A 70028-nucleotide genomic window follows, 5' to 3' on the forward strand; every position below is an offset into this window, starting at 1 on the left:
GGGCAAGTGCTTCAAGGTAATTATCCCATCTCTTCCCACCATAGATGCTTGGACATTGAAATATGCTGAAGAAAACCCACTTTATGTTTCTATTTCCCCCAGTCACACATTACACAAACCATTCCAAGCCTTTGGAATAGAAGAGCAAAGAAAAAAGAAAGCCCAATTCATAGATATCCTGGTTTCTCTTCTGTCACTCTCTGTCTTGAAACCGTCATGTAAACACCAATCCTGGCAGTCAGCAGTCTGTCGGCCAGCAGGCCGGAGCAATACCCCCCAAGACCAACTTTAACACAATCAGAGGGACCCTCCCCATAAAGATCTGGTCTCCCCTCTGCCTGCCCGTGCCTTCCTCACACAGTAACCGCCCACCGCCCTGATCTATCCGCATTTGCTGAGTGCTGAACAGACCCAGCTCCCTGGTTGCCATCTCTGTGCCCTCAAATGGGTGGCTTGGCTTAAAGGGCAGTGCCCGTGAGCTCCCGTGTGACCATTCGAGACAGCACTTGCTTGTCACTTGTGTGGGTGTCGGGGGTTATGGCTCCTGGTCAGCAGGGCTGTTCTCTCAGCAGGGACAGACGCGGGAGAGGTGGCGGGGCGTCTGGAGGCGCCCCCTGAGTGGCCCACGGCCCTGCCTCCCCGCTCCCCAGCTGCGGCCTCCACCCTCCCTCCCTCCACCACGGCCCCTGAGAGCAGGAGACCAGGGAGGGGCTGATCAATCACAGGACTTTAAAGGACTGCTGGCGTTTGGACACGGTGTCCTCCAGTGTTTCTCTTAGCTACATGGTAACACCCGTTTGTTTAGAACTCACAGCAAATACATCTTGGAGAGGACTTTGATCCCTGGCAGCTGTGTACGTGTGAGTGAGGCCGAGTCCCAGGGCAGAGAGGACCTGGGAAGGAGGCGGGCTGGGCCGGTCTCTCTCATGCCCTCTGGCCTTGGCACTTCACCCCAGGCCTCACTCCAGCATGCCATGCTTGGAGACCAAAGTGAAAGCAATAGCCCAAGCTCCAATGTCAGAGGGTCCTAGGTTCAAGTACCGGCTCTGCCACTTTCCAGCTGCGTGACCTTGGGCAAGTCACTCAACCTCTCTGGGCATTACTTTCTTCATCTGTAAAATAGACATGATCATAGTTCTTGAAGTCAGTAGCTTGCACGGCAGTAAATGGGACCATGCACTTGAAGAGCCTGGGGTAAGGCAGGAACCTAACAAATCTTTGAATGAACAAGACCTTTGGCTGTGCTTACTGGAAAGGCAGAGTAACCCTGTAACTGAAGTGTTACAGACCGCAGCCCTACGGGCTAGCCCCATGACCACCTCTGAGTTACTCCCCTCTCTGAGTCTCAGTCTCCTCATCCATAAAAGGGAAATGATAAATCTCTCCCTAAATGAGCTGAGGCAATACTTTAAAGTGCTTAGAACATACCTCAGCACATGGCGCCCTCTGTAGACATACCACCTCCCTTGCTAGTGTAATGAGCAGCAGAAGCAGCTGCTGTGTGACCACAGGTATTGCCCCTACCTCTCTGAACATCTTCTTATCAGAAGAGGGTAGTCATAAAAATAACAAAGAAGAAAAAGGGTAAGCTTTCCTGGTGGGTAGAGTTGAGGAAGTCATGAAGTGAGATCACAGGGGGCGGCGGAGGGGACATCAGCCACACATTAGGGTCATCCAAGGACAGATGGTGCCACCTTTGCCTCAGTTTCCCACCTGGCACCGCAGATGCTTTCTCCCACCTAGTGATTCCGACACAGCATTGGGTGTGGCCCCGAAGGCTGTGGGTGGACAAAGTCCCCTTTTCCTCCTGGCCTCCTCGACTGTGTCCCCGTTTCGTGAAGTAGCCTGAGGCAGCCTCCTCCATAACCATAAAGACCTGCACCGCCTCCTCCTTCAGGTCCTGGGGTCAGGGTGGGGGGGAGCCCTCTCTGTCTGCCTGGGGAACTACATTTCCCAGCATGCCGTGCAGCTAGAGGGTCATGTGGCTGAGTCCTGGCCAATGGTAAGCAGGTATACCTTGCTGGGACCCTAAAGATGCCTCTGTGGGTGTCTGACCAGCAGCAAGGGCGCCTGCTCCTCCTCCATGCCTCCTCCTTCCCATTTGCAATGCGGAGAAGTTGGCTGGAGCAGCACAGCGTGTCCTCCATCTTGAACCATCCTGTGTCTCTTCCCCCTCTTATGAGGACACCAGTCCTACTGGATCAGGACTTATGTCCTCATTTCACCTTAATTACCTCCATAAAGTCCCTAATACAGCCGCACTGGGGGCCACTAGGAATGCAGTGGGGACACAGTTCAGTCCCTGCTGTCCCCTCTCAGGCAGACATTGGACGCGTACCTCCACAGCATGGCTGGCATGTTGGTGGCACGCTCCTGCGGCCAGAGAGAAGCCAGGGAGGCTGTGGACAGAGGCTGGCCTCCCTCCCCCACAAGCAGGGCCTGGCTGGAGGGGGAGGGAGAGGGGGTGTCCGCATCCCCTCCCCCTCTGAACGTGCCCAAGTTCCCAGAAACTCAAATCCCGCAGCTTAACCAAGAAAAAAAAATGATGCTTATGAATGACTACCCCCCCCCCCCCCCCCCCCCCCCCCCCCCCGCTCGCCAAGAACAGCACATAGGAACATTGAGCAGGAAGGGAATCTGCTGAACCCCGAGGGGGCGGGACGCTGGCGCTCCTGGGGCCAGGCCACCCACCCCCCCTGGATGCTCTCCTTGCACCTGCTCCCTGGAGGCCAGCTCCTGCCTGGGGAGCCCCAAGAAACCACATGGAGAAGTCATCAGGACGTCAGGACACCTGACCAAGGGCGTCTGCTCTTGAGACCCGGGGACCACGTCTGCCCAAGTGCGTCTGTGAGCATATAAATGGATGCTTGAGCCAGGGTCACCATCGGGATCCAGACTGTCCCCTGAGGCTCCTGTGGTCCCCAATGCAGCAGTGTTCAGAGGTGGGGCTGTGGGTGTGACTGGATCACGAGGGCTGTCCTCCCCAGTGGACCTAGCTAGGAGTGGGTGGGTCCCTGGGGACATGGCCTTGGGGCTGAATCTTGTCCCTTGCCCCTTTCTTTCACTGTCTGCTCTCGGCTGCCTAGGGGTAAGCAGCCTTCCTCCCCCTCGCCCTTCCTCCATGGTGCTCTGCTTCTCTGCAGTCGGGAAGCAATGGAGCCAGGGCCCAATGTGGAACTGAAACATTTGAACCCATGAGACAAAATCCACCTTTCCTCCTTTAAGTGGCTTTTCTCAGGTATCTTGTCACAGCATCAGAAAGCTGACTGACACCATGGCTTTGGAGATAATTCCTCACACAGCCTTTGTAACTAGAACCCTGGGTGTTCTCTCTTTGGAGCTGCTAAAAAGAAAGTACCACAATCTAGGGGACTTAACAATGGAAATGTATTCTCCCACGGTTCTGGGGACCTGAAGTCCAAAACCAAGGCATCAGCAGAGGCGTGCTCCCTCTGAAGGCTCTGGGAGAATCTGTTCTGTGTCTTTCTCCATTTCCTTGGTTGCTGGTGGTCCTTGAGCCTCCTTGCCAAGGGCATGAATGCATGGCTCTACTCCATGCCTCTGCTGCCCCAAGGTGTCCCCCTGAGCATCTCTTATAAGAACAGCAGCTATTTTGGACTAGAACCCCCTTCATCCAATACCAACCTATCTGAATTTGACTACATCTGCAAAGACCCTATTTCTCAATCAGGACAAATCCACAGATACTGTGAGTCAGGACTGCCAGGCCTCTCTGGGGAGAACACAGTTCAACACCCCTACACAAATAGTCAAGGTAGGTAGTACATTTTGTGGGTGGATCAAACCAAGGCTCAGAGAGGTGGAGTGATACCAGAGAGGGGAGTGGGGGAGAGCAGCACCCCTTCCCCTTCCATGCCCCGCCCTCCCTCCTGACATCTCCATCCAGCATGGCACCCAGTAGATGCCAGAGTGGCTCCGTCCTCTGGTGTCCAGGTGGACACAACCAAAAGGAGACCCCCACATGGGGTCACAGGACGGGAAGCCCCTTGGGTTGGGATGTTGGTTGCATGTCTCCCCTGCAGGGCCACCTCAGGATGGTGGCATCCCTGAGGGTCCCAGCTGCCCCAGATAATGCCCTGTACACGCCCCCTCTGGGCTCAGGAGCCAGGCCCTCCCCTCCCCACCTCAGCACTAGAGATGGTCACTGCACCTCCCTGGGACCGTCCCTGGGCCCTGGGCGCTCTCAGTTTTACAGGTCACAGGTCTATGCTTCCTCTGAAGGCCTCAGGAGGGACTATACTTTGCGTCTTCCCATTTCGGGGGGCTCCCGCCATCCCTGGGGCTGTGGCCCCATCACCCCATCCCCCACTCCTCTGTGTGGGCCAATCCCAGGGCCCACCTGGGAGATCCAGGGCGATCCCAACTCAGGTCCCTTGGCTTCTTGACACCACAATTTTTAGGGTGTGGACAGCCTATGGGGGCCACTTCTCGGGCTCCCCCTTGCAGGGCCTTGGCTTTCCCTTAGGCTGCCTGCACCTCTGGGGGCCATCTCTCCAGCCAAGTCCCTGAAGAGCCCCAGGGGCTGCTTCCCTGCCTGGGACCCTGCCCAGCACCTCCCCTGTCCCCCTCCCCAGCAGGACCTCCCTCTGGAGCCACCTGCACTTAGCTGCCTTTGGCTTCTCCAAGTTACAGGTTCAAATCTATGTGTGGACGCAGAAATGTTGACCAACTCTATAGCCTGGCGCTGCGTTGAGCTGGCTCCTTCTGTAGAGAAAGCAGGGATCTGTCTCCCTGCAGCGGCAAAATCGGGAATAAACCTCACCTCTGTGCACCTGGCCAGGTTGGGAAGGAGGCTCAGCCTCAGGGAGCCTCCCTGTTCTGCGCCCCGGCTTATCCGTGGTCCTCTCGCGCCCCCTGCTGGCCAATGTGTAGAACTGCGGGAAATTTTCTAGCATGCGCAAAGGTGGTCTGAGCCCAGATGCCTCCTGGTCACTAAGCAGCAGGGAAAATGAGTTGGGGACAGTGGAAACCAAAACCTAAAGCAAGCAAAGAGGCATCGAGCTGGCCCGGTCCATGGCAGCTAGGATGCAGGCTCCAAACCCTCGCTTCCTACTCCCAGCTCCATGAGCTCAGGGAAGTCATTTCATCTCTCTGCTGAGTGTCTTCATCTGTATTAATTGTCCCTATATCACTGGGTTGTTTTGAGGGTTTTTTTGTGACCCAACAAAATATGATTTCGTGGTTGCTGTTATGGGTACTGTACTGGACAGTATGAATATATCATCTCTAATCCTCGCCACCACCCTGAAAATGGGTGTCAGTGATCCTGCTTTATAAATGAGGCAAGAGGTTCAGAGAAGGTGACTGACTTACCCAAGGTCCCACAGCATGAAATGTCAGCATTGGAATTTGAACCCAGATCTCCCCACTTCCTGTGTCTACCCACATCCTTTCCAGGGCTCCCTATCCCTGAGGATCTCAGGATTAGCTAGTTCACGTCAAGGTGTTCCAGGGTTCACCTCAGCCAGCACAAGGGGAGAGGACAGGCGGGTAGATGGTGGCACTATTTATTTCTTAAAGAAAAGCCAGGGGGCAGGAGGGCACATCTAGGAATAGACCTTAGATGTGACCTTGACATCACAGCCGCCTTCTCTTCTAACATGGTGCCCACGATGGCAAAGCACTTGCCCCACAGGGAATGTGTTCAGTGAGAACCTTAAGGGTGTGTCTTAACTTCAGTCTCATCCACTAGATAGGACCCCACGGAGGCAGGGACTTGTCTGTCCGATCGCCACCTGGTGCTCAGTGGCTGGCCGTGCGTGGCTGGCACAGGACAAGTTCTCCATAGACACCCGAATGAATGAGCAGATTCGCTCACGTGTGAAGGTGGTGATGGTCTTAAGGGGACGTGTTCCACCAACAGCCGCTCTGTGGTCTGAGGACCTGGGGCTCAAATATCTTGAGAGGAAGCTGCTGCCCGTGGGCAGGATCTGTGGAGTAGGTGGAGGGCAGCGGTCAGTGGCTGCACCTCGAGGCTACAGTCAAGAAATGGACTTATCAGGCAGCCAGGGTCACAGACGCAGGGGATTTGCAGCCTCCAGAGCCCAGGACAAGACGCAACCGGCTCATCTTCTTCAAATGAGTTTGGCTTAGCCAGACGCAGCGGTGCACACCTGCAATCCCTGCAGCTCGGGAGGCTGAGGCAGGAGGATTGCAGGTTCAAAGCCAGCCTCAGCAAGTTAGCGAGGCTTTAAGCATCCTGATAAGACCCTGTTTCTCAAAATTTAAAAAATAAATAAAAAGGGCTGGGGATGTGGTTCAGTGGTGGAGCACCCCTGGGTTCACTCCCTGGTACCACAGAGAGAGAGAGAGAGAGAGAGAGAGAGAGAGAGAGAGAGAATGAGTTGGGCCTTTCCCCAGCCCCACCCTGTGTGATGGACGGTCTGTGGTTTCTGCAGTTCCTGGTGGACATTTATGGTTTCCTGCCACGATCAGGAGGGGCCCGCACATCTCCATGGTTCAGCGCCGGCTGTGCCTATGGGGAGGTCAAGGCTCAGCTGCCTCCTGATCACACAAGTGTGGCTGAGATGGGTCACACCTGGTCTCCTGTGTAAGTTCCCCTGGCCACCTGGGAAGTTGTTGACCTAAGAGAGCCCTGGCAGACACCCCTTAAAGTCATGCAGTTTGTTGTTGGGGACAAGTTGACATCACAGCCAAAGACTCATCAGCCAACCAGTAAGTAAACAAGCTAAGGCGAGGTGCAGAGCCTGTCCCCATGGCCACGCAGAGCGCTCCTGGGGGTCCGTCCACGTCTAGGCCCACAGACCGCCTGCGCCCCTCCTTCCCTGCATTTAAAATATCTTCTAAAAACGTCGCGCAAACTCTACTTTTGAGTAGGTTTTAGATTGACAAGGAAAGTCGTGGGAACGGTACGGACAGTTCCGGCATGCCACCCCCGTGCAGTGTCCTTAGCTCTGCTCTGGTTCTTAGTCACAGTCAACCAGCGTGGACGCATCGCCTGTCACTAAGGTCTGGCGTCATTCAGATTTCCTTAGCTTTTACCCCGCGTCCTTTCTCTGTCCCAGGATCCCACGTTACGCCGAGTCCCCAGGTCTCCGTGGGCTCCTCCTGGATAGGATGGGTTCGCAGTTGTCCCTCGTTGTTCGCGACCCTGACAGCTCTGGGGAGTGCTGGTAGGTTTTCCGGAGTGTCCCTCACGGTGCCGTTGGTGTTCTCATGGGTGGACCTGATGATGATCTTGGGCAAGATGTCACAGAGGCTCAGATGTCATTGATGTGATGTCAAACCAGGGCCACATGCGGTCACTGTGCCTGGTCACAGTTGACATTGACCTTGACCACTTGGTCTGAAAGGTGGGAGCAGACCTGTCCTGGGGTCCCCAGAGGGAGGCAGCCTGCCCACCTCCTGACTTGGACCCCCTTCCTAGGAGAACTGAAGACTGTGACGAGTGCGGTTCTCAGTCACTAAACCTGCAGCACCCCGGGGTCACCCACAGGGTGCCAGGACCAGGATAGGACGGTGGGGACAGGGGGAGAAGGGATGGGGGTGATGGAACTGGCCAGCAGAGTAGACAGGCTGAGGACGCGGGAGGGGTCTCGGGACAGTCCCTGGTTTCCGGGGGATGTTGATCCCGTTCATTTGGCCTGAGACCCCCCAACCTGTGCAGGACGCCAAGAGTCCAGGCCCGGGAGCACCTCTCCCCCATGGGCCTTTCCCTGGGTGGGACGTAGTTCCCTTGGGGACCAGCCCCGACTTCTCACAGCCTGGAGGTCACCCCGCCGTGGCAGGAGCTGGCTAGACCTCCCTGGTTGACTCAGTCCCCAGGCACAGTCCCTGGTGGGGTCCAGGGACCCCCGGATTGTATTTGCAGGGACGGAACAGGAGTCAGGAGACCAGGAGGGCTAATAATAACGTCCAATAACGCGCGCTTATGAAGGGCCCGGGAACACGGAGCCTCTGAATGTCCCTCTCCTCCCCACATGTGGTGGCCACGTTTCCTGGGCAGGCCTGGGGACATGGAGATCCGTAAGAGCATTCCATTTTCTTTTAATACCTTTAAAACACCTTCTGATTTGCGAATGTCTTTGGGGGAAGGCTATATTTAGTCGTAGGTTTTAATAAAGGCCATTCATGAGGATCATAAAAAAACTTATGAAGCCAGCCAGGGCCGGTGGGCAGCCCCCATCTGACCTCTCATCCAAGGCTCATGCCTCGAAGCCACCCCCAAAAGGCATCCTTACAGGGCCACGGGCACAGAACCCCCCCACCCACCATGGTCATTTAATTAAAGACATCAATAAATAGAAATAGTTGTTGAATAAATGAATGATCTCAAAACAAGGTCCCCCCAAGTCATTTCCAGGGTGGAGGGTATGTTTTTAAATTAAAAAAAATTAATAATTGTGCTTTCTGAGGGGGTCACCATCAGATAACTGGCTTAGGTACCACCTCAGACATTTACCATTTCTTGGTATTGGGAACATGTAAAATCCTCTCTCTGGCTGTTTTGAAGTAGATACTTGTTGTCTAGCATGGGTTGTTGAGGGTGCGTTGTTATGTGTGTGAGTTTTAACTGAACAGGCATCCATGGAGGTCAGAGGCAGGGTGAGGTCTGGCCTTCCCCAACCCTAATCCCCAGACTGATGATGTCACCTTATTTGGAAAAAGGGCTTTGCAGAAGTAATTGAGGGTTTTTTTTTTTTTTTTTTTTTGGTACCAGGGATTGAACTCAGGGTCACTTGACCACTGAGCCCCATCCCCAGCCCTATTCTGTATTTTATTTAGAGACAGGGTCTCACTGAGTTGCTCAGGGCCTCACTTTGGTTGAGGCTGGCTTTGAACTCACAATCCTCCTGCCTCAGCCTCCCAAGCCACTGAGATGACAGGCATGAGCCACTGCATCCAGACTAACTGAGGGTCTTGAGATGAGATTGTCCTGGATTTAAAGCATCCTCAGCCCAGTGGCAGGTGTGTCATCAGAGGTGAGGAGGGACGTAGGGTGGACTCAGACATCAGAGAGGAGGGGCCACAAGAAGACAGACACGGGGCCTGGAGCCATGCAGTCACAAGCCAAGGAGCCCTGGGGTCCCAGAGGCTGGAAGAGGCGAGGGAGGGCCCTCCCCTAGAGCCTTCAGACAGCATGGCTGTGCCCACAGCGTCATTTTGGGATTCCTGGCCTCCAGAACTGCCAGAGAACAGTTTCTGTTATTTTAAGCTGCCTGGTTTCAGGTAATTTGTTACAGTAGCTCCAGGGAACCAGTGGGCCCCACAGTCCTTTCACTTAAAGACACAGAGACGGTGTGGCTGCCACATGGCTGTGCGTGCTGTCTTTGGGGGCTTGGAGTGAAAAAAAATTAAAATTACAAAAGGTTTCTTAGTATGAAGGGTGTGTCCCTCCAGCCACACACCTGCTTCCTGGTCCCCTCCCAAATTCACAGGGCAGAGTCCCACCTTCTAGAACCCCTCGTGGCGACTTCATTTGGAGACTGGATGGTCAGGTTAAAATGTGCTCATTAGGACCACACTAGCCACCAAGGTGACATGGCCACCATCCTGATGGGGCTTCTGTGAGCACGAGACGAGGCTGAGATGGGGCAATGAGCCCACCACCCAGGCCACACCAAAGGTCACCCAGAAAGGAGGGGAGGGGAGGGGCATATCCCACGGAGGACTGTTCCTAAGTGCACGGGGGCACTAGCTCACAGGAACGGGAGGAACAGGGGGGGACTGCACTCCGTGCTCCTCTGTCCACCTGAGTGACAGCACTTGTCACACACTAGTTAGCACTTGGCTTCAAGGCCCACCCTGGATGCTGCTCACTCTCTAGTGGTCAGTCTCCCGAGCACTGACCTGCTCCTCCACCCTGCTCTGCACCCACGAGCTACCTGTGTGTGCCTGGCGCTCCGACCATGTCTCTGGTCTCTGGCTGGCTCAGCCTATGTGAGGCCCCAACAGGAAACAGGAAGTAGGAGGGAAACAGGACAGGGCAGGGGACTCCCATACCCTTCTGGGACTCCCATACCTCTGCTTCTGTCTTCGCACGACTGAGTTCTTGTGTCTCTCATAGGGACACTTGTCACTAGATCAACATCCACTCTGATGACACAGGACCCTCTCATTTTGTGATCCTTCATCACATGGGCAAAGACTTTTCTTCCAAACAAGGTGACAGTCACAGGTGCCAGGGGCCAGGATGAGGAGGTATCTTTGGAAGGGACACCTTCTCCTGGTGCCTGCTGCAGCATTTTGCAAAGACAGATCTGCTCGGGCCCCTTGGGCACCTTGAGGTGGGAAGACCACATGGTCCCATCTGTACCCTGGAATCAGCTAAGTATGTTCCTGGTAGTGACGTCTGTGTGCTGGTGCTAGGGCAGACGCATGAGCTCTGTGCATCTGGAACTCAGGGAGGAAGAGATGGGTTCAAGGACACTATGTCTGAGCTGGTCTTGGAGAATGGGGACAGGGGTTGCTTCAGAAAGATACACAAATGGCCCAAAGTTCACAAATAGATGCTCAAGAACAGGAGCCAACAGGGACCTGCAAACCCAAACCACAGGGAGACGTGGCTTTACCCCCACTAAGGTGGCCAGAATGGGAGGAGACCTAGTAAGAAGCCAGAAGAGATGGGGAAACGGGAACCTTCAAATGCCACTGATAAGGAGGTCACATGGTGCAGCTGCTGTGTGGCTCGGCGATGCCCCTCCCAGGAATACACCCCTGAGAAACGAAGACACACCTGCACAAAAACACTTGAAAGCTCATGGCAGTGTTATCCACAATAGCCACAGGTGGAAACAGCCCAGATGTCCATCAGCGGAGGACTGGGTGATGAAATGTTCTTTATCTGCCCATGAGATATTACCCAGCAGGCAATGGAGGGAAGCACCAACTCACCTTGCTCAGGATGAACCTCGAAAGCAGGATGCTAAATGAAGGAAGCTGGTCACAAACCTCTGCGGGGGGTTGTGTGGGATCTGTTCTACTTGGAGAGCTAAGCAGGGGATGTGGTTTTGTGTCCAGTGTTGCCCGATTCCATTTGCATGAAAAGTCCAGGGGGGCACTCCAGAGAGACCGAAAGTGGATCCGTGGTTGCCAGGGCCTGGATGGAGGAGGAATTGGCCCGTGACAACTAAGGGGTGCAGGTTTCCTCTGGGGGGAGGGGATAGAGACATTTTAATATTGACAGTGATGGTGGTGGCTGCAAAACTTGGCAAATATACTAAAGACCATTGAGTTGTACATGTTAAGTGGGTGAATTGTAGGAAGTGGATTGTACCTCGATAAAGCTGTCAACGACAATCACAACCAAATCTCGGATTTTCTGTGTAGTAGCTTCACTCCTCAGGTCCCCGTGTCCTGCCTGCAAAATGGGACTCTTCCCAAAATGCACATTCTACCAGTGACCCTGCAGTGCTTAGGAAGGCTGTTTCTCCACCTCCCAAAGGGAGGCAGGGATCCCTAGTCTAGCCCCCATTCTCAGGGCTGTCTGAGGAATCCATGGTAAAGTACAATAAGAAAGGGACACAAAACCACATCCCCTGCTTAGGGCTCCAAGTAGAGCAGATCCCGTGCAACCCCAAGCAGAGGTTGGAATCTGGCGCCCCCTGCCGACAGGACCGGGGCATCGCGCTCTCCCGAAGCCGCTTCAGAACCTGCACCTGCGCAGAATGCAAGCACTCAGGCCCGCCTCTTAGGGGTGTGACCTCCTCGGGCAGGTCCGACTTTGGCCACGCCTATTTTCAGGGGGGCTGGCCAAGAGCTGGACCACGTGACTTTGTTCTGGCTTACTGCCCTGGGCAGCAGCCTGAAAATTGTCCTGGGTAGTCTCTGCTGGGAGGAGCTGGAATCAGAACAGAGGGACCTGGTGCCATGTCACAACTGATCATAAAGAATCTCCCGAATGGGGTGAGGAGAGAGCCTGGTGTTGGGAATCTGAAAATGGGACCCTTTAAGCCCTTTATCCCCTCCTAGCACAGAACCCAGCCCGTGGTAGGCTCCTAGGGAAATGGCGCCTGATTAGTGAGTGAAGAAGCGGGTGGATGGTTGTGGTGATGTTTCCGGCTGTGGTGTACCCAAGTGGGTGGTCGTTCCTGTTTCCTTGTCGTTTTTCTTGGATAGAGAGCACCCACACCACCGGTGTGGCCAGGAAAGCATGCCCCAAATGAGAAGCAAAGTCTTTTTGCTGCATCCTATTCTCCATCTCTCTGAGAGTACCCATCTTCTAGTGGTTTTTAGAAGGATTCCCCAGAGGCTTTTCTACATACCCAGGTACTTTGCTCACCCCTATAGTTTATCACAGGGACCATCTGCTGATTCCCTCTACTATGAAAGATAAGGACTTTACGTAACCGATTCTTCTAAATATTCTTGTTTTTAACTATCCTGCTCTTTACCTGAAGTGGTATACTTTTAAGATATGTATTACTGATCCATCTATCAGCTTTTTGGTACCAGCTGTTGGTACCAGAGATTGAACTCAGGGGCACTCGACCACTGAGCCCCATCCCCAGCCCTATTTTATATTTCATTTAGAGACAGGGTCCCACTGAGTTGCTTAGCGCCTCACTAAATTGCTGAGGCTAGCTTTGAACTCTGGATTCTCCTGCCTCAGCCTTCCATGCCGCTGGGATTACAGGTGTGTGCCGGCTCCCAGCCATCCATTAGCTCTAAACAGTGTCTCCTGATGCTTCACTTAGTTGGATGAGAGTTTCAGCATGGCCACCCTTCTTTTCTTTTTCCTCCTAGTTTCATTTTGCATCTCAGTGTGGCTTCCTCTCCCATTGTTCATCTTTTTCTCTAATTTGTTACATGTGACAACAGAATGCATTACAATTCATATTACACCTATAGAGCACAATTTTTTACATCTCTGGTTGTATACAAAGTCTATTCACACCATTGATGTCTTTGTACCTGTATTTTATATAATGATGTCCATCACATTCTACCATCATTTCTAACCCCATGCCCCCTCCCTTCCTCTTGCACCCCTTTGCCCTATCTAGAGTTCATCTAATCCTCCCATGCTCCCCCTCCCTACTCCACTATGAATCAGCCGCCTTATATCAGAGAAAACATTTGGCATTTTTTTTTTTTTGGTATTGGCTAATTTCACTTAGCATGATATTCTCCAACTCCATCCATTTTCCTGTAAATGCCATGATTTTATTCTCTTTTATTGCTAGGTAATATTCCATTGCATATAAATAACACATTTTCTTTATCTGTTCATCTATTGAAGGGCATCTAGGTTGGTTCCACAGTTTATTATTATTATTGTGAATTGTGCTGCTATAAACATTGATGTGGCTGTGTCCCTGTAGTATGTTGTTTTTAAGTCCTTTGGGTATAGACCAAGGAATGTGATAGCTGGGTCAAATAGTGGTTCCATTCCAAGTTTTCCAAGGAATGTCCACGCTGCTTTCCATATTGGCTGCACCAATTTGCAGTTCCACCAGCAATGTATGAGTGTGCCTTTCCCCACACATCCTTGCCAACACTTATTGTTGTTTGAATTCTTAATAGCAGCCATTGTGACTGGAGCGAAATGAAGTCTTAGAGTAGTTTTGATTTGCATTTCTCTAATTGCTAGAGATGTTTTCATCGTTCATCTTGCCTGATGAATGAAAGAATTAACAACAAGCATTAACAATAGTAGTGAGCCCTCGGAGAGTTTACTGTGTGCTAGGCGCTGTTCAGATGTGTTAGGTGAAGTAATTCATTTACTCCTCACACAACCCTGCAAGTCGGCTTCTATACCCATTTTAAAAGTGAAGAAACCAGGGCACATCAAGGTAAAGTTATCGGCCTGAAGTCACTCACGTGTGATAACTTATACAACAGTGACAGAATTGAGGCTTCTGTCTGGAATGAGAGTTCTGAACACTGCACCTCCCGTCTCGCTTAGCATGATTGCATGCCCTTGTCTTAATTATCTTCCAACAGATAAACATTGGGTCCTGAGTACTTCTGGGGTTGCTGACAGTGTAGACCGAAGTGGACAAGACTTGGTCCCTGCTTTCATGGAGTTTGCAGGGGAAACAGATCAAGATGCAGGGATTGAAGTGTGAGCCCGTGTTGCGGGAGCACAGGGGGCTTTGGTTACTGACCCGCAGGGTCATCAGGGCTGCCATCCTTGCGGAAGCTGCAGGGTCTCGGAGAGGCTTCCTATGGGAGGCGGCAGACGAGTGCCCTGAGAGTGAAGGGGCGCTCCGCGGTCACCGCAGCAGCAGAATGATGGGTCAGACTTCAGTGAGGTGTCCCCGTGCAATGGGGGCGCGAGTTCACTTTTGTAATCTGAGCTGACAGAGCTCTCGATTCTGTAGACCTTGGGCAGGTCATTTATCCTCTGAGGATCCCATTTTCTCCTCTCTAAAATGTGCATAAAAGTCCCTAACTTGCTGATTGTGAGATTTGGATGAGCTCGGAGTTATTATCCAGCTCCTCTGGAGATTTCTTCCTGCTGGGCAGCCAACACCTATGGGGTCCTCTTACTTCAAGCTTGTTTGGTTGTTTTTGGCTGCCCCGGTGCCCCTTGGACCCCCTACCAGACACATGAATCTCCTCTTTTGGGAAAAGTTGCTGAGCTGTGAGGGTGGTCCTGGGGCCTTGGGGATTGTGGGACCAAGTTCTGTCACATTTCCATGGCTGCCATAACAGGTGGCCACACTTCCTGAGGTGATCCAGTGCATATTGATTCCCACAGTTTTGGAGGTCAGAGATCTTAAGGTGTCAGCAGGGCTGCCATCCTTCGGAGGCTGCAGGGGAGAATCTGTTCCTTCACTTTTTCAGCTTCTGGAGGCTGCCTGCCCCGAGTGGCTCCAGGCCACACCCTTCAACTTCAGTCTGCAGAGTGCTGCGGAGCATCTTCCGGTTTCTCTCCCTCTGTTTCCCTCATTACATCTCTTTCTCTGACTCTGATCTTCCTGATTACTTAGGACCTGGGTAATGTGTCCTCTCCCCATCTCAGGTTTCCTAATCGAATCACATGGAAAATCCTGTGTGCCATGACTGGTGTGTAACCAGTGTTTGGGGGGCAAGGGTGCGGACATCCTTGGGGAGGCTGTAAACAACGGAGTGTGCGTACTCCATCTGGCGCTCTTTCTGCCCAGCCTTTTGAAGTGGCTACTGGGCAGCGGCATGATGATGAATCTGTCCTTGGTCCTAACCTTGTAGGAGCCACACAGAGCACCGAGATATCCTGTGGCCCTCATGAGTCTCATTTCTTCACAAGTGACATGAGGAGGGCTTGCCTAAGGGCATAGCTCGAGTGTCAGAGCTGGGACTGTTGGGAGTCCAGGCTCCAAAAACTTCCCCATCCCCCAGAAGAGCCGTCCAATGGTGAGCCCTGCTGGCTCACATGATCCTTACCACCAATCAGACTAGCCCTGCTGGCTCACATGATCCTTACCCACCAATCAGACTAGCCCTGCTGGCTCACATGATCCTTACCACCAATCAGACTAGCCCTGCTGGCTCACATGATCCTTACCACCAATCAGACTAGCCCTGCTGGCTCACATGATCTTACCCACCAATCAGAAAGCACCCCATGCCAACTGTCAAACCCTTCAACTGTTAAACTGTCATAACTGTCAAACCACCCCCGTTTCTATAAATATGCAGAGCTGTTCCTCAGTAAATGGGCATTTTCTCTGATGACGAGCCTTGTTCCTTCTTTCATTGGTGCTGAAACCCGGGAGAGGGAATGCCTCGCTGCTCGAGGGGCCCCTCTCTCAAGGCTTGCCATCCTTGTCCTCTCTTTCGAGTGCTGCTGCTGCTACTCACACAACACCGGCTTTTCAGTAGGTGAGTTCCCCTATCAGGATCCAACTGCAGACGGGCTATGCAGGGGCTTTGACCGTGATCATCTGGCAAACCTCTGACGCCCAATCTGGAGGAGAGAACGCACCCCACCACGACCTTCATGGTCATGGTGGACTCTCTGGAACCCGGTTCATGAGCAGGAGGTCCTGAGGGGTGGTAGAACAGGCACTCCCCTCCCTCCCTCTCCCCCACCCCCTTTCTTCTTCTCTCTCCCTCAATAACCATCCTTGTATGAGGGCCTCTTCTTCCCTCTCTGCAGACTCCCCCTTATTAAATTCTGCACACAAGATTGGCCTTACTATCAATTAGACAATCAAAGTCAATGGCCCCCAGGAGGATCCCTGGATCCCGCAATTCTCAGAGATCTGTTTAACTTCTGTGAGCGCTCGAAAAAGTGCAAGGAGATCCCCTATGTTGAGGCTTTTTCTCTTCTTAGTTCTCACCCCGACCTATCCGGCAGATGAACCCCCTCCCTACCCACCTCCCGCATCAGCTCCATCCAGCCCCTCAGGTGTTCCCCCTGCCTTGGCCAACACCTTTATTCCCCCCAAACTAGGTCCCGCTCCCTAGTCCCACAAACCATGGCCCCCTTAAGAGAGGTTGCTGGACATGAGGGCATTATCTGGGTACATGTCCCATTCTCTATGAATGACCTCACGCAACTCGAGCGAAGGTTGGGCTCATTCACCACAGAAGAGAGTTTCATTGGGTCTTCTAGGCTTATAGCCTCACTTATATGTTATTGGTTAATACTCTCCTTTTTGAGGAACGTACCAGAGACTGGGAACTTGCCAGAGCCCATGCGGACGAAACTCACTGAGTTAATCCCAATCACCCTCTGGGGCCACTTGCTGCCCCAGATCAAACTCCCGACTGGGATTATACACAAGCTGGCATACAGAGTAGGGACCGATTCTCTGCATATATTATTGTGGGGCTCAATTACCAAAAATTACAAGAGACCCCATTGGAATTTCTGGATCAGCTTATGAAAGTCCTTCAGCAGTAACCTAGATCCCCAAACCCCAGATGGCCATCATGTCATGTCCTTATGACATATTTCCTCTTGCAGAGCTACCCCGACATCCTGGCCCAACTAAAAAAGCTTGAACAAGGCCCTGCCACCCCCCAGACTGAGACATTTTAGATGCTCGCCCAGGCCCTGCAGGGTGCTTCCTTGGGTCACCGCCCATCACCAAAAACCCCCTCGGATGCCTGCTTCAAGTGTGGCAAGGAGGGACATTGGGCCAGGGCATGCCCTGCATCACGCACTCCACCTATCCCATGTTCTAAATGTCAACAACAAGGTCTTTGGGGCTCTGACTATCCTAGATCCCATAGGAGGCCTATGGCCAGGGAACCCTCCGACCTTCTGGGCATGGCAATCGAAGATTGACGGAGCCTTGGTTCCTGTCCCTGGCTGTAAAAATCAATACACAGGGTCCCAGGGTGTGGATTCAGGTGGATAGGTGCAAGGTTGACTTTCTCCCTGACACCGGGGCTACCTTTTCAGTCCTGACAGAATTCTGGGGTCAAACAGTGCCATCCACCTCTCCTATTGTCGGGTAGGAGGAAAGATCATCTATCCAAAAAAGACTCCCCTATTACTCTGTTCCATAGACAACTTCCCATTCTCTCAGATGTTCCTAGTTATGCCCCAATGTCCAGTTCCTTTGCTTGGCTGAGATATTCTCTCTAAATTCAATACAACAATCAACATCCGGGCTCCTGGCATCAGTCAGGCCCCATAATTGGCCTGTTCATCTTTTCTGGCCCTTTTGGCAGAAGACTGGCCATTCTGCTCCACTTGTGAGGCTGACGTGAAATACCATACTAACCTGGTTGACCCGATTGTATGGGATACCACACCCCCTCCACCATTTCCTGCCCACCAGTTAACATTCATCTCAAAGACCCTAACACCTTCCCCAATCAGGCTCAGTACCCCCTGTCCACGAAAGGTCTTCTAGGCCTACAACCTATTATTCAGGACCTTCTTAGCAAGGGGTACCTCTGTCCTACTCATTCCCCTTACAATACTCCCATACTAGTGGTAAAAAAAGCCCAATGGGGTCCTATCACTTAGTTCAGGACCTACTACTCATCAACACCTCTGTTAGGCCCTTACACCCTGCTGTCTCCGATCCCCCACTGCCACCCACTTCTTGGTCATAGATTTAAAGGATGCTTTCTTCTCCATTCCCCTTGCCCCCAAATCACAAGATCTTTTTGCCTTTACCTGGACAGATCCCACCACCAGACATTCTCGACAACTAACCTGGACTGTCCTTCCTCAGGGATTTCGAGATAGTCCACACCTCTTTGGACAAACCTTGGCCTCCGACCTCCAATCCTTTAACCCCCAGTGCCCCGAGTCCACCTTCTTGCAATATCATCCGGCAAATCTCTTTGCCCACCTACAGGGAGGAAAACACCTCACCACAGCCTTTAAGGCTACGGTGGCCCTCAGGGACTCCTTCCTTGGGCAGATTCCTAAAGTCCTAGTCCTCTCACCTTTAAGTCTCGACTGCTAGAGAGACGCTTACCCTTTACTTCCTCTCTCTTGCCCTGCCTCTCCTCTCTTTCTGGTCCAGGGAGTATTTGGTTTCTCCAGGAGGGGTCCCGAAAAGCCTTGGCCAAGGTCTCCCATGGCTCTGGCTCCATCCAGGACGAGAGCTTCGACTGTCAGGATTCGGTGAGGACCAATCTCTGCAGCTCGAACCTGCCACTTAGGCACTCCTGATTTTTTGGCTCTAGCGGGGATGCCCCTTTTGCCAATAAATCAGTTTCCTCCTTCTCTGTATCCTCTTCCCTCCTCCTTAAATGGGTAATGTGTCTGCTCTGCGACTCTCCCCTACAATGTCTCTTGGATCAAATATAGCACCCAGGCCTGGCCCACTCATCCCTTAGACAACCAAAGTAGATGGCCCCTTTTTGGATCCCTGGATCCTTCCATTCTAAGGGATCTCTATAATTACTGTGAGCATTCAAGATTCTTCTAGCCCTTCCAAAGGGCGCTCAACAGATGACACAGTTCTCTACTTTCTTGGCCTTAAAGGGATATCGGGCTTCTCCACAAAAGGCCCAAATAGCATGTAAAGAGGTCACATATCACCCAAGGGAAAAAGGCCATTACAGTAGACGAAAAACAGCTTATTGTATCTATACCTACACCAAAGACCAAAGATGACAGTCACTTCCTCCTTCCAGGGTTCTATCCCTCTTTGTCTCTCCTTGACAATCCTTCCATCTCTTTTCAGTCCTGCTCTCCATTAAACCCTACCTCCCTCCTCCCATCTTCTCCCTCACATGAAGGGGTTAAAGTGGCAGGTTATGCTGTTGTTTCCCTGTCATCCATCACAGAGGCAAAACCTCTCCCACCCAATACCACCAGCCAACAAGCTGAACTCATAGCTGCCACAAGGGCGTGCGAGCTAGCAGAGGGAAAAACCCTCTCCCTATATACAGATCTCCCATGCAGCCATTTGGAAGAAAGGGGGCTATTGACCAAGAGGGACGGCAGTCATTAATTCCACACTTATTTCTGGCCTACTATGAGCCTCCAAGCTGCCTTCCCAACTGGGAATAATCCATTGCAAGGCCCACCAAACTGACTCCTCCCTTACTACTATGGGGAATTCCAAGGCCGATCAAGTGGCTGGATCAGCCGCCCTACAGAGCTTTACCTCCTCTCTGCTACTCTTCATTACCACCGGGGACCGGCCCAAAGATCCCCAACAGCTCTTCCAGTTTCTTCACTCTCTATTCCATTCTAGTCCACAGAGTCTCACTACTTTCTTTCACTCCTTTTTCACCCTTTCCCCACGCTATAAGACTCTCCTACAACAGATCACTTCCACTTGTCAGATCTGCCAGAAAACCAATACCAATATTTCATTAAAACCTAAACTTTTCCCTTCTCATCAGGCCCAAGGTCATATACTTTTTCGGGATGAGTTGAAGCCTTTCCCACTTCTAACAAGTGGGCCTCTATGGTAGTTGATTTGTTGCTTACTCACATAATCCCCCATTTCGGGATACCCACTTCTATCCAATCAGACAATGGCCCAGAATTCACCTCGCAGATAACTCAGGGACTGGGTCATGCACCATCACTCCCTTGGTATTTCCATTGCCCTTACCGCCCCCAGGCTTCTGGAAAGGTTGAAAGAACCAATGGGTCCCTCAAAGAGACCCTCACCAAGCTCACCATGGAATTAAGCCTGGACTGGGTAAAAGTGCTCCCCTTGGCTTTATTGCACATTAGGGCCTTACCAAAGAAGCCTTCTAAACTCTCACCTTTCGAAGTCATGTATGTCCATCCCCTCATTCCTCCCGGATTGCCTACTGAACCCCTACCCATCTCTGAAACCTATGCCCTGCCCCTTCTCTTCTATCTGTGCTCTGAACTCTGGTGCTATCAAGACTGGCTCCTTCCCGACCCTAGTATCTCTCAAAACCCTACCTCCTTAACACCTGGTCAACTTGTTTACTATTGCCCACAGGGGTAAAAGCCCCCTTTAAAACCAAAATGGAAGGGCCCTGCTCAGGTTTTGAGAGCCGAGGAGGGTCAGAATGACACCTGGCATTTGCCAGAGGGAATGTTTGAAAGGTGACACCAGCGAACCATTGAGATGATGATTTGAGTTAAGCTATAAATAATTGCTGTGATGCTGGATTGATTGTATTGTATATTTGACCTTTACTGTCCAGCAATGGGGAGGCTCTTGCTGCCTCGGGCACCTGCTACTTTGGAGTTCTCAAGCTACTTTGGAGTTCTCCCAGGGATTCCTGGAGAGTTACCATTGGTTGGGGACGTGCTGGAGGAGGGATTTCCGATTGGTGGTTCCTGGAGGAGCCACGTGGCCTTCGGGAGTGTTCCCAGGAAGTGTGTGTAGAGTGCTGGTGAGAGTTCGGGAATAAAGGTTGCTGTTTGAACCTACAAGGCTGTGTGGCGGCTTGGTTATTTTGTGCCCAGCCAGACTACAGCACTCATATGATTATATGCACTCCCTTGGTGGCCAAACTCAAGCTTTCTAATAACCAACTTCCCCATGGATTCACATTTCCAGGCTTAAGCCAGGCGCTCCTACACCTTCTTCAGAAGAGCCAAGGATTGTCACCTGTTATTAAGTACTCTTGTCATCCCTCCCCATAGATTCCCTCAAGCTCCACCTCTCCTTTGTCTCGGTTCTTAGCCCAATACATAATGCTCCCCCTTCTTTCTGGCCCCTCTTGGGTCCTCTCTTCTCCCTATGTCTGGAGATTCAAAGCAAGTGACCCTAAGGGTCCCCTCTAGCCAGACCCCCTTCTCCTCCTTACTATAGACCACCCCCCCCAACTTGCTTGGATCTGGCCGGTAGTGGGACCCTTGTTTGTTGTCCTTCTGAGAAACCACTTAGGTGTCCGGAACATGGTGACCCCTGAATAAGTGTGAACTACCTTTATCATAAGAGAGCACTTTACCAGTTGCCTTCTGGGCCTAAGGAGGAACATGTGTGTTTTGTTTACCCTCCCAGTTTTGTAAGAATTTCAAGTATCAGTATTTAAAGTTGAGGTGTTTCGCATACAACCTGGAGAGATCTGACTGCTGTCAAAGGGAAATCTGGTAACAATGGGCCACCGTCCTCCCTTGGCCATCTTCATTCAGAGCTTGGGAGAAGCTGCCTTCTTTATTACAAAGCCCGTGCTTTCTTGGTGTGACTGGGGAAAGCTGGGAACAGTGATAAGTGAGAGAAGCAAGCTGGTTTGGCAAGCTGGGATATTTTGATAAAGGTAAAGAGAGAAGCAAGCTGGTTTCAGAGACACCCAGGTAGGAGAGAGTTTGAAGAGCAGCCTTAATAGAGAGGGGAGGGAGCTAAATGAGGAATGGAATTGAGAGTGTTAGGTGCAGGTCAGGCTGGTCTGCAGGGCATGCCAAACAAAGTTACCTGCAGGATGACCTGGCTTCTCAAGCCCTCTGTCTGGTTCTTTATCACCTGTTTGCTTCAAGCCCAAATGCCCAAGTCCCCCGCTCAAGGCTGAACACTTATTCCCCCTTGTGCCAACAAGGCAGCTTGTAGACCCAGAGACCCCATTAGATTTGGGCTATAAAAACTCCCTGTGCCTGTTCCTTCCCTCTATCATAAAGTTCATTCAGACTCAGGTGGGTAAAAAGTTTCTAATCCAGCTTTTAACCAGCTTCTCCTCAGGAACTACCAACTCCTGGCTACTGATGGTACCTCCAGTCCAGACCTATGCCTAATGGATTGACATCATCATGGATCTGTGGTGGCAAGGAACCTTCCTTGATCTGGTTCCTGAAGTTATACCAGTCCTCTCTGCCCTCCTGAGGGGGCTCCTTACTTTCCTCCTCTCTGATTCTCCCACAGCACCCCATCTCAGCAGGAAACAGCCAGAATGAGTCAATGTCCACTCTCATTTAATAACAAAGACAGGGGGGAATGTTGAGAGTCGCTAGGGCTCCAAAGAACATCCCCATCCCCCAAGGACAGCCATCCAATGGTGAGCCCTGCTGGCTCACATGATCCTTACCACCAATCAGACTAGCCCTGCTGGTTCACATGATCCTTACCCACCAATCAGACTAGCCCTGCTGGCTCACATGATCCTTACCCACCAATCAGAAAGCACCTCATGCCAACTGTCAAACCCTTCAACTGTTAAACTGTCATATCTGTCAAACCACCCCGGCTCTATAAATATGCAGAGCTGTTCCTCAATAAACGGGCATTTTTTCCAACAACGAGCCTTGTTCATTCTTTCATAGACCTGGCCTGACTGGCAGAGCACACTGCCACCTCCTCGTCTCTGGTTGCCCCTAGAGTCCTGGAGCCCCGGGTTTCTAGCCATTTGTCCCTTTGCTGGAGGACTTGCCAGCTCCTCCCACCTTCTGTTCCAGATGAAGGAGGAGCCGTTCAGGCAGCTCTTCACCGCCTTTGGCGCACTGACTGACTGCAGCCTCAAGTTCACCAAAGACGTCAAGTTCCGCAAGTTTGGCTTCATTGGCTTCAAGTCCGAGGAGGAGGCCCAGGCTGCGCTGAACCACTTCAACAAGAGCTTTATCGACACGTCCCAGATCACTGTGAGTGGGCCCTGCCTGCCTGTCCAGAGTGTCACCAACCGCTCCACCTGTCAGCGACACTTGGGTCCCAAGGCTGTCCTTTTTAGGCCCTGCAGCCTTTGGCCTTCCTCAGTGGTTCCTGCTCTTCTGTGTGTAAGACTCTCCCGGGAGCCAGTCAGACTGCTGCTGGGCCCGCCATGGGCTCTGGCTCAGTGCGGGAGTCACGCAGAAGAACAGGCCTTCTGGAGCCTCGGTGGCACCTGTGCTGCTGGCCAGGAGGGCACTTGAGCCACAGGTGTGTGTCCTTCCCTGCCCAACAGCAGGCGCTCAGGACCCACCGGTGGTCCCTGTCCTTGGGAGCACTGACAGACGCAGGTGCTGAGTTCAGGGTGGTCACTGGGTCAGGGACCAGGGAGGGGTCAGGAAAGTTTCTTGGAGGAGGAGGTCCCACAAGGGTCACCCACAGGTATTCATTGACATGATAAAACGTCTCCAGCCCTTTGCTGAGAAGGGAAAATCCAAGATGGAGCAGCATAGAGCCGAGGCAACACACGGCCTCACCTCTCGCTCTGTGTGGTGTGGGCGTGGTGGCCTGCGGGGTCACCAGGCGCTGGTGGTTCATCTTTGGTGACAGGAGTTGGAGTCACAGCCTTTTGACCTTTATCATAGACTTAAGGGACTGCTGTGGAAGTCCACGCAGCCAGGATGTGACCAAATGGCAGGCTCTTTCTTTGGGGAGGGTGGTGGGTGACCAGGGCATCCTTACCTGTCTGGGAGTTGTCACTCCGGGCTCCCAGCAGGACCGGCCCTCACCAGGGTCACCTCTGAGAGTGCGTTGGAGGCTTTGGTCTGGAGAGGTCTGGCTCAGGCTTCATCCTCAGCACACTCCTGACCCCGGGGCCACCCTGTCTCCTGTTACCTGGGAGGTTCTCCCAGACCAGCGGAGCTTGCCTCGTGGTCACCAGTGATTCCAGGAGCACGGGCATTGTTGGGAGTCTCCCTGAGAACTCCCCGGGCCTTTCAGACCTGGCGGAGGGCAAATTGCCAGTGGGCAGCTAGAACTCCCCAGGCTTTCAGTTAAGGAGCCCCTAATGGAACATGGCAGAGGCCAAATTGCCAGTGGGTGGATAACAAGTTGTTTTGAAAACCTTCTAATTGGCCCTCCCATCTTCCGTGATCGTGGACAGCTCGTGCCCCCCATGAAACTTATGCAGGGCAGACTTGCGTGCACCTTAGGTGATGACCTGACCTTTACTATGATTGGCCCCGGGAGCTTCCTGGTTTAAGATAACTGACTCTCACTTTCTATATAAGCTAGCACCAGCTTGCAGTAAAGGGCTTCATCTTTGTCACTGCTGTCTGTGTGTATGCATTTTAATCTCTGACAAGAACCTTGGCCTTTCAGGTGTCCCCTGCACCCGCCCTTGCTAATCACTGGCCTACATCATCTCATTTTGTCCTCAGAGCCACCATTTGGCATGGATGCTCCTGAGTCCCTAGTCTCTGTCCCTGAGGGCCTGGGTCACCTGGGGCAAGTTGCTTCACATCTCTGTGCTCCAGTTTTCTGGTCTTGAATTTGGGAGAGCTGTGGCTTCACTGCCCGCTGTCAGGAGACTCAGGGTGTCCACAGTCCTCATGGAGCACTCGGGTGCTGTGTGGAGCTCCCCAGTAGATGGTAGCTAGTGTAGTGATGTCACGGAGGACAAAGCCAAGGCGAGGTGGTAGTCCTCTGCTTCCACTCTACTAGTGGCAGCTTCCTGTCTATAAAGCCCAGGTTCCCAGGTGCTGAAGGGCAGGACCCTCAGGACTGTGGCTGTCACAGCAGGTGTGACAATCCCCCTTTCTCATGCAGGTGGAATTCTGCAAGTCCTTTGGGGATCTGACAAAGCCCCAGCCTGGAGCAAACATGCCCAGAGACCAAGGCAGCCCAAGCAGCCCTCATAAGGCTCCGTCCCCCCGGAAATTAAGAAGGTATGCAGGTGACCGTGCCAGCACCAGGCCTGTGTGGGCAGGCGGTGGCTCTGGAGGGGTCTGCAGTTCCATCTGCCCTCCCCCTCCCGTGTGGCCCTCATCCTCTGCCTCTGTTTTTAGGATGATAAGGAGAAAAAGGCCCCATGTGAACTGGAGCAGGTGAGTCTGTCCTGTTGACCCAGAGGGCGGGGGTAGCCGGTCGGAGGGGTGCAGGCTGGTCCAGAAAGCAGAGCCCACACCTCGAGTGTCCTGCCGTGTCCCTGTGGACTCGGGGTCCACCAGAGATGGGGAGGATGCTCGCCTTGCCGGGAGTTCGCAACACCGAGCCCCCCTGAGTCCCCTCTGCCTCTTCTGTGTCCCTGCTGCCCGCCTCTGGTGCCCCCAGCTGAAGGAAGACACCAAGTTCCAGGAATTCCTGTCAGTTCACCAGAAGCAGACACAGGTGGCCACTTGGGCAAATGGTGCCCTGGACACTGAGCCCCCAAAAGGGAAGAGCAAGCCGAGCAGTGACTACCTGAACTTTGACTCTGATTCTGGGCAGGAGAGTGAGGAGGAGGCCGCTGAGGAGGAGCTGGGAGGTGAGGCTTGGGCGCTGTGCCTTTGCACCTGTGTCTCTCAGCTGCAGCCCTGTGGCCCACCAACACCTGCTGGCAGGCACTGGCTGCCCCTCCCTCAGACACCAGGCCTGGGGCTGTCCAGACATGGCTCGGAGCTTTCTAGTGGGGGGATGAGGTCACCTGCAGACAGGTCTGCCATGACTATTCCTGGTCACGTGCTTGTCAGTCGGCAGTGTTCACCGATTGCATGCTGCATGCTGGGCTCTGGGGATGTAGTGCTGAGCCGTAGACAGGAATCCTGCCCCGTGGCGCTGTCAGCTGTCATTGTGGTGAGAGGAGAGCAGTAAACAGATGAGCACCCAGGGACGCGTCATGGGGTCACAGCCGCTATGGAGAGGAAGCAGGGGAGCTTGGGAGGGAGCTGCCAGGGAAGGCCTTGCGGGGTGGGTGAGCCTCTGTCCTCTCAGGCTCAGCGTGCTGGGGCAGCTGGTGGCCAGTGACCGGCTGCAGTATGGGATGGCAGGTCTGGTTGGGGGTTGGTCAGGCTGGCTGAGGGCAGAGGATATGTACGTAGCGTCACCTGTGCACCTGGCAGGGTTTCTGTGCTAAGCTGCAATCTGGAGGATTTGTGGGACGTGGTGGGACACGTAGCTGGGGGCAGAGGGGGTCGCAGACCAGGGCACAGCATCACAGGGGCTCAGTTCAGGGGAGCGCGCGACTGCAGGGCAGACTGGCTCTGGGCACTGGGGCAGGGAGGGTGGGGCCCAAGGAGCTCGCACAGGCCTGGAGCGGAGGGGCTGGGGCTCCATCCTCAGCGTCCAGAACTCACGGGTGGGGGTGTGAGGCTAGAAGGACAGTCGTGACAGCCGAGCAGGCACACTCCTCCCTCCCGGCTGTCTCTGTAGCACCCCTCAAGAGCCAGCATATCACCAGGTGTCCCCTGTAAGCCATTCACACCTGCGTGCTTCCCGCAGGTGAGTTAGCCAGGGGCCCAGCACTGGAGCTGGGCTGGAGTGAGGTCCTAATGTTTGGGGTGTTTGCTGCCTAAGTAGATGATGGAGCGTGGCTCCCACCGGGGTTATGTGGGTGGCCCTATGAGATGATGGGTGGGTGCCATAAAGGGTTCACTGTAGAAATGGTTCTGCTGTGTAAGTGCTTTCTGTGGCACGTGAAGCCCCTTAGTGTACTTGACACAATTGGGAAGGTAACTGATGACTGGGAGGGACCATCCAGGGGAGAGCCTAGCAGGTGGCAGGGAGCCATGGAGCTGTGTGTGTGGTGCGGGAGCTTCGCCCTCTCGCGGTGCCCATCAGAGGGTTTATTGGGCCGCTGGGCACCAGGGCCCTGATTGTGGTGAGTGTGGTCCACAGGCTACCCCCCAGGTTTCCAGCCCTGTGCTGCCCAAGTCTCTGGCTGCTCAGGAGGGTGACCTCCTCCCCGCCCCCTGCCCTCTCAGCAGAGCAAGGCCTGGAAGCTAAGGCGGCTGCCCAGCGGGGGCTGTTGGACATGGAGTACCTGAATCCAAGATGGTGGCAGCCGAGTCCTCTTCCTCAGAGGAGGAGGAAAGTGAGGACGAAGCTGTAAACTGTGACAGAGGCAGCGAGGAAGAGGAGTCCCCTGCTGCCCCCGACCAGCCAGAGCAAGGGAGCCCAGGGACCCTGCCTGGGAGGGGGAGGCCCTGAGCCCAGGTATGTGCCTGCAGGAGGGACAGCGGGGATTGTGTGCCTGTCTGGGTGTGGCCCCATGGCTGGGGGTGTGACGCGGAGGAGAGCCCAGCAACCCGCCACGCACTCCCTGATCCTCTGGGCTCATTGCCTGCTACACGGGAGGGGTGTCCTGCTGGGGCTCTGTGCACGAGTGAGGTGGTGACGGCTGGGTTACTTGGTGTTCAGTCACAAGGCAGGCAGGTGTGGGTGGGCTCCTCGTTAATGGACAAGCCTGCTATCACTGGATGCCGTCACAGTCACTCGGCAGGCATTCTCCTGCCTCCATTTTATAGGTAAGAAAACTGAGGCCCAGAGAAGGGAAGTGGCAGGTCAGGCCCCAGGCCCGGGTCTGCCAGGCTATGAAGTTGAGATTGTAAAGGTGGACGCGACTCCCACCTGGAGTCCTGTCCTCCGGACACAGGTCATGCGTCCCAGTTCCTTCATTGGAAGCTCCAACAAGAGGAAGGGGCTCCGTCTGCCGCCTCCTCTTCCCCTTGCTCTTCTCTGCCCTCCTTTCTAATGCCCACCCTGTCCCTGTCCAGGGAGGTCAGAGGGCGAGGGGTTCAGCTCTCAGCTCTGACCCTGTGTGACTGCTGGGCCTGAGGGTGCTGCAGCCCCACAGTCCTCTCTGATCTTCATCTGGAAGGGACATCCTCGCAGCACCTGTTGTCACCAGACAAGCAGACATCAGTGGTAGGAAGGTCTCGGCCCCGGGGCTCCTCCCATCTCCCCTGCCCTTTGATGGCCTGGGGCGCTGCTCACTGGGCCATGGTGCCCTGAGTCCTGGCTACAGCCCTCAGAGGCAAATGGAGACCCCGCAGCCGCCACCTCCGCCTCTGCCTGGACCCTGAGCCCGTGGCGGGCACAGATGTGGCACTCTCATGCTACCCCGTAGCCTCCACTCCTAGAGCTGCTGTGTCCCAGTCTGTCCCCTGCCACCGCTGCCCCAGGGAATCAATTGTTGCCATTTCTCTTTGTTCAGACAGAGAAACCAGCAAACCAGAAGGAACCCACCCCGGCCCACACCGTGAAGCTACTGGGAGCCCTGTTCAGTGTCACAGAAGTAGGTGCTCTGAGGACAGGAAGATCACCTGTGGGCGCAGACTAGGGTGGGTGGGGAGCTTCTGTTGCCTGAGGCCATTAGGGTCCAGTGAAAAGGAATTGGAGGCCCAGAGGGCTGACAGATGACATCTTGGGCATCCTCACGGAAGGAAACAAGATGGCTGCCTAGAGCTTAAAAAAAAAAAAAAAAAAAACGCTAGGGGAGCTTGGGCCAGGGGAAGGCCAAGTGGTCAGTGTGGTCTCTGTGGGGAGTCCTCAGTCTGCTCCCATAGGGGCAGCCATCTCGGACACAGGTGAGGGCGTAGGTATTGCTGCAGAAACAGGCCGCAGGCCAGACGGAGCACGGGCTGCAGCTATCCGGCTCTAGGTCTGCGCCAGCAGAGGACCCTGTCTTCATTTCCCTCCTGTGACGGTCAGAGAAGTTCACTACAGGAAATTCTAAAGGACACAGCTACGTGACTAGAACCTGAAAGTCACCTACAACTGGGATGACCACGTGGGTTACCGTCCACACTGACCTGCGAGCTGGGGTGTAGCCAGGTGGGTGCCAGGGTGCAGTACAGTTACTGCAGGTCTAAGGACCAGAGCTGGAGGTTCCAATTGTCCTTGGCACAGTGGGCAACCCTGCTCAGTATTCCTGTGTCCCACTCAGTGGCAACCACTTTGGGGACAAGCCTTCTTAGATGTTTTCTCCTGTGCACTGACACTCCCATTTTGGTTTGCAGCGTCCCTGCAGCAGGACCACACTTGCTGCCCACCACTGCCTTGTTATGTAGTCTTCCTTACTCAGGAGATGCTTTGATACACTTTCCTGATCGCATAAAGTGGACATGGGAGCTACTTACAATTTTGTGCTGTTAGAAATACTGAAGCAATTCCTTGTGATTAGGGTCAGATTTTTTTGTTGGCGGGGGTACCAATATTGAACCCCAAGGCATGTAACCACTGAGCCACATCCTCATCCCTTTTCATGTTTTGAGACAGGGTCTCAGTAAGTCACTCAGGCTGGCTTTGAACTTGTGATCCTCCTACCTCAGCCTCCAGAGCCACTGGGATTACTGGCCTGTGCCACTGTGCCCGGCCTAGTTAACTTTTTGTGAAGAAAAAATGAACCCCTGCCCTACTCCTCCTGATAAAATCAGTTTCAGATACATCAAGGATTTGAGCTGAAAAAGTTTCTTTCTAAGCAATTTGTAAAGTTTCGTGGGAAAAAAGAAAAAAAAAATTGGTTAATTACCTACCAGCCCAAAGCTCTGGAAGCCAGCAGCTGTGGTGAAGTCACAGTGGTTCATAGCCTAACAGAGGCAGGAGTCTGGTGTCTCTAATTTACAGAGAGAATTTTATGAAGGATTTATGACCCAACAGAAAAACAACACAAAGATCAGAATGTTTTCAAAGAACAAGAACTCAGGTGGCCAGTGCACATGTTTGGATTCTGTCATGATTATCAAAAAACAAAATCAAAACTGGAGTTCACATTTTTCACTTGCCAAAATGGTACGCATCGTTCATGTTTGGCAGTAAACATTTTCTTGCCTTTAGAGGGCCGCGTGGAGCTGCCCCGCAACATTATGGACATCCAGGCCTTTGCGGAGCTGGTGCCTGGCCAGGGCTTTGCCCCCAGATGAATCCCGGCACACCAGAGCCTGGATGCGGGAACGTTCTTGCAGCCTTCCTGTTATTTTTTATAACTCAACGTGTTGATTTGCAGTCATTGATAAGAACAAAAACCCAAATCAACCCTGAAGCTCCATTTCTGGGGAAGTGGTGTGTCCGTGGTTTTGGAGGGGAGTGGTCTACCCCTGCACAACATCTGGCCTTGGTCAGAGGTGCTCTTGATGGTAATATCTGTGGGGGGCTGCTGGCCTCTAGTGAACAGAGACCAGGTGAGGTGTGCTGTGTAAGCCCTGCCAGACACAGGACAGCCCCCACAACAAAGAGTCACTAGCCCAAATGACACCAGTGCCAGGTTAAACCTGGGTTAACTCACGGGGACACGTGAAAATGGTGTAAGATGATGTATCACAGAAAAGGACATGATGACAGGGAAGACCCCCAAGGTGCCGCAGCCAGTAGAAAAGCCCAGGTGTGGAGCAGGACATGGCTTCATCCCCAGAGGAACCTAGCTGTGTGTGACCCAACATGCTGGCTTTCCTCTGGGCAGGGGAAAGTTTGGAAAGAATCTGGTAATTGCAAACTTGGATGCAGTAACGCGAAAGCTCAGAACTTGGCTGGGCTTCTTCCACTGACCTGGAGCACCCGGATGTGTCCTTCTGTCCTTCTGTCACCTTGTAGGACAAGCCACATCAGGGCAGGGCCTCAAGGGCTTACCCCAGTACCCAGTTGGGAAATGGATCTGCGGCTTTTGTTTTGCAGAAGGAGCCAGGAAGAGTGAGCTGGCCTCGGAATTAGGAACCAGTTTGGTTTCCTGATTTGTACTTTTTAGTATTTGTTATAATTTTACACCCTGAATGTTCACATATTTTTTAAAATGTGTTTAAATCTCACACATGTCCAGAGAAGAGAGTAGTTAAAAAGGTCGGAGGCCTCCCTACAGTGGAACTTTAGGTTTGTCACTGTGATTAACGTAGACAAATATCTCTGCTTCAAAGAGAAGTAAGAAAAGCCAGATTTAACCCTAAGTATTTAAAAAAACATGAAACAAAAAAAACAACTCCTTAGGAACAAAAGACCAGATGTAATGCCTTAAATCGCTGCTGCTAATATTACTATTTTATAATTACATTATTCATTTCTTCTTCAGTTTTTATTTCCCAGTTTTTCTTACTTTATGGTGAGGAGAGATGAGTGTGACTTAAAGGAAGGTGAAAAACCATGATCACTTGATTATCTTTTCTGATCCAACACTTTGCTCCTTATCTCTTTATCGGGTTGCATGGTTTCTTGGGGGACTGATAAGGGGCAAAACTTGTCCTTGCAGAACAATGTCCTTGAATTCCTGGTGCCCCTGAAACCAGTGGCCATTCGAATAGTGAGAAATGTGCACGGGAACAACACAGGTAAGGCCTGGAGCTGGGTGGATGTGCGGGGGAGGGCTGGCCACATGGTTGGGGAGGTCCCAAGGCAGCCTTGTCCTTATCCTTGTTGGGATCCTCAGTTCTGTGGATGTGGTTAATTAGTCAAGACGCAGATCTCTGTCATCCTTGCCTCTGGCATCCTGGTATATAGTGTCAGAATTTTCTCCTCCACTGTTCTAGTAGGTTCCCCTGTTCTGTTCAGGTAGATGCCCGCAGGTCTGGGTTTGCTGGGCTAAGTCCATGGGCGGCTCTGCGGGCGGGCAGTGCTCTACCTCTCTGCACATGTGTGGTGTTGCCCCAGACCACATCTCCCCAGGTGTCCGCTCCGGGCTGTGAGCCTCCTCCCCTGGCCTTGGAGACCTGGATCTGGCTGCCTGGAGGCAATGAGCACGGCTGGAAGGAAGGTGGATCTGGGAGAGCTGGGCATCTGCCCAGCCCAGTGGCCAGCTAGGCCAGAAAGCCGTAGGAGACCAGTGGCAGAATAGCCACATCTCAGAGAACCATACTAAGGCTCTGTGGCCACTGGGTATCTGGACCCTGGGGTTGGGAGTGTCTTGGCAGGAAGAGGCCACCTGGGCAGAGTGGTCAGGTCTGGCCGAGCTGGCACCCAAGGAGAAAGGTGCTCCTGCGTTGGGGTGGTCCAGTGCCCTTGCTGTGTAGCATCTCGTCCCTCCCCTGCTCTCCCGCCCAGCTGACCAGGATGATGGTTCAGGCAGCTGTTACTCCTGGAGCTCAGCAGAGGGCAGTGTGAGGGGGGGGACAGAGCCCCTGCCCAGGTTCACAGCCCAGCCAGCCACTTAGGAGCCCTGTGACCTGGGACAGGAACTCAGCCTCCTTTCCTCGTCTGCATAAGGGGTCAGACCTGTCCTGCAGTTAGGGAGGGGTCAGGGTCAGCCCCGGACAGTGTGAGCACTGGGCACGCTCAGAGTGCGCTGTTGGTGTTGGTCCTGGTGGCGGGGCCACCGGTTCATGGCGCCTCAGAGACCAGGCAGGGAGCCAGGAGGAAGGTACCTGCCTTGTTGGGGCTCAGGGACAGCATCTTGGAGGCCCTGGCGCTGGAGAGAGCCAGCACCTGAGCATGACTCTGTTGAGGGCAGCAAACGACCCAGGTGGAAGTGTGGGGGCGGAAGCTTGGCCGGGCCCTGGGGCTGCAGTAAGTGGGGGAGCCTGGGCCCAGTGGAGGCTAGGGGCTTAGGACAGCCTTGGGTTTAGAAAGGCCCGCTGGCCAGTGCAGGGAGGGCCGCAGGCAGCTGGAGGCAGTGGAGGCTTTTGCTTGTGTGGGCTGGTGGGGGAGGCTGGGGGAGATTGTGGTGGTGTAGACAAGGTGCTGCTTGGCGGCTTCACGGGTTGAGGCCCAGTGAGGTTGAGGCTGTGGAGGCCTCTGCACCTGCTTGTTGCTGTGTAGTCACGGCCTCTGGAGCTGCAGGCAGGGTGGTATGGAGGTGACCCTCCAGTGCTGGGCTGGGTCACAGCGGCCATCGTGAGCATTTCTTCTCTGCAGAACATGGTCAGGGAAGGGGTGAGGCTGGGAGGGAGGCAGAAGGGGCCTAGTTTTTGCGCCTTCACCCGCAATGCCAGGTGGGTGCTGAGTGCTCCTCCAAAGGGTGGCCAGGTGGGGTCAGCCTGATCCAGCGGCCGCACAGCCCCTAGTGCCCGCAGTGCTCTTCTGCCTGGGAAGGCTGTCCTTTCTCGTCTTCCACCCAAATGAGCTTCAGAGAGGAGGCCACAGCCAGGGCCCTTTGTTCTTGCCTCAGTTGTTACTTCTTAGACTGGGAACTTGCAGGCCTATGGTTGTGCTCGGCCACACGGGGCAGAGTCTGTGGGGAAGGGTGACTCACGGGGCACCATCTGGAAGTGCTGCCCGAGCCCCTGTCTCTTGGGAGGCTGACCTGGATGTGGAGCATCAGAGACAGCGTGACGTCCATGGAGGTCCCACATGGGACCTGAAGGTCTGGCCATGGTGTCCTGCTCCCCAGATCCTCCCACACAGGCTGGTGCCCTGGCCACATAACAGTGCTGCGCAGGACAGGAGGGGGATTGTCCATAGGCTCCAAGTGCCCATTTGGGAAGAGGAAGACCCACATATGGGACGTGGTCACACCCTGGTGTTCAGAGTGTCCACTGCAGACAGTGTCCTCTGAGTAGGACAGAGTCACAAACACTTCCGCAGCACTAAGTGTAGCCGGTGCTGGGTAGTAACCACACACTGACTCTTGGACCTTCGAGGCCACCCTTTGCTTGGGGACTGTTGTGCCATTCACAGGCGAGAGGAGGAGGCCTGAGTGGGTGAGGTGACCGACCCAGGGCAGGCTGCACGTGAGGGGGATGGAGCCAGGTGCCCCTCCTCCCCCATTTAGTAGGCACGAGGGACTGTGAAATGACGCCCTTGACCTTGGGCCTGGTGGCTGGCACAGCGCAGCTGTTCTGTGTTCCTGTGCCCGACCCCTTAGTGCCCGGTCCTTTCTCACCCTGAGCTCAGGCCCAGCTCCAGCCCCAGCAGGCTGGCGCCTCCCCTGTCCTCAGGTCCCCTGTCGGAGCTCCACTACCCCATGGACAGCCTGACCAGGAAGCCCAAGGGCTTCGCCTTTGTCACCTTCATGTTCCCTGAGCACACGGTGAAGGCCTACGTGGCCGTGGACGGACAGGTGTTCCAGGTGAGGTGGCTTGTGGGCACCGAGTCACTGAGCCTGGCGACAGAGAAGGCCACGCCAGGTGGCTGTATGAGCTGGCGCATGTCCACGTTCTGGGTCCCAGGACCCACGGTGGCCAGCCATGTGGTCACCTCCAGTGAGCTACTTGAAGGGAAGATGCTGCGAGAGGGGAGCTTGCTGAGGTGTGTGGGTGGCCCTGAGGAACCAGGGAGCTGCTGCTCTCCCAGTGTCCCCGTGCGGTGTGCCCAGTCCCGGGCCAGGCCACCTCCAGTGCTCCTCCATCCATCTGCTCATGGCATATTGGTCTTCCTGACACCGGGCCCGACTGGCCCCAGCCATGTGCAGCTCACAGTGTCACCTGTGCAGGGTCTGCTGGGGGGAGTCGGGAGCCGTGGGGGTGCTCACAGAGGGTACAGTCCCCTTGGCGTGGCTGTGTCGGGTGCCCCCATCCTCAGCTGGATGGAGAGTGACCACGTGGCTTTCTGCCTGCCGTCCCCATCTCCCATCAGGGCTCATTGCTGAGTCCAGCTGGCTTATGAAGAGGGGACACACTGGAGGGCGGGGCTCTGCTTACCTCCTGCTCTGTCCCCTCAGGGCAGGATGCTGCATGTGCCGCCGTCCACCATCAGGAAGGAAGCCAGTGAGGATGCAGACGTCCCCGGCTCGTCCTACAAGAAGGCGTCCGAGGACAAAGCCTGCAGCTCCAGGTCCTCGTTTGCCCTGTGTGGCCTCTGCGCCCATCTAAGCTCTGCTGCCCGCCCCCCAGCCTTTCCCCAGCTGCCTGGGCCCTTTCCCTCGGTAGGGTGGGGCCTTCAGGGCCTCAGTGTCCCCGCTGCACATTGGGAGAGTGGGACTGTGTCAGCATAGGTTCTGAGGTGTCACCAAGGGCTGGGTCCCTGGCACAGAGCAGGTGCCGACACTTGTCACGGCTTGGGTTTGCGGCCTCACTGCAGGCCGGGTGCTCGCCCAGGACAGGAGAGCTGGCGGGGGGCGGGGAAGGCCGACGAGGCTCTTGGCAGTTTTGGTGTCTGCGAGAGGCCTCTGTTGGTCCCTGCCTGCCCCTGCCCTCAGCTCCCATAACTGGAACACGCTGTTCATGGGGCCCAATGCCGTGGCCGATGCCATCATGCAGAAGTACAGTGCCACCAAGAGCAAGTGTTCGACCACGTGAGTGAGCTCGAGTGTCTTGCGCGCGTTGAGTCCACAGACTTCCTTCCAAATGCTGTCCACGGTCGCCCTCTGCTGCGGTCGATTCAAGCAATCCCTGGAGTGTTTTTCAGCCACTTGGCAAAGGACGTCCCTTGGTTCTGCCCATTAGCTGCTTTCTCCATTGTCCTTTACCCTCCCTCACGGCACTCGGGTCAGCGATGACCGTTGGAGGTAGAAGGCTGGCCCTGCGTGTAATTGTGAGCGTCCCAGTGGCCACATGTGTACAAAGAAACAGGCAAAACTAGTCTTAACGAGACACGGTCTTCAACTTGACGTCTAGAGCCTCGTCACTTTGACGTGAGCAATGTAAAAAGCCACACTGTTTCTTCCCTTCTTTCCATCAATCCACTGTATTTTGTGGGTAGCACGACCTGGATCTGAACATGCCACACTTCAGGTGCCTGGTCTTGTGGTGGCTTGTGGCTGGGGAGGGCAGCCTGGCCTGAGCTGGAGGGACAGCCACAGCTTCTCAGGCCCCACCCATGCCCTCTGAGCACTGGGGCTCAGCAGCACCTGGACAGAGGTCCCACCTTGTAGTGCCACCTAGAGGAGGCAGGGGAAGAGAGGAGGGTTTGGGGGAGCTGTGGCAGGAAAGTGGGCGGGTGGGGAGGTGACAGAAGCAAGGACTGCCTGTAATGGGGTCAAGGTCAGCGCCTGCGAAGCCCCAGGGTGCAAGTGGAGCCTCACAGAGACCTGCCCACTGCAGGAAGGGAAGAGCCCCAGGGTGGGCGGCGATGCATGGCTGGGGAGGGCAGAGAGCTGGTGTAGTGCCAGAGCATGGTCCCCACCTCAGTGTGGGTGGGCGACAGCACCCTGAATCCCCTCCCCACTGGGCCTGCCCAACTGGCTAGGTCCTGCCTGACGGGCCCAGCCTCCTCTCCTCTCCCCACAGGAGACCAAGGACAGCGTGGCCGTGCGCGTGGCCCTCTGGGAGACTCAGCTGGTCCAAGAAGTGCGGCGCTTCCTCATCAACAATGGCGTCAGCCTGGACTCTTTCAGCCAGGTGGGTGCCTGCTGCCCCACTGACCCCACCTCTGGGGAGTCGACTGCTGCTGATACAAAGCTGGGGACAGCCTCAGGGGAGGCTGGGGTATGGGTGGGTCCTGGGGTTACTGGATCCAAACCGAGTGCTCAACTTCAGAGTTGCCCCTCCCAAGGACAGGGACAGCCAGCTCCTGGGGGCGGTGGGCTGCTCCTGGGGGCACAGGCTCCTCGCTGTTTCTGCTTCCCACGCCTGTGTCCACAGGTGGTCCGCAGTCCCAGGAAGAGCCCTCCATGCTGAGGTGCCAATCTCGATTAGTGCCCAGCGGCAGGGCGCCTGGGTGGTCCATCGGGGCTGTGGTCAGTCACTGTCGGGATCTGGTGACTCAGCTGGGGCTGGGATTCGACCCCGGGGGGTCTCACCGGGTGCCCTGGGCCTTCGCCCTCAGCGGAGCTGTGGAGCCAGCGGGTGGTGCCTCCTGGGTCCTCCAGGTGCCTGGCCTCTGAGCCCCCAGGTGCGCACCTTGAGTAGAGGCCACGAGGTCAGTGCCAGTGTCCAGCTGAAGAGCCCTGCTGCTGTCCCTCACGTGGCCTCTCCTCCCTGCAGGCAGCAGCAGAACGAAGCAAGACAGTGATTCTGGCCAAGAACCTCCTGGCAGGCACCCTGGCGGCTGAGCTGCAGGAGACCTATGGCCGTTTTGGGAGCCTGGGCTGCGTGCTGCTGCCTGAGGGTGGCGTCACTGCGATTGTGGAGTTCCTGGAGCCCCTGGAGGCCCGCAAGGCCTTCCGACACCTGGCCTTTTCCAAGGTAGGCCGCTGGGAGCTGCTGTGGGGAGAGGGCCCGGGAGCTGGTGTGCCCACTGCCCAGCACGGGCTCGGCCTGGCTCCACCTTGGTGCTGGTCCCGCCCCCCCCGCCCTCCCTGAGGACGCTGCAGAAAGCACCCTCGGCCCCTGCCCAGTTCCGGCTGTCCTCGGCCTTCCTTTCCTGCCCCGACTTGGGTCTCCCTGGTTGGCTGTGGCGCCGTCCGTGCCTGTGGTGAGCTGAGGCCGGTCCTGCATGCAGGGCCGTCCGTGTGTGCACACGTGTGTATCCGCAGCACAGGGGCCTCTGGGGCTCCATGACAGGTGGCCATGAGCCAGGTGGCCTAAGACCACACAGTGCACCTGTCACAGTGCTGGCAGGCAGGCAGGTATCCAAGAGCAAGATGTGGCCAGGGCTTCCAAGGGCTCTGGGGAGGACCTGTCCTGCCTTTGCCAACTGCTGGGCTCCCGGTGTCCATCAGCTCCCTGTGCCACTCCCGTCCCTGCCCTGTCTTTACGTGGCCTTCTTCTTGGTTCCAGATCCCTCTCCCGGGTTTATAGCCCACCCAGATAACCCTGGACCATCTCGGGGTCTTGATGGTACTTTCAGGGGATGCACTGATAGGTCTTGGGGCTCTAGATGGTCATCTCTTGGGGAGCCACCTTTCACCCACCACAGGTCATTTGTCTGCCAGACCCCTTGGTGCTTTGCAGGCCGTGGTCCCCAGTGACCCGCAGGCAGGCCTTCCTGGCCCGCTCCAGCCCTGGGGGGTTCCCAGCTGGGGCCCTGCCCACTGCACCATCAGGGCTTGGTGAGAACTTGGCCCGCGAGACTGCTGAGTCTCTGGTGGCCCGGCCAGGAGCCGTGCCTGGACTGCAGCTGCCCCTTCCTCTTCGGGAAGGAGTCCCCATCACCAGAGTGGATGATGGCGAAGGCACTGTCCAGGCGCAGCCTCCCCTTTGACTCTGACAAGTGTTTTCTTCCCTGACCGCTCCCGTCAGCAGCCTCAACTGAGGCCCAGTGACCCGAAGCCACACAGCTCCTAAGTGGCACTGCCAACTGTCCAACCCCCAGGCTGCTCCCACTCCCTCCCGAGCACATTTTTTTCATTTTCTTTTTTGTTTTTATACCAGGGATTGAACCCAGGGGTGTTTACCCACTGAGCTTTGTCTCCAGCCCTTTTTTATATTTTATTTTGAGACAGGGTCTCACTAAGTTGCTTAAGGCCTCACCAAGTTGCAGAGGCTGGCCTCGAACTTGCTGTCCTCAAACTTGCTATCCTCCTGCCTCAGCTTCCCAAGCCGCTGGGATTACAGGTGTGCGCCACTGCGCCCGGCTGCTTGTTTTTTGTTTTTTTTTTTTTTCCTGGACATAATTAATCTTTGAGGCTTGAATGCAGTATGAAATTTGAAAAGAGTCCCAAAGGCTGTAAGTTGACAAGTCTCCTTCCCACCCTGCCCTGTAGCTACCCAGGGGCCTTCTACTGAGGTGGCTATTAGCAGTGGCTGTCTCAACCTTTTTTAAGAAACCCCTGGCACACAGGTCGCCTCTGAACGGCAACAGGAATGTTGTTGGCTTTGCGACTTGCTGACTTGCCCTGGAGCTGCTCTGTGCCAGCAGTTCCTCCCCTTGTCACAGTCCCCATTTCATCCTCTGACTAGAGAAAGCGCACAGGGCACCTGGAACCCACCGCAGGTCAAGGCTACAGAGACATGGCCTTTGCCTCTCAGCCTGGGCCCGAGTGTTTTCCTCAGGCACCCAGAGCACTTGGGGTTCTGGGCTGCGCGTCTCCTGGCTCCTCTGCCCTGCGGAGCACACATCTTCTCCACCCTGGGGCGCGTATTCTGCACTTGGGACTGAGTCCCTCTCAGCTGTGTCCCGTGACAGGGACCCACAGTGTTGGCACCTTTGCCTCTACAGTTCCACCATGTCCCCCTGTATCTCAAGTGGGCTCCAGTTGGGGTCTTCTCCAGCACAGCCCCTCAGGGGAAAGAGCCCAAGAAGCATCTGCGGAAAAGAACATGGTGGAGCCAGAAACCGGCAAGAACAGGTCAATGTTGTGGGCAGGCGGGCGAGGGGTGGGCAGAGAGCCAGGAGCTGTTCAGCAGACCGCTGCTTTACGGCTTTGTTCATCCACAGACCAGCGGGTCTCGGTCTCTGATTATGCAGGTGTTAAAACATCCCTGAAAAACAGCATCAGAGCCGGGTGATGAGGCCCACGCCTGTCACCCCAGCAGCTCAGGAGGCTGAGGCAGGAGGATCCTGAGTTCAAAGGCAGCCTCAGTGAGACCCTGTCTCTAAATACAATACAAAATAGGGCTGGGCTGGGGCTCAGTGGTGAAGCACCCCTGATTGCAGTTCCTGGTACCAAAAAAAAAAAAAAAAAAGAGATCAGAATTACGAGTCCAGGGGCTGGGGATGTGGCTCAAGTGGTAGCGTGCTTGCCTGGCATGGGTGCGGCCCAGGTTCGATTCTCAGCACCACATACAAAGAAAGATGTTGTGTCTGCCGAAAACTAAAAAAAAAATAAATATTAAAATTCTCTCTCTCTCTCTTAAAAAAAAAAAAAAAAGAATTACGAGTGCAACGTAATGTAGCATATTTTTAGTTTGTCAGCTAACGGTTAAGGGAAGAAAACCTAGATCTCTTCATACCCAGAAGAGCCCATGAAAGCCCAGAGCTCCATAGGTGGCTGAGGGGCTGGGGGCCATGTTCTTGAAGTGGCTCAGCGCCCTCTGGTGTCCAGCGACTGCCCAGGCAGGAAAGGAAAGACCAATGTGTGTCCCCAGCCACAGGGGTGCCGGCCCCCTGGGTTCCCCCTCACAGTGGGGCATTTGAGGCAGGATGAGGTTTTCCTTCAGGACTGTGGTGCACACTGCAGGTCATGGCTTGGCCCTGGCCCTCGCCCGTCAGGATGCCAAAACCTGAGTCCCTCCCCGTCCCCCAGCTGCCCCTAGGAGACAGGCAGCTTCCCATGGAACCACGTAGTCTGGAGACCACGACCACGTCTTAGAATAGACACCTGGAGGGAGGTTCTGAGGACTGGGTTGTTTGACCCAGATGTTCAGATTTTACCTTCGGCCCATCCCCCACACAGGGCTTCCAGTTGCTCAGTTTACTAGGATAAGGATTTTCCTCTTAAAGATAGACTGTCTCTTGTTTACCACCCTCCTTGTTCTCGTTTATTTACAAAAAATTAAAGTGTTTTACGGTTTAAAAAAAAAAAAAGTAGAGGAGGAGTTGTCTCTGGTCAGCCAGTGTCGGTTGGATTCTGAGGCCTTCTCTGAGCACAGGCCTTCCGCCATGCCCGAGGCTCATGTCCACTCCCCGTGGGTCTTCAGGACTGGCCGTCTGTGCCGCGTGAGGTGACTGCCCCTCGCGGCTGGCTGCTGCCTGAGTTTGTTCCCACCAGAGGTTCCACTCCACAGCAGCATCTGCCTTGCTGACCACAGCACCCTGCGGAGTGCCAGGCCCCGGAAGTGACAGAAGTTGGAGTGGCACCTGCTCCCTGCCTGCTGGCCTGCCCTCCATGTCCTTCCACTCAGGAGCCACTGCTGGGGAACTGACCACCATGCTGGTGACGTGGGCAGTGCCGTCCTCGGCCCCTGCTCTGGGACTGGGCCAGCTGCCTCTTCTCAGGCTGTTTCTGACCCTGACAGAGAGAGTGGTGCCCACACACCCTCCTGAGGACGTGGGAGATGCAGCCTACTGGCCACCGACACCCCCACATGGTGGGAACACCTGTCTGTAACAGGTGGCTGCTGCCCATGGTGACCAAGAAAGGCGTGGCATGACTGTCCCCAGCATCCCTCGGCTGGTCACAAGTAGTGTCAGAGGGGGGGCTTGGGGGCAGACGGGCTCTAGAACATGAACAATGGCTTCTTGGCACCCATGTCTGGACCCTGTCAGAATGCTCCTCTGTCCCCGGTCCCCCAGTTGGTTTTGAGGTCCTGTCCCCTGTCCTCAGGTCGGTGTGGAGTGTCCTGACAGTGTCCAGCCACTTGGAGGGGCTGGCTTCTGCTCACTGGCTGACAGAGGAGGCCTCAGCCTGGATCTGCTCCAGGACGTGGTGCGACGTCCACCCGCTGGGCTCACGTCACCTCCTGGTTCAGCGCCCTGAGCCCGTCTTTCTCTTCTGACCATGTTGCCTACACAAGCCCCCATCCTGGTCCCCTGAGCTGTGCCCTCTCCCCTGCATCTCCCCACCCCACTCTCTGCCCCTTGTTCCAGATGTCATCTTCCCTAGGATGACAGGAGGGGGACCCGCCATGTCTTGGGCTGGGCGGGGCAGGAGGGCAGCTCTGGCATCTCTGCTCAGCTCTCTGTTCTGGTCTCCAGGGGGGCGGCCGTGTTATCTCCCCACCACCAAGACCCACGCCTCCAGATAAAGAGCTCCGGGTTGGGGGGTCCTGGAAAGCTGCTGGCGACTGATAACAGCCCTGCCGGCAGCCGAGGGAGCCCGGAGGGGGCAGCACGCACATTCCGCGCCTGATTGTAATGAAGCCCGAGCCCTGGATCTGCCTGTGTGCCACAGTCCGCCTCTCAGCCACGGATATCCTCGCCTGGCTTGGCCTCTAGAGATGCAGCTAGCAGTGTCTCAGGCAGGTGGCCTTGAGTCTCTAGGGCCAGCTGTGGTCCTTGTGGTGTCACGGTCACTCCTGGGGAGGTGTGGGACATCAGGGATCAGCGTTTCTCAGTGATGCGCAAACAGCAGCTCAAGAGCATCCTCAGGAGTAAAGGCCCTGGAGCTGAAGGCCCAGCCAGGACCATCTATTTCAGATTGGAGACTGAACTGAGCTTCAGAGAGGCTGCTTCACTGTCCTGAGGTCACACAGCTCATTAGAAGCACACCCAGCGCACAGGACTCCTGTCCCAGCACCTGAGTGTAGAGACGTGATTGAGGTCAGTCCTCTCGGGTCTGGAACCTGGCCTCACTCCTGCCAGTGGGTGAGTCCTGTAGCCTGTCTGTGCCTAGGTCATGAGACATGAGTAGAAGATTCCCGTTGGGTGGTTTGAAGGTCTGACTGGGACAGTGAGACCCTGCAGTACAGGGCCCCATGCTTGATGCACCTGCCTGCTGCGAGTGTGTGCGTTGGGGTCCCCACTCCTCCTGCTCCCTGTCGCTCGCCTGGTGGACGGTACTGAGCGCCTCCTGTCTTTGGTCCTCAAGATGCAGACAGAGCCACTTGGAGCTGTCCCCAGCCAGGCCCCAGGGAGACAGAAGGGAAAGGGAAATACAGGGTGGGATGTGACTTAGAGGGTTTTTGTTGTTGTTTGTTTGTTTTTTGTTGTTTTTTAATTATTTTGGCTTTAAGCACAGAGGGCAGTGAGGTCAGGCCTGGGGTCAGTAGGCTCCATGTGTACAGACTGACACCCGGCTTCGGCAGCGAACCCCTCAACGGCTCCATGCCCCAGTTCTTCCTTCTGTAAGTGGAGCAAGAACCAGCCTAGCTGCCACCTTGGGAGGCCTGGGGGACTGACCATCACTCTCCCCCTCAGAGCGACCCAGGTCTCCACATGGCAAACTTGGGAGGACAGTGTTGGGCAGGGCTGTGTGGTGGCTCAGAGCCTGGCTGGCAGCCGAGGTCCCCAGGCCCTCAGCCACCCATCTGAATGTGCCATCGGGATGGGTGGGTGGCGTGGGGGCCTGGCACAGGCCAGCGCACCGGGAGCAGCACCTGGTGGCAGTCTGCATGCCCCCTGCTCCCCGTTCCTGCGGTGGGCGCACAGCCCATAAGGAGCTGCGCCTGCGCAGGTACCACCTGGGAGTGTAGGGGCTGCATGTTCCTCTTTCCAGGTGTTCTCCAAAGTGGGGGCCATGAGGAACTGCTTCGTCTCCAGGAAGAACAAAGCAGGTACCCTGTTCTCGTGGAAGGATGTGGTTCTGGAGAGTCCACACCTTGGGGGTGGCAGGCTTATGCAGAACAGCCCTTCCTCTGCTGGAGGCCCCTGCTGTGCTGTTGGAGAGGTCCCTGACCCGGGCTCTGAGTCAGAGCCTTTGTTGGCCCTCAGGTGGTCCTGAGCTGTGTGCGTGGTGGGCAGCAGCAGCACCCATTAGCACCCATGAGCACCCATGAGCACCCAAGGCCTCCCTTGTTCCCACGCCTTGGCACCCAGGAAATCCTCAGGCGTAGCAAAAAGGATGGATTGTGGGCTTTCCCCTCAGTTCCAAGGGAAGTGACCCCGATGTAGAACTTCTAGAACATTCTACCACATCGGTAATCCTGCACCTCCGTGGCCAGTAGGTAGTGGGGCAGGCATAGGCCGCCTGGCCCCTCCGTCAGCCTTGGACCTTGTCCTGACACAGTTGTCCTCTGACCACATGTTGTCCAGCCCTGAGTCTTCAGAGCATGAGCATGGACGGTCCTTTGTCCTTTTCACAGCCATGCAGTCCTGTCCAGCAGCCCTTGGCCTTGCAGAATTGGTGGGTGCAGAATTGGTGTGGTGCAGTGTGAGTCAGCCCGATACCGTCCTGGGTGCCTGTGCGTGTGGCCACAGTGACTTCTGATCCTTCATTCCCAATAGGCCCTGGGCCACCAGGCAGTGGGCACCCAGGACAGTAGACCAGAGGAGGTGCCATCCCTGTCCCCAGGCACCTGCAGTAGCCAGGGGACATATGAGCTGGTGGCTTCAGCACAGGAGGCTGTAGCAGGAGGGCCATGGTAGGACTGCGGTCTCCAAGTCAGACTGGGGCCTGGAGGCAAGGAGGCCAAGCAGCCTGGTGGCAGAGGCTGAGGCGGGAGGTGCCCTGGAAAGGGAGGCAGACTCCCGTTGAGAAGTGGCTTCTGTGCCCGGCAGAGGTTTGGACTGTGGCTTGGTGGGCAGCCACCGAGAGTTTTAGCAGACACTTCTGTGGCATAGAAGTTAGAGTCCCTTGCCTCCATCTGCTCAGGCTGCTGGAGCAGAGGGCCACGCCTGGGGCCTTCATCGGCAAAGACGGCCTGCCTTAGGGTTCTGGAGGCCAGAAGCCCAAGGCCAGGCGTTGGCAGCAGTGGCTCCTTCCGAGGGCTGGGTGGGGAGGGGCGGCCTGTCCAGCCCTCCCTGGCTGTGATGGTGTCTCTGTGCCCACAGGGGCCTTTCCTGTGTAGGCCTGTCCTGGGTTCCATCCCCACACACCTTTTAAAGGACACACACACACACACAGAGTCAGAGCAGCAGACGCCCCTGGGATGGGCTGCTGGCACTCCTGCCCTCTCACCTCGGAGGAGTGGGGAGCCAGGTGGAGCCATGGCTCTTGGCCCTCCCCAGGGGACTTTCTATCTGAGACATGGAGCCAGATGGGAGGGTCCGGAATCCCCACCAGGAGGCAGCCCTGGGTGCCCAACAGCGTGTGGGCTCATACTGTGCACTAGGTGTGGCGGGGCTGTCCTGGTGGAGGGCCCCCTGGTCACCGCGGTGGTCATCCCTGTCAGTTGTGCTCCCTCCCGAAGGCGGGATTCTATGATGAAGTTAATCCTCACGTCAATCATCGGTTAATTAACAGTCCTGAGCCTCAGGTGGCGGGCTCAGCGGGAGGATTAGTCAGAAGGTGGGCCTGGAGAGGAGCCATGGGGGGGAGCAGAGGTCCTGGGCTCACTCTGAGCCCCACTGGCTGGGGGCTCCCCCTCTTTCAGGGGTGCTGCTTTCCATGGGATTTGGATTTGTGGAGTACTGGAAGCTGGAGCAAGCCCAGAGAGCCCTCAAACAGCTGCAGGTAAGTGGGGCTCCGAGCCGCGGTCTGCGGTGGCCTCGGCAGTTGGCAGGGGCTGTTGGCCTCTTCTGCTGGGGTATCGCGGGCACTCACGTCCTGCTGGCCCATCCTTCCAGGTTCTCCAGGGACCACACCCAAGAGAATGAAGAGCCCCTCACCCTCCAGGGTCACTGTCCTTCATCTATTCCACTCATACTCCTTCCCTGCGGGCCTGGTTTCTGACAGGCACAGGGCTAAGCCCAGAGAGACCTTCCTCTTTCTGGGGTGAACAAACAAAAGCCCAGATCATGAGAAAAGCTTGGATACGGGGGCTGGGGACATGCTCAGTTGGTACAGTGTTTGCCTCGCATGCACAAGGCCCCGGGTTCAATTCCCAGCACCACACACAAAAGGCTTGGATAAAAATAACTTGAGAAGTGGGGCTACCTAAGGTCGTGTGGGTGAAGGGGACCTCTCTGAGGAGCAGATGGTTGAGCTGACCCTGCTGACATGAAGTCAACTGCACAGAGACCTGGAGGGAAAGCTGTGTAGGAGCCGAGAACAGCAAGTGCAAAGGGCCTGTGGCAGGGACTCTGAGGTTAGAGTAGGCAGAGTGTGTGGTGGGGTCAGGTGAGGTGAGAGGTGTCCAGGACTAGGTTCACAGGCCCTCTTAAAGGACTGGAGTCCAACCTGAAGGCTGAGCAAGACTCTGGAGGGTTTGGAGCACACAGGGAAGGGTCTCATTTATCCTCTAGGATGGTCTCCAGCTACTGTGTGGAGATGGGATGAGAAGAAGGGGAGCAGGCAACCCTGAGGTCACCAGAGCTCTGTAGCCTGGACCAGGGTGGGGGCAGCAAAGGTGGTGGAAGGGGCTGAGAGAGTTTGGACAGATCCACATCCTGTGCCACCGCCTGGGCCCAAGTCCTGGGGTAAATGGAACCCTTGGCAGGAGGAGGGAGCTGTGGCCGCAGAGCACATGGCCTGGGATCTCTGCCACCCCCTGGGGAGCCGCCCTCACTGGCAGTGACTGCAGCTCCCTTACTGAGGCCCACGGCACTGGGACTGGGTTCTCAGGGCTGTGGACACAGCGAGCCGACAGGCCCTGTGCCCTTGAGTGCTGTAAAGGGCTGCCACATGGAGCAGGGGACATCATGAGCCTGGGTCTCTGTGGCCACCGGCTGCTGAGCCATTTTGGGGAGGCCCCTCTGTGCCTGCCATCCCCACCCCTCTGCCAGGGAGCAGGCGGTCTCCCACCCTCTAGCCACGGCCCTGCTTTGGGGACAGGCAAGGACACGGTGAACAGTGAGGACAGGGGATGAGCCGTGCTGTCTCCTCTCCAGGGTCACATCGTGGACAGCCACAAGGTGGAAGTGCGGATCTCAGAAGGAGCCACCAAGTGAGTCTTCAGTGCCTCCCCTTTCCTATGACGCCCCTGTTCTTTCTGTCCCTGGAGCTGGCCCCCCGAGGGTGTCTCAGCCCTCCACGTCCCACGTCCCTTCCTCCTGTCCCCCCGCCCTCTAGGGTTCTTCCTGATTGGGGTTGGGGGTCTTCACCACACCTGCTCCCTGCTGAGCTAGGACAGTGCTGGTGACTTGGGGGATGTCTCATGCACCTTCTTTGAACCCCGGGGATTACGTGCCGCTAGAGGTTGGCCGAACCTTTCTGGAGGCCATGGCCCTCACCCTTCTGTGCTCTGGGGCGGCCTTCCTCGGGCTGCACAGCGGTGCCAGAGGCCTCAGCAGTTCAGCAGGTGGCAGGTGGAGACAGACGGGTTGGCCCAGCGACCCAGGTGTCCGGAGGGCGAGGTCTGCTCCTGGGCGTCCAGGGCACACGTCCTAGTGAGCCAGCGCGCTCTGTGGCTCCTGACGGAGGTGGCACGTGTCATGTGCCCCTGCGAGCCGTTATCATCAGTGTCACCCACCTGCCTCCAGTGTAAAACCTACTGCTGCCAGCAGTCTGGAGCTGGGGGAAGGCATTTATTTGGTGATTTCCAGCAAGTTGGTTGTTTATTGTGGACGCCTGTGCTGGGCCTCCTTAGCCAGAGGAGGGTTGGGTTGGGGCCCAGGAGGGTCACAGGGTTCCTGAGGCTGACGTGGGAGCCCAGACCTGGAGCCCAGAGCCTCAGGTTCTTATCCAGGGACAGGTGACCTGGGTAGGGGACTTGGCCTGTAGAGTACAATGTGACACCTGGGGGTGGAACCTCCAGCACTCGCCTTGCTCACAGCTCAGTGGTGGCCTCTTCCCAGTGCCTTGTCCCCAGGGCCAGCCCGAGGCAGCCTCGCCAGCTGCTGCAGCCTGGCCGATGTTCACATCATTTTATTCTAAGCTGTGTTGAGCCCTGTTCCCCAGACGCTTTCGGCCCTGGGTGGCGTTTGCTTGTGGGATTTGCATCCTGGGGACGCTGCTGCTAGGACCTCCTGCAGTGGGGGTGCCCCGAGTCCTGTGTCTGGCCTGGAGTCATTTGCCACGCGTGGCGGATGGCGAAGTGCACTGGTCATCCCTTGCTGCGTGACGGACACCCTGGGACCCGCAGCTTCTGCAGTAGCAGGTTCTGTGGTCGGAGCTCGGCAGCCCTGCTGGATTCTGGCTCAGGTCTCCTTTGGAGCTGCAGTAGGTGCCACCTGGGTCGCAGCCCCTGGAAGGCCCACTAGCAATCAGGACTCGGCCTCTGAGGGGGTGCACACAGGGCCATGGATGGGCCCAGGCCCTCACCTGGGGCTTCTGCCCTGGACAGCTCGAGTGTCCTTCCAACATGGTGGCCAACTTCCCCAGGACGAGGCCCAGGAGAAAGCTGGAGGGTTGGCCAAGGTGACCTGTACCCTCCCCTCCTCTCCAGGCCAGCCCTGACCTCTGCCCGGAAGAAGCAGCTTCCCCGAAGCAGACCTCGTCCAAGATCCTGGTGCGGAAAATCCCCTTCCAGGCTGACCGCAGGGAGATCCGCGAGCTCCTCAGGTGAGCTGCGCCGCGGGAGGGTCGTGGCTGCCTGGGCAGGGCCGCCGCTGGCTGGGCTGTTCCCATGGGTCAGCACTGTGTGGTTCAGAGGTCATCTTCTGGCTGCCTTGATTCATCTCCTGTGACCTCAGAAAAGTCAAAACATCCTTCCTCGGGTGGGAGGGGGGCAAGCCAGTGTCCCCCTGGCTACCCAGCAGCTGCAGGAGGCAGGTCAGCATCGCTGGTGACCCAAGGCAACTCTGCTGAGGCTCTGCCCGGAGCTGGGTCACCAGACACCAGCCTCTTGATCCAAGCTCCCAGGGCGTCATCCTGTCCAGCTGGTAGTGGACCCCTGGGCTCAGTGGGTCCTCACAGGATGCCCACCCGAAAGGCAGCAGACCACCTGCTTCCCACGCCGCCTACTAGCACAGGAGCCAGACGCGGAGGGGACAGCAACCAGTGGATTGGGGGCTGTGGGGACGCTGCTGGCCCATAGTGATTTCACAGAGGAACCCAGATTTCAGACCAGGTCCTGTCGCATTTGGAAGGAGGACCCGGCCGCCCAGTCTTAAGGGAATCTAGCAGCTGGCTCCACGCTGCACAGAGCAGAGCCATCTGCGGGGGCGGCCACTGTGTGCTCTGTGTCCAGGCTTGGCTGGGGTCTAAGAGCAATTAGGGTCTACCGTGTGGGTGACCATGGATAGGAGAGCAAAGTCCCTAGAATCACCAGTTAGCATCTGGCAAGGCAGACCACGTGCAAGAGGAGACAAGAGTGACCTGTGTGACTGTGCCCTCAGGGCCCGCTGTGGGTGGGGATCCACTCCTGCTCCCGCCCACCCTCCCTCATCTCCAGGCTCTGCTGGCTGGAGCTGGTCTGGGCAGCAGGTCTCCCATGGTCCTGGTGCCCTGCCTGGCAGGATGGGGTCACGACTCGGGGGGTTATTTCCCTGCATGTGGAAGGAGCTTGAGGTTGTGGGTAAGGTGAGGGCCGTGGCGCGTGTGTCTGCGTGTCTCCACTGCTTCTGCTTCTTGAAGAGTCCAATTTAAGACCCGCCGGATCAGCACAGGCTGCTGAGAACAGCATGTGTTGATCAGAAAATAATGTCCCTGGGAAACACAGTTCCTCTTGGCTCCGTGTGGGCGGAAGGACTTCTTTGATCTCAAGCTCCGTGTCTATTGTAGGAGACCAGGACTTAAGTGTCCCCTGAACATAATTACAGGGTCCCCTCCCTGCATTGTCCTGGTGGAGTTTCCCAGACCTGGGATCCAGGCCCTTCCCTCTCCCTGCTCCCTCTCCAGGCCTCCTGGGTGGCACTGGCTGGTGGTTTGAGGCAGTTCTGAGTGGGGGACAGCAGGGGTCGCTGTGAGCCTGCTCAAGGACTGAGGCTCCTCCAGGGAAGCCCCAGACCTCAGACAAAGCCACCAGCCAGCAAAGGTCACCTGCCAGGGGAGGACCTCAGGGCTGGGGGACAGTCTGGTGCTCTGCGTCAGGCTGGTTCCGCAGGCTGCCCTCCCAGGTGTAGGAGAACCACCAGCCCCCGTGTGGCACGCTCTCGGTATTGTGTCTGTGCCCAGCGCCTTCTGTGCACCTGTCCCCCTGTGCCACACGCAGCCCTGTGAGGGAGGAGCGGCCACCCTATACCCGCAGGGAGACTGAAAACGAAAAGGGCAGTCCTGCCTGGGACCCCACCACCACGATGGCTGAGAGTTTCAGCTGGTCTGACCCAGAGCCGGGCTGGGAAGGCTCCTCTCTGCCACCCTTTGTCTTCCTCCCGGGTCTGGAATGGCCTGTGGTCCCCTGGTTGGTCTGAGTGGGGACGCTGTGCCTCCGCCAGCGTGTCGTTTTTACCAGGTGCCGTGTGGGGCACCACGTGCCACTGTTTCAGGCAGCCCCAGGCCCTCCACGGCCCAGAGCCTGTGGAGACTCGTGAGGGAGCCCACGCAGCAGGCTCCCCGGCCCCAAAGTCCTCGGCTGGGCCCCCCAGGGCTCTGCCCTCTGCACTTGACCACACTGTGCTCCCACCCGTGAGTAGTCCATCCTTGGTGATGCCCAGACAGGCGCCAGAGGCCCTGCGGACCCTCACTTCCTTGGGGTCATTGTGGGCGGCTCAGGGACTGCTGTGGGAAGCTCAGAGTCCACACACCATGGAGCAGGCTGGGCAGAGCGGCCCCACCCCCTGCCCGGCCACTGGCTTCGTGGGCCTCGGTTTCTCCTGTCTTCAGACCGTGCAGAGCTCATGACGCAAGTGCCGTGGTTCCCGATGGTGCAGGGGCGACCTGGTGGTCCTGCGTGCTGGGCCAGGCTAGGGGACTGGGCTGTTTCCGTCCTCGGGTCCCGTGGTCATCAGAGCCTGTGGTTTGTCCTCAGCCCCATTTCCCAGTAGGGAAACCAGCTCCTGAGCCCAAGCCCTGCCCCCTCAGTCCTCAGGCACCTCAGACTGTCACCCTGCTCCTTCCCTCACTGTGTGGCTGCCCTCCTGGGAGCTGTTCAGAGGCTGAGATGAGATCAGGCACCTGGCAGGAGCAGCAGGCGGGAGGACCTGCCAACAGTGTCACCCAGGGCAGAGCCGTCGGTGGCAGGACCGAGTCCTTTCCACTTGCCTCCCTCCCTAGTCACGTCCCACCCTCGTAGCCTCCCGAGCTGCCTTGGGCCAGGCTCTAGGGAATCTGTCCCCAGTTCTTCTGCTCCTGCCACCTGCCCAAAGGCACTGTGGTCACAGCTGGGGGCCCCAGACTCTGCAGGGCCCCAGCACACAGTGGCTTGAGCGGACTCCACCCCACAGCCAGGGCAGGGCAGAAGGGGCTTCGGCCCCAGTAGGTGCCCAGAGACCTATGTCACTTCAGATTCCTAAATAAGAAAGGAAGTTTGGTCCAGACGTCCCTGTCTGGTCCGCCATGTGCCCTTCCCTAGTCTCCACCTGAAAGTCCCCCGGGTGGAGAGGCTGTGGGCTGGGGGCGTGCAGGGCAGGCTCTGGGGCCTCTGCCCTTGGGCACCAGCCCCTGTGCACAGAGCTGAAGGGCTCACTGGACAGGTCTCACTTCTGCCCATGTTTCACATGGTGGCCTTCCATACCAGGGCACTTGTGGGGACGGTGCTGGGACGGAGGTGGCCAGGACTGAGGGCACTTGGGAGGCCTCGGGGCTGGGCTGGGCATGTCCCCACGCTCTCGTTCATTGTCCCTGCAGCCCAGTGTGCTAGGAGCGCTGTTGGATACTGGTTCTGGCCAAGGCCCTGGTGCTGGCAAAGGTCCCTAGAGGCCTCATCCCCCTGTGTCAGTGGCCTTCCTTAGGGTGGCCTTGCTTTGAGCCCTGGTTTCTGGAAGGCAGTGGTCTCCCTCTTCTAGGAAGGAGGTTCTGTGACACAGCTGTCCCCTGGGCAGGTGACCACATGGCCACACAGGCTGTGGTTAGGGTTCTGCTCCGGCCGTCGTGGAATCCTCCCTTTTTGAACCAGGGCCTGGCCGAGCACCAGGCTCCGTAGGTCCCTTGGTCACCTCTGCCTGTGGCCCTGGAAGGATCGCAGCTCCCAGCCCCGGCCGCTCCCTCTGCCCTGGGCAGTGTTTCCAGCTCTCAGGGCCTTGGTCTCCCATCTGAAGAGGGAGGGGGAGCGTTCCTAGAGCAGGAGGCAGAGACCCGGCTGTGGGCCGCCGCCTGCAGGCCAACCCCAGAGCCCCCGCACACGGCTTCCCACTGGCTGCAGGCAGCTGCCCCTGAGGAGCAGCTTGCTGTGGGCATCTGTGAGGGGGCAGCGTTCTGAGTGGGGTCGTGGGTGCTAGAGTGTTCCCCACTGGAAGGGCCAGGTGACAGCTGCTGTCCTCCCTGTGTTCAGTGGGGCTGCGTTGCTGAACCCACCCAGGATCCCCGTGTTCTTCCTCGTCATTTTACAGATGTGGAGGCTGAGGCCTGGGGACTCTGGGCTCCCAGGTCACCAGCTGGTCACTGTAGGACCACAGCAGGAGCCCAGGTACCTGGACTTTTTTGGACCCCTGTAGGCCCAGAACAAGTCCCTTAGCCTTGATTTCTCCTGAACTGGCCCCTCTCGCTGCCCATCCTCCTGGGAGGAGCCACAGAACACAGGGCTCTTGGGTCATGCAGTGCCCCACAGAGGCCAGGCATTGGGTCCCCAAGACCTGTGGTCCCTCTTGGGAAGCACTGTCCCGAGGCGGGCGTGGCTAGGCCCTCTGTGTTGATGCCTGATGCAGCTGCAGGGGACGCAGATGCGGGTGTGGGTGCAAGTCGGTGTGCGTTCTGCACGGGTGTAGCCAGCGCCTGCCCCGACGCTTGGGTGTCCCACGCGAGCGTGGGCATTTCCTGGTGCCCGTTACCTGCCCACGGATCCAATCTCAGAGGCCATTGTGAACCTCGGAGGCTGGCGATCAGCGGAGCCCTGGCCTTGAGCAGCGGCAGGGAGGGGGAGGAGGCTGCCAGCCCCGCATCCTGTCCCCTGCCCCCTCTATGGCCAACAGGGTGCAGTCATCGGGCCCTCCTCCGCCTCCCCGTGGGCAGCTCAGCGTGTCCCCACCCTGAGCCCACTCACTCACCCCAGGGATCTCGGGAGCCCACCCAGTGCCAGGCGCAGAGTGGGGATGCAGAGGTGCACAGGACAAAAGAGGCTGTTGCATTGGTGGGTGGGATGGGGTGGGCTGGGAAGGGTGGGCAGGGAGCTGGGCAAGGGCTCCAGGTGGGCACCTTTCACAGCCTGGGCCAGCTCGGGTGATGCCTAGAGGACGTGGGGTCTGTTGGGTCACAGATGCCTGGGGCACATGTTCAGGGGGGTCCCAAGAGGTTGGGGTTCCCAGAGAGAAGGTGACAGGGGCTTAAGGAGACCACAGCGTGGAGAGGACAGGAAGGGCCATGTCCCCTTTAGTGATGGACAGTAAGACGGGGGAGGTGGCTCAGTCAGTCCCCCTGGGCCCCTGGAAGGGCACTGAGACATTCCACCCTGGGCCAAGCACTGTGACACCGCCCTTGGGGAGTCCCCAGGCCAGTGTGGAAGGAGGCCAGGGCTCTGGGGGGACGAGGCACCTGCAGACTCAAGAGGAGGAGGAGGAGGAGGAGGAGGAGGAGGAGGAGTGGGAGCACATGAGGTTCTTCAGGCTGCCTCTGTACAAAGAAAGCCTTAAATTGAGTGAGGCTGCCCACCAATGAGTGGTTAGACTAGCAGAAGGACTAACAGAGCAGGCACCCCAGAGCTCAACTTCCCTGCCCTGTTTCCTAACTGGAGGGCCAGGGAACCAGCACCCCTGTTCCAGCTGCTGTGGTCTCCTGGCTCTTCTCTGGCCAGCACCAGAGTCGTGAGAAGCAGAGAGGACGTGACTTAAGTGTGACTGGAGGTCAGGTCCATGCTCTGCCACTTCCTAGCCGGACAGCCTTAGATCTCCTGTCTGCTTCATTCCCCCCCTGCATACCTACTGTGGGCCATTGAGAGGAGCAGGGCCGTGGCACACAGTAGGTGCTCCGTCAGGGGGAGCCTGCATCAAAGCCCAAGCCAGATGTCCCCGCTTCTCCAAAGCCGCTCCTCATCGTCACTCTGCACCGCCCCTGGGGTCCTTGGGGTCCCACAGCTGTGCACCCAGCTTTATTGAGCTCCTACTATGTGCCAGCCACTTCCTACACCATTGGCATCTGGCCTCCAGTCAGAGTAGTGGGGGACGGAGAAGGCCCGTGGGGGTGGGGTGGGGGGGAGATGGAGGAGGTCCGTGGAGGGGGGGGATGGAGGAGGCCTGCGGGGGTGGGGGAGGGACAGAGGCGGCCCTCGGGGATGGAGGGGGGACAGAGGAGGCCAGGGAGGCTGGGGCTTGCCCTTCCCTCTCCTCATGCTGCCTTCCCTCTCCCCTCCTTCCCTCCCCATGTCCCCTGCCTCGCCTCCCCTGCTCCTCCCTGCACATGTCCCCTCTGTCTCTGTCCTCCTGGACCTGCGTCTCCCCGCCCCCGCATCCTCCTCTCGTGCCATCTGGGCTCCCACAGAGCCCCCGAAGAAGAAGCGGTCTGTGGTGTTGGACGGGATCCTGGAGCAGCTGGAGGACAGTGACCGTGACGGCGAGGAGCAGACACTTCAGCTGTGAGCTGGCACAGAGGTAGGTGGTCAGGGGCCGGGCTGGGACACCGCCCCCACCCCTGTTCGAGACGCTGCCCAGCAGAGACGGCCAGGCCGCAGCCTGCACCTGAGTCCCAGCAGCCACCCTGGCCCGTGGACCACAGGCCAGGGCACCCCTGGAGCCGCAGTCATTGCTCTGTCATCGGGGGTGACCACAGTCAGCCAGCCAAGGAGTAAAGCTCAGGATGTTCCCGCGCTTCCTTCTGCTTCCTAATTGGGGCCACTGGGTGGGGACCCCGATGAGCCCAGGGCCCCTGGGGCTCTCGTCAGCTCGCTCTGTACATTTGTGGGGACGAGGTTCCCGTCCTTGTCCAGTGTCCAAGGTGGCCTGGGTCCCGAGGAGGGCTCCCCAGCGCTCAGTCGCTTCCCGGGCGCGGGTTCCGCTCAGCGGCCTGGCTCGGCCCTGGGCGCAGTGGGGACACTGAACCCAGGGCGGCTCCTGCCCAGCGCCACCGCCCCCTTGTCCCCTCCTTGCTGCTGAAGGAGGACGATGGGGACGGCAGCCCTGTCGTGGAGGCCAGAGAGTACCGGGCGCCTGTCCGGGGTCCTAGTGCGAATGAGGGCTGCTGGCAGGACGCAGGCCAGGCCTGAGTGACCCCGAGACAGGAGCAGAGCAAGGAGAGCGCGGCCCTGACCAGGCCTGCTCAGAGCCGCGGGGGCAGTGGGCATGCTGGACACTGTCCTCGGCCTGGCCCAGGCCCTGCCTCCTGGCCTCACTTTGCCAGTGGGGACAGACCCCTAGACAAACAGGAATTCACTCCCCACGGAGGCCCCAGACTGCCCGGCCCCCGGCCTCCATCATCCACGCAGACCCCCCTCTGCAGGTGGCCAGCGTGACCTGCTGGCACCGCGCTCTGGACCAGGCCGACCCAGTCTGACCCCCTGGCCTCCCCCCACGAGTGAGGTCACCTCCTGCCCAGGCCCAGGCCCTGCCTGGGGTCCCCGTCCACCCTCATCGTTCCTGTTCCTGTTGAGCCCATCTAGATGCCACCAGCATGGATAGCCCCTCCAGCCCAGCCTCAGCCCCACCTCTGTCCCGGGGCCTGGTTCCTGAGCCACAGCTCTGGGTGCAGGGGACAACCTGGAGTCTGAGCAGGGGCCCGAGTGACTCTGGGCCCTGGCCCTGAAACACATGCTCCGGAAGTTAGGAAGCCCTGGACGGTTGTGGCTGTTGTCACCATTGCCTGGGTCACTGGAATGGAGTCGTGGAGCCAGTGTGAGGGGGAGCTGGGCCGGGGTCCCCCTGCCCAGAGGAGTGGCTTCTTCGCCCTGGACGGGGGCTGCCTCCGTCCAACAGGTGCCACTTGGTGGGGAGGCTCAGCCAGGTGGCAGGAGGGGTCAGTACTCCTGTCCCTGGGAGCAGGCCGGGGAGTATCCACTGGGCCACTGCGCCCCAGCCCTGGGCTCACGCCAGCAGCAGATCTTCCTCCTCCTGCGCAGATTATCAGGCAGCAGCTGCTCTGCATCCTGGGAACTGTCGGGGCCTCAGGGTCCCACATGGTACCCCACCCCCGCCACACAAAGCAGCCTCATGGAAGTCCCTCCCTCCCTCCCTCCCTGCTCAGTCCCTCCCTCCCTCCCTCCCTGCTCAGTCCCTCCCTCCCTGCTCAGTCCCTCCCTCAGTTAAGTCTTGGCAAGGTCGTGAGACGGGGCTGACTCTCCCCTTGCACAGGTGAGGAAACTGAGGCTCCAGGAAATGAGTGGTCTCCGAGGCCAAGGTCCCTGGGAAGTGGAGGCAGAAGGCAGGTCTCTGAGAACAGCGGCTTGGTTGGAGCCAGGGACCCTGGCTGGTGGCCCCCAGGGAGACGGCACATAGGTCAGGGTGCGCTCAGCTGCTGTGCAGACCCAGGGGGTGTGCACAGGGTAGGGGGTTCTCCCCCAGGGGACACTCGGGAGGGGAGCGTGTCTGGTCTGACGGAGCTGTGTCACGGGACACAAAAGTTGATCTCCCTGCAGGACCCAGAGGATGCTCGCCAGACAGCACCACGGGGAGGCACATGAGCCGTACCTTTTGGAACATGGCAGGGACATCCTCACATAGACCTAGTCCTGAGTGCTAGTGGGCCTTCCAGGGTCTGTGACCCAGGTGGCACCTACTGCAGCCTCAGCGGAGACCTGAGCCAGAACCCAGCAGGGTGCTGAGCTCCGACCACAGAATCTGCTACTGCAGAAGCTGCAGGTCCCAGGGTGTCCGTCATGCAGCAAAGGATGACCAGTGCACCCCAGTGGCAGAGGCCAACAGCCCCTGCCACCTGCCGAGCCCCCTCCCCCCAGACCTCAGCTCTGAGCCTCACTTACCTGCAGCTGTTTGAGGGCTCTCTGGGCTTGCTCCAGCTTCCAGTACTCCACAAATCCAAATCCCATGGAAAGCAGCACCCCTGAAAGAGGGGGAGCCCCCAGTCAGTGGGGCACAGAGTGAGCCCAGGACCTCCACCCCCACCCCATGGCTCCTCTCCAGGCCCACCTTCTGACTAGCCCTCCCGCTGAGCCCGCCACCTGAGGCTCAGGACTATTAATTAACTGATGATTGACGTGAGGATTAACTTCATCATAGAATCCCGCCTTCGGGAGGGAGCGGAACTGACAGGGATGACCACCGTGGTGACCAGGGGGCCCTCCACCAGGACAGCCCTGCCACACCTAGTGGACAGGATGAGCCCACAAGCTGTCGGGCACCCAGGGCTGCCTCCTGGCGGGGATTCCGGACCCTCCCATCTGGCTCCAGGTCTCAGATAGAAAGTCCCCCCGGGGAGGGCCAAGAGCCATGGCTCCACCTGGCTCCCCACTCCGAGGTGGGAGGGCAGGAGCACCAGCAGCCCATCCCAGAGGCGTCTGCTGCTCTGACTCTGTGTGTGTGTGTGTGAGTGTGTGTGTGTGTGTGTGTGTGTGTGTGTCACACACCATGTGGGTGTGGGGATCCCACGGGCACTGAAGTACAGGTGTCCCACTGCCCCTTGACCTTCTGACACACTCCCTGCGTCTTTTCCCCCCTCCTCCCTGCACTTCACAGGGTGCTTTGTTCCTTGCACACTGCACTCTGTGGGCTGGGGCACTCTGGTGGGTCCCAAAAGGCTGGGACTCCCTGAGCCTGGCTGGCAGTTCCCACCTCGACCTCTGCTGCACTGAAACCTGTGCCTGCACTGGCATCCAGAGGGCCAGGAACCGAGGGCAGGACGCGCTAGGGGACGCCAAGAACCGCCCCAACGTGGCTCAGAACCGCGGGGACAGGCAGTGTCCCTGCGGCCTGCACAGAGCCGACAGTGTGTCCAGCCTGATCTACCTGCTGCACTTCAGGGATGACTCCTCTCCTGGAATCCCCAGGCCTCGACCCTCCTACCACTAATGTGGCACTCAGCTGCCCTTCCTCGTGTCCCAACCTGGTCTCAAATGCTCAAGAACAGGGATGACAGGGGCGGAGCCGTGGGCCCCTGGGTCTTGCACTGGAGGCCTGACCCCAGGTGTCAGAATCTCACTTGAGACCAGCTCTTTGCATCAATAATCAAGTCAATCAAGGTCACTGGGGTGGGCCCTAAGCCAGAGCGACCTTTAAAAGGTGTGTGGGGATGGAACCCAGGACAGGCCTACACAGGAAAGCCCCCTGTGGGCACAGGGATGCCATCACAGCCAGGGAGGGCTGGACAGGCCGCCCCTCCCCGCCTAGCCCTCGGAAAGAGCCATTGCTGCCAACGCCTGGCCTTGGGCTTTGGCCTCCAGAACCCTAAGGCAGGCCGTCTTTGCCGATGAAGGCCCCAGGCGTGGCCCTCTGCTCCAGTAGCCTGAGCAGTCGGAGGCAAGGGACTCTAACTTCTATGCCACAGAAGTGTCTGCTAAAACTCTCGGTGGCTGCCCACCAAGCCACAGTCCAAACCTCTGCCGGGCACAGAAGCCACTTCTCAACGGGAGTCTGCCTCCCTTTCCAGGGCACCTCCTGCCTCAGCCTCTGCCACCAGGCTGCTTGGTCTCCTTGCCTCCAGGCCCCAGTCTGACTTGGAGACCGCAGTCCTACCATGGCCCTCCTGCTACAGCCTCCTGCGCTGAAGCCACCAGCTCATATGTCCCCCGGCTTCTGCGGGTGCCTGGGGACAGGGACCTCATCTCCTCTGGTCTACTGTCCTGGGTGCCCACTGCCTGGTGGCCCAGGGCCTATTGGGAATGAAGGAGCAGCAGTCACTGTGGCCACACGCACAGGCACCCAGGACGGTATGGGGCTGACTCACACTGCACCCCACCAATTCTGCATCCACCAATTCTGCAAGGCCAAGGGCTGCTGGACAGGACTGCATGACTGTGAAAAGGACAAAGGACCGTCCCTGCTCATGCTCTGAAGCCTCAGGGCTGGACAACACGTGGGCAGAGGACAAGTGCGTCAGGACAAGGTCCAGGGCTAACGGAGGGGCCAGGAGGCCTCTGCCTGCCCACTACCTACTGGCCAGGGAAGTGCAGGATTACCAAAGTGGTGGAATGTTCTAGAAGTTCTATATCAGGGTCATTTCCCTTGGAACTGAGGGGAAAGCCCACAATCCATCCTTGTTGCTACACCTGAGGATTTTCTGGATGCCAAGGCATGGGAATAAGGAGGCCTTGGGTTCTGATGGGTGCTGCTGCTGCCCACCACGCACACAGCTCAGGACCACCTGAGGACCTGTGAAGGCTCTGACTCAGAGCCCGGGCCAGGGACCTCTCTAACAGTATGGCCGGAATCTCCAGGAGTGGAGGGGCTGTTCTGAACAAGCCTGCGCCCCCCGCCCCAGGTGTGGTCTCCCAGAACCGTGTCCTTCCATGAGAACAGGGTACCTGCTTTGTTCTTCCTGGAGAACACCTGGAAAGAGGAACACGCAGCCCCTGCACTTCCAGGCCCTCCCGCCACCCGCGCAGTCGCAGCTCCTTATGGGCTGCGCGCCCACCGCAGGAACAGGGAGCAGGGGGCATGCAGACTGCCACCAGGTGCTGCTCCCAGTGTGCTGGCCTGTTCCTGGCCCCCAGCCCACCCCCCATCCAGTGACCCCGAAGGCACATTCAGATGGGTGGCTGAGGGCCTGGGGACCTTGGCTGCCAGCCAGGCTCTGAGCCACCATGCAGCCCTGCCCAACACTGTCTTCCCAAGTTTGCCATGTGGAGACCTGGGTCGCTCTGAGGGGGAGAGTGATGGCCAGTCCCCCAGGCCTCCCGAGGCGGCAGCTAGGCTGGTTCTTGCTCCACTTATAGAAGGAAGAACTGGGGCACGGAGCCGTTGAAGGGTTTGCTGCAGAAGCCGGGTGTCAGTCTGGACACGTGGAGCCTACTGACCCCCAGGCCTGACCTCAGTGCCCTCTGTGCTTAAAGCCAAAATAATTAAAAAACAACAAAAAACAAACAACAACAACAAAAACCCTCTAAGTCACATCCCACCCTGTATTTCCCTTTCTCTTCTGTCTCCCTGGGGACCAGCTCCACAACACCCCTGCCTGACCCTGGGAAGAGCAGCTGGTGGGAGACGAAGGCCAGCATCCACATGCCCGGCCTTTCCCAACACACAGGCCCAGCCAGTTACAGGGACGTCCACTCCATCCCTGAACCTTCACACCCACGACCATGACATCCCTCCCCCTGGAACTGCCCCAGAGCCTGGAAGAGCTATAAAAGCACCTCACAGTCACACCCTGTTGATTCAAGCAAGGCCCAGGATCAGCCCCGACTCCAGAGGGGAGCATATCTCCTCCCTTTGCTCTGAGCGAGAGCAGGTGCATACAGAGGCTATTGTGGGCAGCAATATGCTCAGCAGTGGACACTAGACTGGGTAGACAGATGACGGTTCAGAAGGTGAGCAATGTAGTGTTGCAGTTGTGACATGGGTGGGTTTCCCCGTTTGGATAGGAGTTGGTATTTTGAAATGATATTTATAGGATTATCTCATCCTCATGGACTGAGGACCATCTGCAAACTTGTTGTACAAAAAGATTAAAAAAAAAATAAGACTTGCAAAACCCGTGTCTGGTCTAGGAAATGGAACAGAGAAACTTGTTATGTGAATGCCCCTCCCCCCTGCCTCCAGGGGATAAAGGTCCAAGAATTTCCAGAATCTCTGTCCAGAGAATGTTTCAGGCATGAGCCACACTCTGGACGGTGAGCTGCAGCCAATCAACCTGCTTCCAGAAAGTTCCTCAGGTGTTCAGCCTCTTCTGTCCTTCAGCAGGGCCGAGATCTAGAACCAGGTTGTGACTTCACACAGCTGTTTTTTCCATGGTCCTCAGATATAAACCTGGGATTTGATCAAGGCCTCCTCCGTTTCTCCATGAATCGACCCAGGAAGCTAAAAGGGACAGGCTTACCACCCCCTTCCTATGACCCCTAAGCCTCTAATCTGCAGGTAAAGGTTTGAATGTCAGATGCCAAAGGACTGACAACTTTAAAAGCATCCTCTGGGTACTAAAGATCTACAAGACACGTGAAGCTCCACACACCAATTTCCAGGGGTGGAGTCATCCTACGTTGGCTTGATCTGCAATAGTCATCCTCGCTTTCCAATAACCACTGCATTCTCACCCCCCAGATCTCACAAGCTTATGTCAATTTTTGACAAGTGTTCAGAGTCAAAGGACTGTTTTCACTCAAGGCAGTGAAAAATTGTAAGCAGCATAGTGTGAAAGTTCCTGTTGCATCCCAAGGCCCCCCCAAGAGTGACCTTGAGCAACCCAGGGGAACTCTGCCCATGTGGCAGGTTTGCATCCCAGCTGAGAAACCCGGTGCTTGGCAGCCTGACAAAGCCCAGGAGGCACCAATCACACTGGAAACCTTCAAAGCCAAGTCAAAATACATGAGCCTCCAAGTTGATTATCACAGGTGGACATTACAGAATGACTAACAGGTTGACCTGCCGGATCTGCTTTCTCCATACCTCAGAGCTACCCAGTGAGGTGGCTGTTACCACCAGGCCCCTTTACATGGGAGTTTAGGGAAATGAAGCAACTTGTCTGAGGTCACAGTGGCCGAGCAGGGATTCCCACCCAGGCCAACTCGGGCCCGTGAGTCCTCCGGATAGAATCAGCGGACGTCAGTGCTGCCGGTTGCCCCCCTTTCTATCAAGTACAAAGACCAAAGTTAGATGATGCCAGGAGGGGCCGACTCCCTGGTGACATCACCTCCCCGGCTGGACTGCACATTTTCAGATGCCAAGTCCACATCTCACGTCTCATCCACATGAGAAGCCTTTATGCCAACAAAAAAAAAAAAAAAAAAACAGGAGGTGAAGAACTTGGTGGCACCCTGGCCGATCGGACAACCCACCCCTTCTGTACACCCGGGGAAGGGAGGGGCTCGACTCCACTGGCCATTTCCAGAGGCCCTTCATGGGGACCTAAGGGCTGAGATGGGGAGCAGCAACAGGTAGCCATCGGGAGCAGAGGCTTGGGGCAAGGTTGAGTCGAAGCTCCCCAGCTGTGGGTGGCACAGCCGGGATCCAACACCTCCGACTATCGACATCCGACATCTGACCAGAGCGTCCATCACTAACTCAGCCGCTTTAAGGAGTGAGACAAGGTCCACCCGTGGCTTAGTGGTCCAGGCCACATTTCCTGGGCACATTTTCAAAGCTTGGCATCCTTCTCTCAGACTCCTGGTGGGTCCTCTTACCTCCCGGGCTCATTGGGTTCCCAGTGGCCCAGATGGCCTGCCACACACACACAGGGGAAAAGCCGTTGGCAAACGTCCCATGGCCCTACTGCTGTGTGCATTCCGGGGCGCATACACATCTAGACGTGACTGGTTGCTAGTGTCCCTCAGCTCCCGAGGGAAGGAGCAGCCCCAAGCAGGGTCAGCAGAGCCCTGGACGGACTCTATGCCCCCCACACACATTCCCATCTGCTGTCAGCAGGGAGGAGAGCGCTGGCTTTGCCCCGGAAGGTGGGTTCTTCCAGGGAGGGACACTGTCCCCAGACTCTGGCACCTTGTGGGTTCTGCAAAGGAGCCTGGGGATGGCCAGCTTCAGGAGAGGCCCCTCCCTTGGCTCACAGGCCTCTCACCTGTGGGAGTCACATCTGGGCCTCCTCTCAGGCCTCCTCTCCTTTGGTCTCATCTGTTCCTGACCCTCCCTCCTTCCGGCTGGCGGCCCCACAGTCTGTCTGGGGTGGGACGGCCAACCTCAGAGCCCAGTGACCTTTCAAAGACACCAGGATTTGTTTAATTTTCAGAATTCACCCCGTCCTCCTTATCAGAGGCAGCGAGGCCCCAACGGGGGAGGCCTTTGGCATCTTTCCCTGAATTTTAAAAAAGATAGGCTGGGCCTCCTCCAATGGGGTCCTTTCTTCACCAGGGGATAGAGGGAAGGAAAAACAGGGTGGGATCTGAAGGGGGCGGAGAAGTCACCTGGAGGGAGGGAGAGAGGCGCCAATATGCCCGTCACTAACTCAGCTGCTTTAGGGATTGGCCCAGAATCATGGACTCTCATTACAACCTGGTTCTTCGTCACATCTCAGTGGTGCCCATGCACACAATAGCAACTTGTGCCTACAGTCCCTGTCACAGTCCTGGCATTCCAGGTTCATGGCTCATCTGAGCCTCACAGGGAGGGCTTGGTGTCACCTCCCTCCTACAGGGAAGGGAACAGCAGCAAAGCAAGGCAGCATGGCCAGAGCCACACCCCGCAGCGAGGATGAGGATCTGACCCAGCTCCCAGGACAGATGTCTTTGCATGAAGCAGCATGGGGTCTACGTTGACCTCATCTGGTCCTCAAGGTGGCGTTGGGGATGACACATCCTCCCCTTCAGGTGTGATTGTGTCCAAGTCCACGGCCAGCAGACAGTGGCCACAGGAGAGAAAATGATAGCAACTACTGCTAAGCAGTGTCATGTGAGGTCCAAGCCCTTGGTCATCTGAAGTTACTAAATCCCAACGGCCCGTGAAAGGGGACTACGATCACCATCTCACAGGAGAGGAAGAATGAGGCTCAGGGCGAGAGGTTCAGGAGGAGTTCTGCAGGAGACACTTGTAGGCCACAGTTCACATCCTCGACTGTGCAGACCAGTCAGCTGGACCCCGACAAAGGTCGCTCTGGCTGTCCCCTGCACGATTCCGGATGCTCCACGGGGGCAGACCCCAGGGATCACACGTCCCATAACTGCTTCCTTTTCCAAAAGTCTAGACACCCTCCAAGTTCCCCTAGAAACCTCAGGGGCACATCGAGGCTGGTGCAAACTGGCCAGAGAGGAAACCACACTCAGAGTAACTACAGGACAGTGGCTTTCCCCACTACCCGAGCCAGGGAGGGAGAGGGGCTTCTCCCACAGGAAGCCACACCAGGGAGTGCCGGGAGCTAACCTGTCTGTGCTCTCGACAGAGCTTGCTGAGGGGAGTCGGAGCTTGGCCCTTGGGCTCAGTCTGAAACCCCAAGGACAGAGGGGCATGGGGGTCCCTGCTCGGGTATAAGCTAGAATGGTGACTGGGGGCCTCTTGCTGAGATCTCCCGTCTTGGCCTCTGGCTCCCTTAGTACCAAGACACCCAGCCCTTTGCACCTAGGGGGTCAGCTAGGAGCAAAGAGGAAGAGACCACGATCAATATCCTTCATCTTAGCCAGGTTTAGGTTTGGCCTTCCAACTTGACTTTGTGGTGAGCTGCTTCACCCACTTTCTCAACCTCATCCCCGTTTACATCTTCGCGTGGGCCTTACATAGGCTCGCATGCTGCAGCGGGTCCATTTGGGGTTCAGTGTCTGGTGGAATCCATTGCAGGAAAAGGAAGTGGGCTTCGAGGGCGCACCCTGCGTGTGAGCTCTGCTGGGAGTGGGGGTACAGCCTGGAGAAGTCCACCTGTCCTTCGTTCTGCCCCCCAAGGGTTCCCAAGCCTATGTCAACTGCTAAGGTGCAAAGCACCAGCTAAGGAGCCCAGGGCTCCCGGGAGCACGTAGCCAGCGTCTTGGGTCAGCTACAGAGTGGCTTCCCACTGAGGATCTATCTTGTACTTGGATTGGATTATCATCCATTTGGGATTTTATTCTTGCCTGATGCACTGGCAGGCAGGAAGTGTGGATCCCAGAGCCACCGAGACAGGGACAGACCACGCTATAAGTGGTCCTTTAGCTGCCTCCCCACGCAGAGTCTTCAACCTTCGGGCTATGGATTTCTGAGTTACACAGAACCACAATTCGTGAGTCTCTGCATCTTTCTGCTCGAACTAGATTTCCTACATGTATTCTGTTTCCTGGGGTGGGGGCAGATGACGATATTCTGTGTGTTCTAGAAATCCTAATAGAGGGGTCAGATGCCATGTGTCATGAGCTCATCCCATCTTCCCCAGAGCTCCAGTCAAGTGCTCTCTGTTCCATCTTCAGAGGGACCAAAACAGGCTCAGCAAGGTCGAGAGATGTTCCCTGGGTGACAGCACTGGACCACTCAGCCCATTCTAAGCTCTAAGCAGCCTGTACCCTTAAGTTGGAGGCTGATCTTGGAAGGGTCTGGAATTACAGAAACCACATGGCCACGAGTTTTTAGGATGGAGTCCAACTGCTACAGGGAAAGCTATTCCCCACCTGGGGCAGTTGCTGCTTTGCACTGCAGTGGGGAGGGGAAGCCTCACAGACAGTGGAGGAAATTCTGATCTTGGAGGTAATGTGGTACCAAGTTCAGAGGAGACAAGGTCTGGATCGGCCCCGTCCCACAGGTGTGACTTATGTGAGCCTAAGATTGCTTATCCACGAAGCCGGGGTGTCCCACCACCCTCTCCCCTCAAGGGATAAGTTTGAGGATCAAATGAACATGAAAGAACTTAAGGAACTTTAGAACATTCTGGAATGTGGAAACAAGCCATTCCTAGGTAGGCAGATCTTGTCAGAGGAGTGGCCCTGCAGGGGTCCTTGGGCACTCTTTTTGGGAACATCTACACCACTCAGACCAGGTTGATGACAGTCCCCGAGATCAACGTGAAGCTCTCTGCACCTTGGGCTGCAATTCCACCCCCTGCACCACAGACATGGCCGAGGATGAGCTCGGCAGCTTTGCTCCTTGTAATCGCAAGCTGGAAACCACCAAGTCAAAGGACTCGTCCTGGCCCATTCTTAGGATAGAGTAAGAATCCAGTTAGAAGAATCAAACTACATGGCCTGCTCGATTCTGGATCAGGGAAGTGCCACAGTGGAGGAGGATTGAAGGGCTAGCAAGCCCAGCAGAGTGACAGAGACCAAGACGGACAAGGGGAGGTCCATGGTTGCTGTGTCCTAGATAACCACAGAATGGAGGTGTCGGTGACCAAGGAGTCACTCAGGTAAAGTCCCCACCTGAGGCAAGGGTCTTCAGCAGCCTTCCCAGGAAGTCGTTCCTGATGCCAGCCCCTGTCCTCGGATCCTATCCAATGTGTCTTGCCACCAACCCATGTGAGTCCGATAGACCGCTCATGGAGCCTGGTCCTCGCTCTGTCTGGCCGTCCATCCTTGGTCTGCTTAGGCGTGCAAGATGAGCTCGGCCCCTCCAGGATTGCCTGCGCTTCCTGGCACAACCAAGAGCACTGCCACCCTCCTTGCAGCCAGGGGTACCGAGCACCAGATGCTCAGACTTGGGAGGCTGCCGCGACTTTTCCTCCACGAGGCTCCTGAACTCTGGTAGAGTTCCTCCCACAGCCCCTCATTGCTGTCTGTTAAGCAGCGAGGGGAGCAGCCGTGCTCCCCCAAGCCCCTGTCCTCTCCCATCTGGACAACTCCAACCATCTCCTGCCTTCCCAGCCTCTTCTCCAGTCCCCATTCCCAGGACTAGCCACTCAGGTCTTCTAAATGACCTCACCCCACTTCTCCGCATTAAGCCCCCAAGGGCTCCGCATTGCCACATGGGCAAAGACCAAACTCCCATTAGCATCCAAGACTCTGCTACCAGCAGCTCTAGTCTCATTGTGCTTCCTGCATTTTGAGTTTCCACGCACTAATGGTAGATTTTAATTCCTTGAGTAATTTAGCCCCAGGACCTTTGCACCTACAAATTGATTTTACTCTTAGGCTCTTGAGGCTTCTGACTAGCTTACATACTTCTGTTAGCCATTCCTTGGGCTTTTTCTGTCTGTCTTTCCTGCTAACAGGTGAGAAAAGTGCTTGGCACTCTGTGGAGGCTAGTATGTGCTTTCAGTGTTAGCTCATTTAATCCCATGACCCAGGCCTCCTTACCCTACTTTACATATGGGAAGCTGGGGCCCAGAGGTTAAGCCTTTCTCTTAAGCTAAGGTCACATAGCTAGTGAATGGCCGAGCTACAACTTGAGCCTGGGCAGTCTGGCCCAGAGCCTTTGACCTTGGCATGATCTTGCTCTAGACAGTAGCTATTGTGCTGTGGCCCAGTCACGACGGCCATCTAGGGTTCCCAGAGCTCTGGACATAGCATGTGATTTTTTTTTTTTAATGGATCACCCTCCAGTGAGGAGGGGCGGGCAGAGAGGATCTTTCTCCTCATCCCTATGTGGGTTCCGAACACACAGACTCGTAGGAGCAGGGGGTAGCCCGAGCTTTGGGAACGTGGTTGTGCCCACAGCAACATGCCTCTACACGCATGTTCACACGTGTCTACATGGCATGTCCCTTGGCAGGGCCACGTCCTTGCCTCTTTAGAGGATGCCATCCCACCTCCGCCCTGCCCCCTTCCCAGCCAGTTCAGGATCTCGGAACAGAACAACCCCAACAATTCATCAGGGACGTCAGGCTTCCAGAGCTGTTTGGGACATAAATCAAATGGAGGAGGAGGAAGGGCTTTTTAAGAGAAGGTTTAAGGGAAGGTAGCGAGGAAAGAAAAATCAGGGAAGGGGTGGGGGAAGAGCGATGGGGGGGTGAGATCAAAGGAGAAACTTGGTCAGAGATAAGCGAATTATTTATTTTTTCTGCTCTCGGTCTCTGGGCTTTTGAGGGCTCCACGCTGATGTATTTGGACGGCTCAGGGCCACCTGCTGCAGAGGCCACCCCAGCCTCTGTCCTGGCCAGCCCCCAGCACACTGGTTCCATCACCAGCAACTGCCGCTCCTCGAGGCCCGTGAGCCTTTTGAAGTGGGTCCTGCTGGTGTTTGTCCCCCTCCTGGAGGGGCATGCACCTGGGGCTGGCAGGACAGCCGCCCGGGTGGGGGCAGGAGCAGAGGGTCCCCTCATCACTCATGAGCCTGTTTATTTGGGAACCAGAGTCCCCTCTTCTCTGGTTAATACTCAAGTCCCCTACCCTTGACACCGCCCCAGTCCAGGGAGTGGGGCAGGAATCACACACTGCCACTTCTGCAGGAGGCGCCCATCCTGCCTGGCCTCACATGCACTTGGCTTTCAGAGGACAGATGGAGGTGGAGGGCCCGAGGATGCGTGTCCCCAGAGGGCTTAGGACAAGGTGGCTGGAGGCATCGCCCTCGGCCAGACACCAGAGCTCAGACTCTAGCTCTGCCTCCGCCACTGCGTGGCCCTCACAGGCAGGAGGACTCCAGATCCTCAAGTCCATTCTGTGCCCACTTTACAGATGGAGAAGCTGAGGCTCAGAGACGCTAATATCTGCCACCAGGCTGAGACACCTGCCACTCAGTAAATCCAACACCTGTTTCTGTGATGGTTGGTGACTGGTAAGGGCTCCTGGGATCAACTCTCCCCTGGGTTTTCTAGTTATCAGAAGAGCTTAGGGCAATGGCCCACCCATCTTCATAGACCAGCTAGTTGTGTGCTAATAAGTGAGTTGTCATCCAAATGGGTTCCGATAAATTCGTGGATAGCATTTCTGTTGACCAAGAAGAGTCACCTTCAAAGATGACGGCCATCGTGTCCCCAGTGACTATCAGATCAGCTACCACTACATTCAACTCGGTACCAATGCCAAGACTGGAGTCCAAACGACTAGGCTGACAATCCAGGCTGCACTTGCCGTGACCCTGAAGCACGGGGACCAGTGGCCCTGCTTCCTTTTCAGCCAGCAGTTGGCACTGAATAGATCCTTCCTCCAGGAGACCTTTGAGGACTCCATGGGACCTCGAGGAAAGCGTCTGTAACATGACATGCCAGGTGCTGTTCTCAGAGCCCGACACATCCTGGCTTATTTGACCCTTAGAACAAGTCCATGAGATACATACCAGTGCCCCCATTTTACAGGGGGTGGAAATGAGGCTCAGGGGCGAACAAAGGTATGTAAGTCTGTTTCTAGGGGCTGTAATAGGTCTTCAGAAATAGGTCGCTATTAAGTCTCTGCATTTCTAGGACTTTAAACCTAGTTCCCAATTGCAAAGCTGCCTTGTGTATACCCTCTGGGGAAGGGCACTTTGGGATGCAAATGAGCAGGATTGAGGCATCTCCCCTGGAGTCACCCATCTAGAATAGGAAGTGTCCAGGTAGTAGGACCTCCCTGAACAGTTACCCAGTCCCTTTTAGGGAGACCCCAGGCCCTGCAGGGCTGGGGCGAGGGCTGGCCCAGAGTTAGAGGTGCTGATGCCATTCAGGTTTGAGTGAATGGCACTGTGGTCCATGGCCCACCATTCTGGGTGCCCCCTCCCTCCCCCTGCCACCAGACACTAGGACACCAGGCCTCATCAGCACTAAGGCAGCTGGGTTGACGTCAAGTCCATTTTATTTTATTTTTTAGGCAGAGTCAAGTTTCTACTCTCCTCTTCCAAGAGGACCATTCCACAAAAGCACAGCAGCACCTGCTTCTCAAATTGGTGCTTCTTACACCTCCCCTTCATCTAGTCTGGGACTTGGGATACTGTCACCAGGATTTCAGAAGAGGCCGCTATTCAGAGCACTTAAGAATCAGACCCCAGGCAGAGATTTCAGATGACCGTTTCCTTCTGGGACCTCAAGGACTCAGCGATACTCAAGCCCTAACGGAGAGGCATCAAAAGGTACCACGGGTGTCTGCAACTGGGGGACTTCCCAGAAGATGTGAGTCAGGAATCTTTGGCGCTCTGGATAGGAGTGTGGGAGTCGGGAAATGACAGCCATCATGAAGTATCAGGTCTCACTTGATGTTCTGAGTTTTAAGACCACTCAATTCTTACTGATTCTCAGAATCGGCAGATAAACAGGCTCAGAACAACTCATGAGAAAGGATTCCCCAAAGTGCTTATAGTGAGGACACAAAAACGTAGAGATAGGACACAATCCAGGTTCCCCAGGCTCCATGCTGCTCTATGGGGCTCTCCAAGGGCATTGGCCTTGGCCAGCTCCCACCCAGTAGAACAGTCAGGTGCATGTCAGAAGCCCTGGTGTCCCACTTGGCAAAATCCCGGCCTTGAAGCTCAGGGTGGGGAGTTTCCTAGTTTTTTTTTTTTGCTTTGCAGTTAAAAATGGAAGTAGGGAAACCTCTTTGGCCTCCCAAGGCAAGGAGGTTCTGGGAAGGACACATGGGCCAAGGTGGCAGGTGGCCCTTGCCCGTAGGTTTTCATAGAGGTACTAGAAGGGACCTCAGGCACCACAGTCTCCGCCACCCTTCAACAGAACACAGCTGGGTCTCTGGCCAAAGCACCCTGCAGTCTTCAGACACCTGTGGAGACCCCACAGCACCAGGACTTGAGCCCACCCTGCTCCTACGGGCTCGGCCTTCCTGTCCCCATGGAGGTTCCCACATGTGGAGCCCAGAGCCAGCCAGCGCTTTTGGAGAATATTTCTAGTACAATACAGGGTTTTATTTCTTAAGCCAGGCAACAAAACATAGTTCCCCCTGGCCATCCATCCTCTGCCGCCTTCTGGACCTGCCTCCCTACACCACCCAATTCGGCACCTGTCAGGCAGCAGTGCAGTTTCAATGTCAGTGAACCGCAAAAGAAGCATTGGGTTCCTCAGTGACACTGGCTACAATTTGAGCGCTCACTTGTCCACATCGCTAGTGGCCACAGCTCTGGATAGTAGACTCCCAACTCCCCTGTTCTAGACCTTTGTTTCCTACAGATATGTAAATACACACCTTCTATTGCTTTTCATTTGTCGGGGGCTGTAGCCCACCCTGCATGCAGAGATTCACCCAGAGCGTTACAGAGCTCAGTCCACATGGGCACCTGTCCAGCCTCATTCACTGGCTGGTTCCAGCCCCTGGGGGTGGACCCCTAAGTCACCCCCTCTTGATGGGCACTTAGGTCATCCCCAATTCATTCCTGTCATAGGAAGGTTTACATGGAATGTCTGTATCCATCCCGAGAAAGCCCATTGATTTAACTTGGGGGTAGAGTGGCCAAGGCCAGCACCCACACTCAGGGGCAAGACTGCAGCCCTGGGGTGCGAGCAAGATGCCTGGTCTCCCACGTGTTTCGAGCCCCTTATAAAGCAGTGGGCTACACATCAACTGGCCCCCTGCAGGCAGAACAGGATGATGATCAGGCCATCAAATTGCGATGAATTTTCCTGAGGGGACACTTGCGTGGTTTGATTATGGGTTTCTAGGCTGCCAAAGCTCCTCTACCCAAATTAAGCCTCAGTCAAGTGCATGGTACCCACCACCAGAGAAATGTGCACAATGATTTTGTCTCGTGTCAGAACATGTTTACCCCCAGCACAAAAACCTCACGAAAGCCCTATACATACAGGGTTAG

The 70028-nt window shown here is 56.5% G+C and overlaps 1 protein-coding gene across 1 annotated transcript; it reads left to right on the forward strand.

Moving 5' to 3' along the window:
• Nucleotides 1-14031: 14031 nt before the first annotated feature.
• Nucleotides 14032-53513, forward strand: LOC139705800 (probable RNA-binding protein 19). Its single transcript, XM_071612706.1, is given in 29 exon segments — nt 14032-14221; nt 18402-18502; nt 19959-20039; nt 22709-22891; nt 24723-24759; nt 24762-24841; nt 24962-25000; nt 25227-25419; nt 26855-26914; nt 26917-27031; nt 27298-27322; nt 27398-27433; nt 28087-28167; nt 31108-31209; nt 33655-33858; nt 34450-34562; nt 34927-35003; nt 35006-35022; nt 35957-36067; nt 36653-36853; nt 38769-38888; nt 40816-40917; nt 42646-42703; nt 44462-44541; nt 45858-45913; nt 47354-47388; nt 47391-47469; nt 52401-52576; nt 53416-53513. Coding segments are annotated over 29 exon segments (2850 nt in total).
• The last annotated feature ends 16515 nt before the right edge of the window (nt 53514-70028 follow it).

The sequence above is a fragment of the Marmota flaviventris genome, chromosome 1 (assembly GCF_047511675.1).
Source record: "Marmota flaviventris isolate mMarFla1 chromosome 1, mMarFla1.hap1, whole genome shotgun sequence".
NCBI classification, from domain to species: Eukaryota; Metazoa; Chordata; class Mammalia; order Rodentia; family Sciuridae; genus Marmota; species Marmota flaviventris.